General features: G+C 45.4%; 8 protein-coding genes and 2 non-coding genes across 12 annotated transcripts in view; 9 read left to right on the forward strand and 1 right to left on the reverse strand.

Moving 5' to 3' along the window:
- Window positions 1-829: 829 nt before the first annotated feature.
- Window positions 830-13,775, forward strand: LOC117856509 (transposon Ty3-G Gag-Pol polyprotein). 3 transcript variants are annotated; one of them, XM_072293729.1, is made up of 7 exons: window positions 830-10,260; window positions 10,851-10,960; window positions 11,068-11,134; window positions 11,249-11,278; window positions 11,375-11,437; window positions 12,188-12,290; window positions 12,370-12,914. In XM_072293729.1, exon 1 carries the CDS (start codon window positions 1,572-1,574, stop codon window positions 3,096-3,098), a length of 1,527 nt encoding a protein of 508 aa, XP_072149830.1. In that variant the 5' UTR covers window positions 830-1,571; the 3' UTR covers window positions 3,099-10,260; window positions 10,851-10,960; window positions 11,068-11,134; window positions 11,249-11,278; window positions 11,375-11,437; window positions 12,188-12,290; window positions 12,370-12,914. The 3 variants fall into 3 exon arrangements, with proteins under 3 accessions (XP_072149830.1, XP_072149829.1, XP_072149828.1); XM_072293728.1 differs by lacking the exon at window positions 12,370-12,914 and adding an exon at window positions 13,758-13,775 and having other exon boundaries at window positions 11,068-11,278; XM_072293727.1 differs by having other exon boundaries at window positions 11,068-11,278.
- A 1,569-nt stretch (window positions 13,776-15,344) lies between these two features.
- On the forward strand, window positions 15,345-20,231 carry LOC117859313 (uncharacterized). Its single transcript, XM_034742542.2, has 9 exons — window positions 15,345-15,546; window positions 16,756-16,907; window positions 17,807-17,895; window positions 17,983-18,118; window positions 18,219-18,293; window positions 18,674-18,795; window positions 18,880-18,955; window positions 19,473-19,532; window positions 19,645-20,231. The coding sequence occupies exons 2-9, from the start codon at window positions 16,767-16,769 to the stop codon at window positions 19,771-19,773; spliced, it is 828 nt and encodes a 275-aa protein (XP_034598433.1). The 5' UTR covers window positions 15,345-15,546; window positions 16,756-16,766; the 3' UTR covers window positions 19,774-20,231.
- A 237-nt stretch (window positions 20,232-20,468) lies between these two features.
- On the reverse strand, window positions 20,469-22,802 carry LOC117859311 (uncharacterized protein At4g15545). The gene is made up of 9 exons (XM_034742541.2): window positions 22,282-22,802; window positions 22,109-22,177; window positions 21,885-21,938; window positions 21,696-21,759; window positions 21,533-21,607; window positions 21,187-21,432; window positions 21,009-21,054; window positions 20,843-20,921; window positions 20,469-20,744 (listed from the first exon to the last, which is right to left on the reverse strand). Exons 1-9 carry the CDS (start codon window positions 22,621-22,623, stop codon window positions 20,652-20,654), a joined length of 1,068 nt encoding a protein of 355 aa, XP_034598432.1. The 5' UTR covers window positions 22,624-22,802; the 3' UTR covers window positions 20,469-20,651.
- A 676-nt stretch (window positions 22,803-23,478) lies between these two features.
- On the forward strand, window positions 23,479-23,550 carry TRNAD-GUC (transfer RNA aspartic acid (anticodon GUC)). Its single transcript has one exon. It is a non-coding gene; the product is annotated as a tRNA-Asp (tRNA).
- Window positions 23,551-23,687: 137 nt separating this feature from the next.
- LOC117855936 (uncharacterized) lies at window positions 23,688-32,235 on the forward strand. The gene is made up of 8 exons (XM_034738335.2): window positions 23,688-23,889; window positions 24,015-24,129; window positions 24,818-25,863; window positions 26,643-28,276; window positions 28,396-28,499; window positions 29,012-29,805; window positions 30,102-30,214; window positions 30,932-32,235. The coding sequence occupies exons 1-8, from the start codon at window positions 23,770-23,772 to the stop codon at window positions 31,218-31,220; spliced, it is 4,215 nt and encodes a 1,404-aa protein (XP_034594226.1). The 5' UTR covers window positions 23,688-23,769; the 3' UTR covers window positions 31,221-32,235.
- A 4,595-nt stretch (window positions 32,236-36,830) lies between these two features.
- LOC117858444 (protein PAT1 homolog 1) lies at window positions 36,831-42,938 on the forward strand. Its single transcript, XM_034741513.2, has 5 exons — window positions 36,831-37,325; window positions 37,685-37,839; window positions 38,782-38,838; window positions 39,579-39,648; window positions 40,047-42,938. Exons 1-5 carry the CDS (start codon window positions 37,265-37,267, stop codon window positions 42,134-42,136), a joined length of 2,433 nt encoding a protein of 810 aa, XP_034597404.1. The 5' UTR covers window positions 36,831-37,264; the 3' UTR covers window positions 42,137-42,938.
- A 154-nt stretch (window positions 42,939-43,092) lies between these two features.
- Window positions 43,093-47,163, forward strand: LOC117858447 (lipoyl synthase, chloroplastic). The gene is made up of 7 exons (XM_034741517.2): window positions 43,093-44,165; window positions 44,319-44,500; window positions 44,713-44,803; window positions 44,901-45,058; window positions 46,138-46,309; window positions 46,396-46,506; window positions 46,809-47,163. Exons 1-7 carry the CDS (start codon window positions 43,857-43,859, stop codon window positions 46,887-46,889), a joined length of 1,104 nt encoding a protein of 367 aa, XP_034597408.1. The 5' UTR covers window positions 43,093-43,856; the 3' UTR covers window positions 46,890-47,163.
- Window positions 47,164-56,711: 9,548 nt separating this feature from the next.
- LOC117858443 (subtilisin-like protease SBT2.3) lies at window positions 56,712-62,840 on the forward strand. The gene is made up of 10 exons (XM_034741511.2): window positions 56,712-57,361; window positions 58,148-58,301; window positions 58,497-58,894; window positions 59,296-59,391; window positions 59,470-59,542; window positions 59,944-60,226; window positions 60,313-60,644; window positions 61,009-61,279; window positions 61,689-61,970; window positions 62,170-62,840. The coding sequence occupies exons 1-10, from the start codon at window positions 57,063-57,065 to the stop codon at window positions 62,580-62,582; spliced, it is 2,601 nt and encodes an 866-aa protein (XP_034597402.1). The 5' UTR covers window positions 56,712-57,062; the 3' UTR covers window positions 62,583-62,840.
- A 264-nt stretch (window positions 62,841-63,104) lies between these two features.
- Window positions 63,105-63,191, forward strand: TRNAM-CAU (transfer RNA methionine (anticodon CAU)). The gene is given in 2 exon segments: window positions 63,105-63,142; window positions 63,156-63,191. It is a non-coding gene; the product is annotated as a tRNA-Met (tRNA).
- A 55-nt stretch (window positions 63,192-63,246) lies between these two features.
- The window catches only part of LOC117858445 (protein PLASTID TRANSCRIPTIONALLY ACTIVE 12, chloroplastic), a 5,630-nt gene continuing 1,849 nt past the window's right edge, over window positions 63,247-67,027 (forward strand). The window contains exons 1-10 of the mRNA XM_034741514.2: window positions 63,247-63,404; window positions 63,495-63,562; window positions 63,693-64,358; window positions 64,753-64,865; window positions 65,235-65,497; window positions 65,944-66,065; window positions 66,276-66,353; window positions 66,440-66,496; window positions 66,673-66,741; window positions 66,970-67,027. The exon at window positions 66,970-67,027 is cut by the window's right edge and continues 41 nt beyond it. Of these exons, the coding sequence (XP_034597405.1) occupies window positions 63,368-63,404; window positions 63,495-63,562; window positions 63,693-64,358; window positions 64,753-64,865; window positions 65,235-65,497; window positions 65,944-66,065; window positions 66,276-66,353; window positions 66,440-66,496; window positions 66,673-66,741; window positions 66,970-67,027 (1,531 nt within the window). The 5' untranslated portion in view covers window positions 63,247-63,367. The remainder of the gene's footprint in view (window positions 63,405-63,494; window positions 63,563-63,692; window positions 64,359-64,752; window positions 64,866-65,234; window positions 65,498-65,943; window positions 66,066-66,275; window positions 66,354-66,439; window positions 66,497-66,672; window positions 66,742-66,969) is intronic.

The raw sequence follows: 67,027 nt of genomic DNA on the forward strand, positions 1-67,027 counted from the left end.
ACCAAATATCGTGAGGCAAAGGGAATAGCATGTATATTATGTTGTGATGGTTCGTCTGATATGATCTTCGTATGCGTATAGGAGTTGGCACGTCTTGCTAGAGGCCGCTACCGACTATTGGGCCGAGTAGGAGTACTCGGGCCATGTCTATACGTATCCGAACCCATAGGGTCACACACTTAAGGGGCTGGAAGCCCAATTCGGATCTGATCCGAGTTGGATTAGGTTTAGGAGTGCTAATGGGCCTCGGATCCAGAGGCCCATCAGGAACCTCTATAAATAGAGGGGTGGGGGCGCCCTAGGGTTCACACCTTTTGGCTGAACACACTTGCCGCGCCTCCCACGCCCTCGCCTGTTGCAACTCGCGGATCTAGCAATCCGGCTTGCGACGCTTCCTCCCTGCACGTGTGGATACCTTGGAGGTGTTGCGCCTGCAGCACTTGGACGAGCCATCGACGAGCCGCCGACGAGCCACGACGAGCCGACGACGAGCCGCGGCACCGGAGGCGATCTTGCTGTGCACGTGGACGAGCTGCTGAGGAGCCGCTGGACGTGATCGACTACGTACGACTACGTTGTTCGACTACGTACGACTACGTGATCGTCTTCACTGCACCGACGCATATCTACATCTTCCGCACCAGTAGTGCGTCGAGTGGTAATCCCGTGATCCTTATACGGCAGTTCTTCCTGGTTATACGCGGTAGAAATTTTGATTTGCGCTAGCGTAGCCTACCTCGTATCCCAACAAGTACCTGGTCATGTCCTTTGGACTCACCAATGCACCCGCCTATTTCATGTACCTCATGAACTCGGTGTTCATGCCCGAGCTGGACAAGTTTGTGGTGGTGTTCATTGATGATATCCTAGTGTACTCGAAGAGCGAAGAAGAACATGCCGATCATCTTCATGTGGTTCTCCAACGGCTGAGGGATCACCAACTCTATGCCAAGTTCTCCAAGTGTGAGTTTTGGTTACGTAGTGTCAAGTTTTTGGGACACACTATCTCCAAGGATGGTATAGCCATCGACCCCAGTAAGGTACAGGAAGTTATGGAATGGAAGCCTCCTGCCTCAGTGCAACAGATCAGAAGTTTCCTTGGATTGGCAGGCTACTATCGGCGCTTCATACAGGATTTCTCTAAGATAGCTAAGCCGATGACAGAGTTGTTGAAGAAGGAGGCCAAATTCGTGTGGAACGACAAGTGTAAAGAAGCCTTCAAAACCCTGAAGCACCTGCTGACCACAGCCCCAGTTTTGGCTCAGCCCGACCCTTCTAGGCCGTTTGATGTGTACTGTGACGCCTCTGGCACCGGACTTGGGTGCGTTCTTATGCAAGACAACCAAGTCATTGCCTATGCCTCGCGAGCATTACGACCTCATGAGCTGAGCTACCCAACCCATGACCTTGAGCTAGCAGCAGTGATACATGCCTTAAAGATATGGAGACACTATCTGATGGGAACCCACTGCAACCTTTATACCGACCACAAGAGCCTCAAGTACATCTTTACTCAAGCTGACCTCAACATACGCTAGAGAAGATGGTTGGAGTTAATAAAGGACTATGACATGGAAGTTCACTATCATCCCGGCAAGGCCAATGTGGTCGCCGATGCCCTTAGTCGCAAGCACCGTTGCAACTGCTTGTTGGTAACAACTTTCACCGAGACTTTGTGCCATGAGATGGGAAAACTCAGTTTGGAGATTATTTCTCATGGAACCCTTGGTCACATCACCCTTAACTCAGTTCTAGAAGACCAAATCCGGTCAGCACAATTAAAGGATGAAGAAATAAAGCGGATCTTAGATGCAGCTCATCTCTCCAAGTTCTCAATCCATCCTGGCAGCAATAAGATGTACCATGATCTCCGTCAAACCTTTTGGTGGAGTGGCATGAAACCGGAAATAGCCCGGTATGTTTCAGAATGTGACACCTGTCAGCGTGTCAAAGCCAGCCATCTAAAGGTAGCAGGTACCCTGCAGCCACTACCTATTCCCTCTTGGAAATGGGAAGACATCAGCATGGACTTCATAGTTGGATTGCCCCTTACATCACAGCGATATGATTCCATCTGGGTTATAGTGGACCGTTTGACCAAGACCGCACACTTCCTTCCTGTCCGCACCACCCACACAGTCAAGCAGTATGCAGAGTTGTACCTCGACCGCATAGTTTCCCTACACGGTGTACCCAAGACCATCATCTCGGATCGAGGAGTTCAGTTTGTGGCACGCTTTTGGGAACAACTACAAGCATCCATGGGCACCAAGCTCATACGTAGCTCAACATATCACCCTCAAACCGATGGCCAAACTGAGAGAGTCAATCAGATCCTCGAAGACATGTTGAGAGCTTGTGTCATCCACTATGACAAGAATTGGGATAAGTGCCTGCCCTTGGCAGAGTTCTCCTACAACAACAGCTACCAGGCCAGTTTGAAGATGGCACCGTTCGAAGCCCTGTATGGCCGGAGATGTCGGACACCCTTGATTTGGTCCCAAGCAGGAGAAAGACAGGTCTATGGCCCTGACTTAGTGGCAGAAGCCGAAGAGCAAGTAAGGGTAATTCAAGCCAATCTCAAGGCTGCCCAATCTCGACAAAAGAGTTATTCCGACCGGCGGAGAAGACCCCTGCAGTTCGACCTTGGTGATCATGTGTACCTTCGAGTCTCCCCGACCAAAGGAGTACAACGGTTTGGAGTAAAAGGCAAGTTGGCTCCCCGTTACATTGGCCCTTATGAGATTGTGGAGATATGTGGACCTGTTGCTTACAGGATCCAACTCCCAGAACAGTTGTCGGCCATACACGATGTTTTCCATGTGTCTCAACTGAAGAAATGCGTACAAGTTCCAGCAGAGATCTTAGAGCAAGAGCAGCTTCAGGTAGAGCCCGACCCGACCTACGCCGAGTACCCAGACCGAGTTCTTGACCAGAAGGAAAGGCATACCCGGCGCCAAGTGGTAAAGATGTACAAGATCCTCTGGAGAAACCACACCGAAGATGAAGCAACATGGGAAACGGACGAATATCTGAACAAGCGCTTCCCGGGTTTTCTATCTCATCAAGGAGGTAAGAACGGCACACCCCCCTTCTGATGCCTGAATCTCGGGACGAGATTCTTTTTAAGAGGGGTAGGCTGTGATGATCGGTCCCTAATCTTCCCAGTTAATCTTAATCCTAGCCCTTGATCATAGTCATCTGTCTCGTTTGCCGGGCCTGAAAGTTCAATCTCCCGATCGGTCCCGACCCCTGAGACCCGACCCCTCCCCGCTTCGCTCTGATCCCGACCCCGCCAAACCCAGCTCACCGTCAGATCCTTCTAAGTCTTTCCCAAACGCCGTTCTATCCGACCAGTGGACCCTTGAGATCTTTTTCCCCAGATCTTCCGTGACAGGTGCACTCGAGTTGAATGCCCGCTTCAGAGTCTCCCCGCCGCGTGGCTCATCTTCTCCGACGCCTGCCGCTCAGTTTTGTCTCTGGCTCGCGACCGAATGAATTCTTGCGCCCCCTTCCCCAATGGCAGCGGAAGCCCCTCTGCACCCTTTCTGCAGCACCTCGCCTCCCGCGCCCATCATCACACCGCCAGATCCCGACCGCAGAGCCCGATGTCGCCCGTCTTTTCCGTCACTTCGAACACAGTCGCGCCGCCTGGTCTCCGCTACACGACGATTCCTCCATCGCCAACCCCGACCACGGCAGCAACAGCTCCTTTTCCCCGCCCTGCCAGAAGCCGCCCGACAATCTGTTGCTCCGCGCTCGCCCACGCGCCCGCGGCTGCATGTCTTTTCACCTGTGCGCCCTCGATTCTAGCACCGTTAAACCGGTCGCTTCTATCAAATCTTCCGCACGGCGACGCCTGCCTCCGCCAAATCTCAACCACCGGCATACCTGCTCCTGCGCCGCCCTGACGACAGAACCCAATGACCGCTGGCGTCATCCCCGAGTCCTGCACCACCGCCCTTGTCGCTCAATCGCCGCCCCGGCAGAGCACTCCATTGCTCTCCCCGGCCTTCGCGCCGCTCCCCTTCTCTCTCCCGCGCCGCTTCCCTTCCCCGTTCCAGCAGCTATAAAAAGGAATGCGCAAGCCCGCCGGAGTTCCCTCCGCCATTGTTGCCTTCAGCCATTCTCTTGCTCCCTGCTCAAGCTCCTAGCGCCACACGCTAAGCTCTTGAGGAACTCTCCCCTCAGCTCCCCTCCGTTTTCCCCAAGCCACCCAGCCGCTTGCTCCTCCGTGCTGCGTAAAAGCTCACTTGTGATCCGCAAGAAGCACCGCCGCCGCCGGAGTACTGCCGGTCTTAGCCGTTGTTCAAAGCCTTAGTCCCTCCGCCCAAGTCTGCTTCTTCCCGACCCCAAGCTTTCCTTGTAGGAAGAAGGTAAGCTGCCGACCCCAGTCCGCTTCGCCTGACCCCTCTTGTCCGCCCGACCCCGGTTCCGTCTCGCCCGACCCTATCTGTTTCGCCGACCCTTATCCGCCTCGCCCGAGGGCTCGACTGTGATCTTTTTCTTCAACCCGAGGGTGTATGTGTAAAACTTAGTAACCCTTCAGCGCTTGCGTCTGAGGATCCCTAGTATACCACATCCTCTAGTTCAAGGATCAGAGCATAAGTTCCTTTCCGACCCTTACCTCTTGATCTTCACCAGCTTTCTTGAACCTCCCCACCCTCCTGCTCTTTGTCGCGAGTTTCTGGGCTCAGGCGAGCAAGTGTTGCTGTTAAAATAACCGTCTATGCTAACTCTTGCATTGCATTCGTGTAGAGCTGCGCCTCGCCGATGGCTTCTACGAGCTACACCCGGCGCCAGAAGATGAAGCTGTAGCTGAGCTCCTGCTCTCGGAAGCCGAAGCCGCCCCCGAAGTCGAGCAGTTCTCTTCCCCTTTGCTCGAAGGCAAGCCCCGGTTGCATAAAAACTCTGCGTTGTTTTCCAAACTTGCGCATGCCTTCTGTAACATGCTTGGGCATTTACGTATAGGAGTTGTTTGGAACCATAGATGCATTACTTAGCTCCCCATGTTTTGAACACTAGCTGTTGGACCGAGTAGTTGCCTTGCTTCATTAGGAGACGGTAAAAGCCGAGTGATTCCCTGTCACTCGCGAGTTGTAGGAGTTGGATGTCTACCCTTCTGTTACAACTATAAGGACGATGGACGGGGCAGGGTTTTGGTAACTCTTTGGTGGACGGATGGTTGCCCCGTCTGTCTATGAAAACTTGCTAAGGCCCGACAGTGGTGGTGTTCGTGATCAAGTGTTTGAAAGTACTAGCCTCATACTTAGTATGGGATGAGGAAGCCTAGTACCGGATTGAACCTAGACGTGAGCGGTCGCCCCATTGTTCTTGGAACGGAGTGTCCCCTGCTGGATGTCGCACGTGGTGGCATGTGTGGTCACAGAACGGCAGAGGCCGGGTCTGTGGAACCTTGCACCAAAGGAAATGGGCCCGACACGGGTTAGGGGATTGATGGGGAAGGCCGACACAGGAAGCGACCTCCGGGTGCGTGGATGTCGTGAGGCTAGGTTCACCATGCATGGTTAAAGAACTCGAATCGATTCGTCTGCCTCTCACAGTTTGAGATTGCTTGATCGCTATGTCACCCTGAGTAAAAGAGGAATCTGATGATGACATGGTTTTGTTGATATACATACCTTGTTTGGCTCTATAATTGCTTAGAATAGGTTGCAAAACCTAGATTGGTTAAAGAAATTAAAAATTGGAGCTAAAACTTGAATATAGGGTTTTACTTAGTGCTCTTGGCAAGCAAACCCCTCAGCCTTGTTGTGGCTCCTGTTTTTCAGGTGAAGTTGCTGCCCCCGATCCTTCTCTTGCTGGCGCTTGACCGCCCCAGCTCCCTCCGGGCTGGACGGTCGAGTGGGATCCCTCCTCGGACGGCGAGGAGAGGGATCAGTGATGTCCCGGCTGGCCTCACCAGGACATCTGACCCCGACGATTGCTTCCGCTAGTGTTTTACCTTCTGTTGTTTTCCGAAATCTTGTAAAACTCTGATGTTCTTTTCGCAACTAAATCCAGTGGTTAATTTGTTAACTTGGTGGACTTGTTGTACTCTCTGGAACCGCTCACCTTCGTGTGAGTCTACTAAATCGGTCCTGTTCAAGTGGTTAAATCAGAGGAAAATCCGACGGCACTTCGTGTTTACTCGGCTTAGGCATTAGCGTTGCATATCAGGCGGCTAAATCATGTTTAACCCAGTAGATCCGAAGTGGATCCGCCACAAGTTCCTAAAAGGGGCAAGAGACAGAGGACTGCCAAGTTCTTTGGTGATGATTTCATTGTGTACCTTGTGGATGATACTTCTAGAACCATTGAAGAGGAATATTTTTCTCTCATGATGCTGACTATTGGAAGGAAGCTGTCAGAAGTAAGATGGATTCTATTATGTGTAATGGAACTTGGGAGGTTGTTGATCGTCCTTACGGGTGTAAACCTGTAGGATGCAAATGGGTGTTTAAGAAAAAGCTTAGGCCTGATGGTACTATTGAAAAGTACAAGGCGAGACTTGTGGCTAAGGGTTATACTCAGAAAGAAGGAGAAGACTTCTTTGACACTTATTCACCTATTGCTCAATTGACCACAATTCGAATGTTACTTTCCCTAGCAACCTCTTATGGTCTTCTCATTCATCAAATGGATGTTGAGGCAGCTTTCCTAAATGGAGAGTTGGAGGAGGAGATCTATATGGATCAGCCAGATGGGTTTGTAGCAAAAGGTCAAGAAGGAATGGTGTGTAAGTTGTTAAAATCTCTGTATGACCTCAAGCAAGCACCTAAGCAGTGGCATGAGACATTTGATAAAACTCTTACATTTGCTGGATTTGTTGTGAACGAAGCTGACAAGTGCGTGTACTATCATTTTGGTGGGAGTGAAGGAGTGATATTGTGCTTGTATGTTGATGACATACTGATTTTTGGCACAAACCTTAATGTGATTAAGGAAGTCAAGGATTTTCTATCTCAAAATTTTGAGATGAAAGATTTGGGAGAAGCTAATGTTATCCTTAATATAAAAACTAGTAAGAGAAGGTGATAGTGGGGTTACACTCTTGCAATCCCATTATGTGGAAAAGGTTTTAAGTCGCTTTGGTTATAATGACTGTAAACCTGTTTCAACACCTTATGATGCTAGTGTGATTTTAAGGAAAAACAAAAGGACTATGAGAGATCAGCTGAGATACTCTCAAATTATTGGTTCCCTTATGTGATTGGCTAGTGCTACGAGGCCTGACATCTCGTTTGCTGTGACCAAACTAAGCCGGTTTGTTTCAAATCCGGGAGATGATCATTGGCATGCTCTAGAGAGAGTGATGCACTTCTAAAAGGCACTACGGACTACGGGATTCACTATACCGGCCACCCAAGGGTACTAGAGGGTTATAGTGATTCAAATTGGATTTCTGATGCTGATGAGATAAAAGCCACGAGCGGATATGTGTTCAGGCTTGGAGGTGGCGTTGTTTCCTGGAAGTCTTGCAAGTAGACCATCTTAACAAAGTCAACTATGGAAGCAGAACTTACAGCATTAGATACTGCTATTGTTGAGGCTAAGTGGCTTCGTGAACTCCTAATTGATTTACCGGTGGTTGAAAAACCGATACCGGCTATCCTAATGAACTCTGATAATCAGACAGTGATTGTTAAAGTGAACAGTTCAAAGGACAACATGAAGTCGTCTAGGCATGTAAAGTGGTAGTTGAAATCTGTCAGGAAATTGAGAAACTCCGGAGTGATACCCTTGAATTATATCCAAATGGTTAAAAACCTGACAGATCAATTCACAAAGGGTCTTTCATGAAATGTGATAGATAATGCATCTAGGGAATTGGGCTTGAGACCTAATATGTGAGTCATGCTTTGGTGGTAACCTGTCCTATGTGATCGGAGATCCAGTGAATTAGGATGGTGAAACAAGCCATTGGTTGACTGAGAGAAGAGAACCTTTGAATAAGGCTCATTCCTATGAAAGTGCATTTCTCTTCAAAACTGTAAGGCAGGATGGCTTTTGCCTTAATGTGATCTGAGCATCTTATTTAAGCAAAGATGTTGTCCTACAAAACATCTTATAAGGATTGCACCTATATGAGTTTGATTGCTGGTCACAGTCTATGAGATTTGGGTGATCTCTAGATACTCATGAAAGGCCTGGAGTATGACTTATACGCTCCAAACCGCGGGGATGCTTTTAAGCAGCCTATTACCAGAAAAGGGTTTTGGTAAAGCTTGCTTGTACAAGACTGTCAATTCAAGGCATAGTCCATTGATCAGTTGTGAATAAGTGTAGCCTCTCCTCTAGGTGGATGTTCAACTTAACAATCTCCATCAAAAATTGGTATATAAAAGCAGCAGTGGAAATGAGAGCATTTCTCATGTGCCTCGAAATTTGGTGGGGATTGTTGGAATATTTGGGCTAGGCCCATTTATTTCATTTAATCTCAAGGCCCACGATTAATGCTAGGTGGTTAAAGTGGTTGATCCTAAATGGGTAGTTAAGGAGTATCTTAACCAACTTAAATAGGTGGACTATCCGTGCACTAATTGAGAAGTTGAGGAAGAGAGAAAGGGTGCCACACGCGCGCACGCGCTCGCCGAGCCGAGCCGTGCCGCGGCGCGGCGTGGCGACGCGACGCGACATGTGGGCTGGGCGTCTGGTTTTGCAGTTTTTAATCACGAATTGATGACTTGTAACTGACGTTGTGTTTAGTGACTAGTAACTGATGTGGATTAAAAGGCTAACAACAATGACTAGTAACGGCTGGAGGTTACTGGTAACTGACACTTTTGAATGGCTGGTTAATGGCTATCAATCACCTGAGACAGTGTCAAGTTCGTCGAACCTCCTTTCCCTTGCGTCTATAAAAAGGTGCTCGTACTCTAGTTAACGCTCGCTGAAAAACCACTCTCTCTCCCTTTCTGCTGCTGCCTGCTGCTACTTTCGCATCTCCATCGCGAGCCTCTGCGCGCACAGAGCTTGCGAGAGCAAACCTCCGAAACTTCGTCTTGCTGTGACACTTGCACGAGTAGGCAGGCGATCAAGTTTTTGGGGCGCGCATCTTCTGCGTGACTGCTCGCTGCGAACGACTATGTCCTACTACTTCCGGAGGCTATTCGAGAGACTGCACTGCACCAAATCATCACTGCATTGACTCTGATCGACTACATCGAACAGCCCGAACCAAAGTTTCAGGCACAATGTCTGATACTTCCAGTTCTGGGAACGGCGCACCCATTGCCTCCGGCAATGGTCCCACCCCTGGGTACACACTGAACCTTTTCTGGTTCTTCTGTTTCATTCTGTTCATGCTTAAAATTGTGTTAAACATGAACACTCACACATGCTCCGAGTCACTCACAATAATCATGATTTACTTAATAATATTCGGAATTAATATATACCGTAAAATGCCTAAATCTCTAACAAACATGGCATGGCGTTGCTGCGTCTGATAGCCCCCATTAGTGGACTCTGTAGGATCATGTGGCTTGCCTGATAGAGTTAATCAGGGTTGAATCAAGCCTGATGGAGGTCATTAGGGTCATCGCTGAACCACCGCGGCAATAGCACATTTGGAAAAATAATCAAGTAAACTTATCGAATTTCTCAAAAAAAAAAGCCAAATCAGTTTGGTTTGTTTGGTGAATCATCCTCTAAAGATGTAACACCGTTGCTACTGTCAGGAACTACAGCTGTAGAATAGGATATGCAATTAGCCCAGCTCTTTGGTTACCTGAGCAACACAATTTTTTTTTGCCTTCCAACATTATGTCCTTAAACCAATCACTGGCTGCAAGCTCCATTAGATAGCTTGCAGCAGGTATTTTTAAATTGGATATTAGCTTATTAAAATTCTTTATATTATCTGACATACTATAACATACAAACAAGAAGATTTAGACATTTGATTTGTCATGTGGGAAGCTCTTGCTACGAACTTTGAAAAGCTTGTTGTCAGGTGCTGTTGGTTTAGTCTTGGGGTCCATTTCATTAGGCTTCACGTCCTTTTGTGATCAAGACACATCAGCCATGCTCCTTTGCAGCATATTAATGTTATCCTACTATGACAATGTGTATGTTAAAATGGAAAAATGGCCTCTTGTTGCAGCCATGTCACTCTGTTCTTGATGGGAGGAAGAGCCAAATCATAGCAGGAAGGCATTATTTTGATGAAGCAGCTCTAGGCCATGGCATGCTTGTCTTTGAAAGCTCCGATCTTGATCTCTGGTTATTTTAAAAAGCTCCTATCTTTTAATTGCGGTAGGCTCCAGATTTAGACTCCTAACATCTGCAGGTGTTTTTATAAACACTAGACTCCAAATTTAACGTTCTACGTTATGTTTATCTATTAGTTGTTTTATATAGCCAGTAAAAAATAGCTATTTGACATGAATTAAAGCATTTTTAGTAGACGTGTTATAAATAATTTAAAACTTGGCTGTCTTACATGTTAGATTTTTTAAGGGAGTGCCTAATTGACTTTTGAGGAGACACCTTATGTCTTATATTGGTACTGTGCACTTTCTTTTGGAGTCAAAACTATCTGTACAGCTTGTTTATTGTGATAGATTCCATTAATTTTTATTTCTAATCGTATAATTTGGTCAAGGTGTTTACTAATGTTATATATAAATAACTAATCAGTACATGAGGCTTGTTGTCTGTATTGTTTCAAGATATAGCATTGTCAGTAGTATTGTGCTTCTGAATGGAGTTGTCTGAATGGAGTGCATTGTATTCACTGGTTGCTTTTTAGCACTTGATGCATGCCTCATTCCAAAACTTCATTCTGTGAATTAAAGTAAGTTTGAGGCAACTTTGATCTATGTTTCACGGCCAATCTCTTGTAGGAAGGATACGTTGCTCCTACTACTTTTGTGTGTCCAGTGAGATCGCTGAGATGGAGGCGTGTTCGGTGTGATTGATCCGTTGTAGGCACTTTGTCGAAGTCCTTCTACAGGTGGGACTGACATGTGGTTGGTTAATGTCACATTTTTGCTTTATTTTGTGCTGAATTACTATGTCCTGATAGTCTATGTTTTGTTACCCCTTATTGAACGATTGCAGATGGAAAACGTGAAAGAAGAGCAATAATGGTAACATATATGATTTTGATTACTCCAAGGCATTGCAGGTTATAGAACTTCAACAAGTAGTTTGCTAACTAGACTCTATATTCTCAGTACTTGTTTTCTTTTTCAATCTTATGTGTTGCACTCATAGCTAAATTCTACAGCTTACATTGCAGCAATGGTGCTTGCTAGAAAGGAAGATTAAGGTCATAACCTTTAATGGTTTCATTGATTTTATTTATCAGTAGCATATCTTGGTTTACTGTCTGACTATGGTTTTGTCCATGATATTCTGTTGATAGGCTCTCACGGCAATGCCAGCCCCTGACTTCAGTCTGTGCTTATTCTTAATCCCTGAACATGTGGTATGAAAAATTGCATCCTGTCCTTTTATTGAATATTTTATCAGATATGCTATGTAGGCCTGGGATATGCAATATTATCTCGATTGATCCGTTCCTCCTTCGTGTTTCCTAGCTGGGCGCAGACTGCCGGGATGGGGGTTTATCAGATTGGGGGAATTCGATTGCCCTGATTTATGATATTGAGTTGAGAGGGTTCCGATGGAATAGGTTTTGGATGAAGAGGTTGGAGCAGTGCCCATCCTCCTTCTGTTTTTAGCTTTGAAACTTCTCTCGCCGTTCTTGATACACAATGTTATCTCGGGCCTCTGATTTCCTCTTTTGCTTCATTTTGGGAAGAGTGCCCACCTGATTAGAACTGTCTAAAGCTTGCTAATCCTAGCATGGCCTTGGTCTCTTATTGAATTGTATCGGTTACTGAATTAGATCATTAGAAGTGTATCAGACACAAAAATTCTACATTTAGATTATAGCTTAGATAGGAAATTCAAGTGCAGACGTTCAAGACTCCACCTTCAGGTATTATTGTCAGAATTCATCCTTCTTAGATTATCAGTGCAACTGTTGTATAGGAGGCTGCACGGCAAGCTTGGAGAGGGGTTGCCTTTAAGAGAAATCGGAGACTTTAGATTGGGAAGGCTTCTTTAATTTATATTCTTCTTATTTGATACTAATTTGTAGTGATTTCTTGGTCTGAGCCTCTGAGGTAGCTTAATCCCAATTGTAACAGATTTTTTGTTTCTAAATCTTCAGACAAGAAGAGTTTGACAAGTCAGCAGCTGGAAGAGCAACAATAGCCCAAATGAAAGCTATGAAGGAATCCAAGACATCAAACCAAGGAGAATCAGTTCTTAAGGTACCATCGAGTTTCTACTTTTCGCTGACTTGGTTTGAGTAAATGTTTAGACCTTGTAAAATACTATTTCTTTGTGCAGTGGCAGATGGTATCATAACTCTCATATGTGTTTATTTGCATTCCTCAGCTTGTAAGTTTGTGCAATCATGCTCAAATGCTTCCATTTCCATGACGTGATGTAGTCCCTGAATTGTTACATAAATGTAGATCAGTCTTGACAAAAATTACGCTGCTTGATGGACTGTCTTAAGCATGTGCCTTGCTCACATTTTCACTGCTGAATTGGGTGTGTAAACGACTACTGTGAAAACTCAAAATGTGAGTTAAACTGGATCATGATTTAGGCCCTATTTGGGAGGAGGGTGCTAAAATTTAGTCCAGGACTAAAGTTTAGCCCCCTCAAATGAAGGGGCTAAAGTTTAGCACTTGGGGTGTTTGGGTGAGGAGCTAAACTTTAGCTCTTGTGTTGACAAAAAACATATTTACCCATATTTTCTCTCCTCTCCTTTACCCCTCTCTGCTTTCCTTCTCAACTTCTTCCTTCCTGCGATGGCGCCGTGCGTATTCTTGCCGTTGGTCCTGCCGAGCATCTCCTCCAGCCATCCGTGATGGGGCCGGAGAGGCGAGGCCGCGGGGGCGGGCGGGGCCGGCGCGGAGGCCGTGAGGGCGGGTGGGGCCGGCGCGGAGGCCGCGGGGCCGGCGGGGGTGACGCGGAGGCTGTGGGGGCGGGCAGGGCCGGCGAGACCACGGGGGCGGGCGGGGCCGGCACGGAGGCCGCGGGGCCAGCGCGGTCGGCGCGGAGGCCGTGGGGGCGGGCGGGGCCAGCGCGGAGAGCGGGGCCGACACAGAGGCCACGGGGGCGGGCGGGGCCGGCCGGAGGCGGCGGGACCGGCGGGCGAGGCGGAGGCGGCGGTTCGGGCGAAGGAGGCGGGGAGAGAGAGAGAGAGACTGAGGGAGGAGAGAGGGGAGGGGGCAGGGGGGAAAATGGTCCGAGGGACCACTTTTTAGTCCATTTAGTCCATTTTAGCTACCCCCAAGGGGCTAAAATTTAGTCCACCAGTTTTAGCTCACCTGTTTGGGAGCACAAGTGACTAAAATGGACTAAAGTGGGGGTGCTAAAATTTAGCACACCTCTTCCAAACACCCCCTTATTGTCCGGGCTGTAGAACGTAAGTGCATAACAGGTACTATTGTGTTTGCACTTCTTTGCAATTATAAATGCATTTATTGTTTGGCAAAATAAATGCATTCATTACCACAAACAAAGGTCTGCTTGAACTTTAGTTAGTTCCCCTGTTCTTCATGCACTTTCTTTCTTATCGTAATAGATTGAAATATTTCAAGTCAAAATAAGTTTTTACTTTGCTCATACTCAGAACCAGAGGAAAGTTTTGAGCGGCTCTGTTGAGCCTTCTCAGTTTGGCCGTTAAATCTTGTCTCACATATTTTTTCTACGTTTCCGTCAAGCTGTTGATGGTGAACGAGGACTTGGTTGCTTCCCATTTCCGAGAGGATGCAGCGGCACCTTCTTTTTAGTGATTTGTGTAGTTATGCCAGGGAAGTGTACATCTGTTTAGTCATCTGTTGTACTGTACATGCGATCCACAGACTGTCCCGACTCTGTAGTTACAAGTTTGTGTTGTATGTATGAACAACGTATATCTTTATCAGCAGTAGTAGTATGATAGCATTTGCATAGTTTTTTTAAAAAAATTTTTGCCCCTCACTCGTGTCGTGACATGGGTATCTATGGTGTAAATAATCCAATGAACTTATTTAAGATTTTTTTTCTTGTTTTCATATTATCATTATCCTGTTGAATGCTATATGTATTGTAATATAAATGTTTCGTTGCCTTAGCAACGTATGGGCACGATCCTAATGTAGGAGCATTTGTAAAACTGGCATTTGAAGAGAGAAATTAAATATCCCGACTTGAAAGGTGTATCAGCGTGCTTCGTGCGGTACTTGTCGTGGTCCTGCTTCCTCGACGTACGTTGAGAGATTGCAGCAGCATCTTTGCCGAATGTCTACAATTTTGCCACGAGGTGATGAACACTGTACTTTATGTGCATCGATGACTATTCTAGGCAGCAGGGAAAATGAGGTTTGCAAAGTCGCTAGCGCGCCCCTCAACGTGAATTCTGTGGAAAATGGAGACTGCACCCGAATGCAATGCAAACATCATGGAACGGAATTCATGATTTACGCGAAAATTGATGCACCAAAATGTGATACATATTGCTTTTTGCCGAGCAAATGTTTTTAAAAACATGTCCTAAAAAAAGTTTTAAAAAGCACGGTCGAATTTGGTGCCTAAAATCAAAGAGATGCAAATAGCCTATGCGAGGCCAGAATTTGTTTTGACACAACAAAAGATGTGAACCAAAGTTGCTACAAGGGCTCCACATGGTTGCTAGGAATGTTTTGCAACTGGACCGCCCATAATCTTTTTTCACTTTCCAATCTCGACATTTGAAATCCTTGCCTTTTAAAATTGAAGCGACTATAATTTATCCCACTACAAAATCTCATAATAATTCCGCTGAAATATTCTTGGCTTCTAAATACGAGGGTTTATCCCAAAATATGGTGGGTGCAATTAAGAAAAAGAAAACGGAGGCCGTATGAACTTTATCCCAAAATATGGCGGGTGAATTTTCTAGGTACGATATATATAATATGTTTAGATTAATATTAAAAGTTATATATGTATAAAAGTTAAAATGAATAGTAATTTGAGATGGATTGTTTTGTAGTCTCACGCACTCATTGGCATCGGTTTTAAATATCTAACCATGACGAGGTTGACGAACTAATGGGCACTTACTGCCAATATTTTATCCCACAAATGGGTCGACACATTATTATGCCACCACGTCAACATCTCACATACGAATCCAGTTGATATGAATACATGAGATGATGAGAATGCTATCTCCCTATTGCTGCATAATTCTATTATCTATTACTACTACTTATATTTCTTTTCTTTCATGTCAAGACAAGGCCCTCTCGTAATTGGCCATTATTATTCCAGTCCCCTTCTTCTCCCTTTCTCTCGTCCCCTCCCTCCCCTTCCGTCTCGCAACAGGCGAGGCGAGAGAACTCGTCGTGGAAGCGAAATATAGCCGGCTCGGATCCCCACCCGACCCATCCCACCCCCGTCCCGATTGCGTTGCACCAACGGGAGCGCCCCCGCCCCGCCCCGCGCCTCCTCCTCCCGGCGTGCCGTGACCGCGCCGCGCCGCGCAAGGTAACTAATGCCTTCTCTCCTCCACCCCCGCGCTGCTCTGCTGGCGCTTATTGATTTCGCGCGCCCTAGGGATCGCGAAGTGGGCTCGCTGCGGTCTCGAGGTGGGTCTGGGTGGGTTTGATCTCGGTTCTCGTTTGCTTTGGGGGTGGTGGTGCCTTCTCGAGGGCGGAGCAGGAGGGGGATTCCGTTGTGGCCGCCACCGCCATGTGGTTTTCTGTTTCCTGCGTCTGCGTTGCTTCGTTTGATGCTGATGATGGGTTTCGACCACCGATCGCGGTTCGGTTCCGCACGCAATGCGTAGGGGGTTATGGTCCTCCGCCGCACCAGGATGTTGGTCGATGTTGTTGTTCGGTTACCGCCGCTTGCGACGGGGTGCTGCGGCCGTTGTTTCCTTTTGATCTCTCCGACCCTTCTGGGAATCGATTCTGTGCCCCGATTGGTCGCAATGTGCGGGAGGTTTTGCTTGTGCTGTTTTTCCTCGCTGGCCGGTCGGATTCTGCAGCGAAAAGTTGCCCCCCCTGCCCCCACCTTTTCCTTCCTCCAGTTATCTTTACTCGTCGTGTTCATGATTCCTCATGCGTGCTTGGGTTGCCTTATGTGGTTTAGAAGGCCAATAAGCTACAGCGTTTTGGTCCTCGGAGCTCATTTCTTGTGACTTGTGAGAGGAGAACACCGTATATTCCTCGTTATCTTCGTATAATTTTTCCATAATTTTTTCCCCGAATGGTTGCTGATCATGTTGTTTGTAGTGATTGTTTGTTAGGTGACACATTTCAACGATGGATCATTTCCCTTTGGTAGTATCTTGTTGCTTTTATTTGCACTTAATTAGTTAGCCTAGTTTCATTATTTGCAGCATGGTCGTTATTGCTATTTTCCGCTAGCAAACAGGAAGCATGAAAGGAATCGAGTATATCTGGCTCCATTGTCAGATTTAAAACATCCATATTGTTTACTGATCTGTCAAGCTAGGCTGGCAGATCCTTATGGTTTCCAAGTACACGTTTAATTATGAGATCTATATGGTTTCTGATACTCATTTAAAACATCCATTGCACTTCTCATCGATGATTATCTGATTGTTCCATAACGGCCCTTATCTTAGGGCATCTTCTACATTCATTGTTAATATGCAGTGGTGGTCATTTATTATTCTTATGGTCTATGGTTGGAGGTGTGCCTCATTATTTGACTCGTCTCTTTCATTAGGTTGTTGAGTGATGATGGACCTGTCCACGACTTCAGTGCTGGCAGCCAAGGCCTACAAGTACAAAGCAGAATCACTTGTTAAGGAGTACCTTCTTGCAGATTCGTATGTTTCATACACTGCTGTACTTGGTGGGATCCTGATGTGCAAGATGGTATGAAATTCCCCCTCTTACCTGTTGATACTTGACATTCATGATCAGCCTACCTTTGAATTAATATGCTCACACGGTTCTTGTGTTTAAATGGGGTCAGAAGATTACTATAAGTTTGGTATATCCCTTTTTATAAAAAAGAACACTATAGGTAAATCGGGGACTGTGGAGGAGCACAGAGAGAAAAAAATTATAGATGGTAGTGAATTAAACTGTCGATGTGCCTGAGATTGGTTGAAAGTTGAAACTATTTGCTATTTTAACTGCATGAGTATATGCCATTATGCCCATTGTGGTAAGTTGCCAAATTACTGTTGTAAAATAGGTTTAACAGTTGCCCGGACTTCTAACAATCAGTTTTATCATGAGTTGTTTAGATTCCGTTTATTCGTGGTAAGTTAATCTCAGTAAATGCTATTGAAGACAAGTGCATTATGTGTAAACATAAATTAACATGAATGATTAATTGCCCCTTTTTTTGGCAGAACCAGAACTAGAACTTGCATCACGAGCTATTGTGTGACTCATATGTTTAATCTCTGTTGTTCTCTGTTTACTGAAGTTTATCATATTAGGCCATATCTTGGTTTAGTCCTTTTCGTTAGAATAATTTAGTTGACTCTAGAATGTCTAAGAAAATTTGAATTATTGATAACACGGACGATGTGTCAGTTCTGCCTAGCCAATATTTGGTGTGGTGATCCATAGCAAATTAGGAAGTGTACTGCAATTTGTGTAGATAACAACATGCTAGCAATGATTATAGTTTCTGTTACTTCCAGCCTTGAACTCTTGCATGGAACTTTTTGTGATCAATCTCTGTGTGTCAGAACTCTAGTAACTTTCTTTTGAAATAAGTTCTGCCCATATCTTAGCTAATTTTACGTTTTGTTTCATAGGCCTATGACATCACAAGCTTAATCAGCTCATTGTACTACAAGGGTTATGGTTCACTTACAAAAATCCAAAAGCTTGAGTGGAACAACAGGTGGAACTATCATGTGCAGAAGTTATTTCCTTTTTCACCTTATTGCTGTGAGTGTTTATATTCAACATTCACTGTCTACTTGTTTAGGGGCATGTCCACTGTCCATGCGATATTCATCACAGTCATGTCGGTGTACCTGGTATTCTTCTCCAACCTATTCTCTGATCAGCTGGACGGACCAGTAACTTTTCGGAGTTCAAACCTATCAAATTTTACTCTGGGGGTAAAAGATGCTAAATTTCAGTTCCACTCAAGAATAGTTTATGTACCATATACAGTTTTCTCCTTTTGCCTCATACCGACTGAATGTTTAATTTATCCAGGTTTCTGTTGGGTACTTCATCACTGACCTTGCTATGATATTCTGGGCATATCCTTCTCTTGGTGGAATGGAGTATGTAAGTGAATATATCTGATCACTAACATCTTTTTCTCTGGTATCTCCTTGCTTTATTTCTACTCACTCTATATATAAATTCATGCTGTTTTAACATGGCATTGTCTACTAAAGGCAACTTTGACTACTAACTTCTGCCACACTGTGTTGGCAAAAACTATGAAAATGTGGTATAATAAAAGCATTTTTCATGGTAAATCTATTACTTTAATTTTATTAAGAGATAAATGCTTGTTTAGCCATATTAGTACTCAGAGTGGGCACCCCTATTGATTACACCTTGTCCAAACAACATACATTTGTATACAAAGGGAGTTTCAAACTTTCAATATTTACTGTTCCATTGTTATCTGTTATTGATTACTGGTTGGCCATTGTCAGGTTCTTCACCATATGCTGTCGCTTATTTCTATAGTCTATGCTATGTATTCTGGGGAAGGACAGTTGTACACATACATGGTTCTCATCTCTGAAACAACCACACCTGGAATCAACCTCCGATGGTATCTGTTGAAATCAATGCACAATGTTTTTTTAAATTATTTATTACTTCAATGTATCTGACCCATGACCTGTTCTGTCATCAGGTTTCTTGATACTGCTGGGATGAAAAAATCCAAGGCCTATCTTGTCAATGGTGTTGCAATGTTTGTTGCATGGCTGGTATGTTACAACAGTGTAATTGGATGTTACAAGTTATAAATAATGCATTGCCTGCTGTTGATCATACAATACTTACTATGTTTTAATCTAATGCTGTGAATGCATGAATGAGCAGGTGAATTATATAGCCAGAAACTTGTTATTTTGTTAGGTGTAATTTGCTGTAAGTTTTACATTGTAAGGGATAGAAGGTTCTTTTTTCAAATTTCAGCCATCCTGGAACATCTTATGCTCTGATTGATGTTTCCCAGCTCTCTTGATCTATAGTAGGAGGGAGCAAAGGGTGGCTATCACTAGAAGACTAGACGTTTTGTATCTTTGTGCTCTAGCAGGTTGGGGAAGTGCGGAGGATTAGGATAGGAGAGTTATAATATTTCAAGTGGAAATATGAATGCTGCAAGTCAGTAGTTGTGTTTGATGAGTTTTTTGTCCTGATGGAGTTAGACAGACATTCTAGTACTGCTTAGGAACTTCCTATGTTTTTCTCTAATTGTGGAGAACTAATCGCTTCATGCAGGTGGCGCGGATAATTCTGTTCGTTTACTTGTTTTACCACATCTACTTCCACTATGATCAGGTACTTTTTTTCTCTTACTACATTAAAAATTTAAAAGCAAGGGTATACATCAGTATCCCGCTGTTGATTTTGAAGCTAAACTTGGTTGTTGACAATAAAATTCTCTCGACAGGTCAAGCAGATGCACACCTTTAGCTGCATTCTGATATTTGCTGTGCCCACAATACTGCTTGTCATGAACACAATGTGGTTTGCCAAGATCTTGAGAGGCCTTAAAAAGACGTTAGCCAAGAGGCAGTGAAGAGAAGAATGGCAACACAAGCTTACGAACATTGACAGTCATCCCTTCGTACAGCCACTTTACAGCTACATGCACTTCCCAAGTAAAGCCGCCAGTGCAGCTCGTAGCACAAGCTAAAGCCATTGTACATGATCCAGAAATATGCTTAACACAGCCCGAAATTTTCCCTGGATGCTCTGCATTTGTACATACGCATGTCTGGTTATGGCTGAGGATGGTTTTTCAGTGGATCAGAATATCGGATGCTTCTACGTCTTAACAATTTAGGTAGTAGTCTAGAAAGGTTGAAATTCTCCGCTTCAGCTTACAGGTTTAATATGCATTTCTTATCATTCTGACTTGAGAGTTGTAGCCGGTGCATTCCCTACCAGTACAACTAAAGTTTGCTTACAGTACTTCGTATCCAGCTGTTCAGCTCTTCATGGGCTGTTTTGGTTATTGATGGGCTGTTTCGGTTATTGATTGTCAAGCCTGGTAATTCTCATTGTGCAGGTGAGTTAAGCAGTGGCAAGGACGTAACTTAAAACATGAATGATGGTCTGAATTTAGATTTGTTCGATCTGCTTGTGTGAGATGTAGGTTGGGTTGAGCTTTTCTACGTTTTTGATTTGATCAGTCCAGCTAGTACTCATTTGGTGGTGTCCAGTGCTTGTACCTGGAAATGTTCATGATGCAGGATTCTTGCAGTCGCTGGGTAAGACAAGGTCACAAGGGACATGTATTTCTCTTTCCAGGCAAAGATTTGATCTGCACTTCTTAATATGCCCACATTGTTTTATTCTATGCAACGTGTAAGATGTACCCTACTTACTGTATCTTCATGAATCATGAGCAACGGTAACAACTGACTAGAAACAGGGAGAATTGCCAAGCTTTTACTACGACAGGCTGCGGCTAAGCAGCCCTTGGAATGACATGAATAGGTCCTTGTTTTCTGCACCGAAGATCTCATCCGCTTTTCTCAATGTTTCCTGGGGGGCAGCAGTATACGCAAATATAAGCAATAATTCAATATCTTAAGTTCTTGGCAAATCAGTTGAAAAACTGAAACTTGGTCCAGGATTCGAACCTCTCGAGATTGCCTATGGGCGTTGAGCTCCTTGATATTGGCAAGAAAACCCGCAAATTGTTCGTAGGAGAGGCGACTCCTGTGATGCGAAACCGAGTTTATGCCAACCTTCTATGAGAAACTGGATAAGTTTAGTATAACAGGGCAAGCATGGGGACTAGCATACCTTGCCTGACGAAAGAACTCTTTGCCATCTACCCTACTAGTGCGTCCTGGAGCAGAGTTTGTCGAAAGAATGTCAGGGAAAGAGTTGCTGCTAGGCATTAAGCCAGGACTAGTGGAAACTTGCAAGAAACAGGGGATTTTAATGCTGAATGCTTATGCGATTGGCTGATCAGCACTACCTGAGATAGAATGTCCACGAGGGGGCGAGCTGGCAGCAGAGGACATCTTGCTGGAGGGCAGCCATGGCGACATGGCCATGTGGCCTTCCAACCGTGGCGAGGTGGCGCCGGACGTCAGCTTAGGCGACACCGCCGTGGAGTACCTTCTCGGCGAAGTGGCAGCGGTCCTCAGCTTCGGCGCAGGATCAGACGTGAGGCGTGGAGTGATGTGCGTGATGGTCAGCCTCTGCTCAAATGGCCTCGTTACTGTTCAAAGCAGGAGACAGACCGAGTAAGGAGCATCAGAAACTTTTGAAGATTGTGGCCACATCGATTCTGAAGCGTGTGTCCCTGCCACTGATCGTACCTTCCTGATTTACGCTTTCAGCTTCAGTAGATCCGTCCGAAAGAGATGATACAGGATGGCTATTCGCTAATCCATCTTCAGATAAAAATGACGCAGATATGGAATCATTTCAGGGGACGAACAGAGTGCAACCAGAGCTGATATTGTGCAAGCGAAAAAATACCTTTCCAGGAATTTGCTTTCGCCACCGATTGCTCGCAGGTTCTTATGTCTACAGTTTCCTGAATCTGTTCAGGGGACATGAAACATGAGTACCTCGAGGACATCAGCACTTCAGCAGTGATCTTAATTTGCCTTATTGCTTAGCGCAGACCAACGACAGTAATGCAGAGAGGATGACGAACTAACTCACTGGTAAATTATCGTCGCCTAGCGACTGCATCAGATGCCTCTTGAAGGTTTCCAGCTGCAAGTTAAGTTAAAAGAAAAAAATATATATGAAAATTGAGATCTGAGCTAACAGGTGAGATCACTTCTGGTAAGAGAGCGTTTTACAGCGGCAAGCTCAGGGGAGGGTGTGCCGTTTGCGTGCAAGTGCTGTGATCTTGATCAGGTCACAAAACAAAATGCAGTCACCTTGGCGTGGTCCCTGGCCAGCTTCTTGGACGTCTGCGCGAGCGAGTCCCGCTCCTTGGCCAGCTTTGCCTTCGCGGACAACGAAATCAACCGGCTGATCAGTAAAGCAGGGAACCGCACCAGAAGAAAAATCAAGGCAGCAAAGCAAAGCAGCGAGGTGTGTCTGGTCTCACGTTGTCATCGAGCGCGGCGCGGAGGCGCGCGTCGGCGTCCCGGAGCGCCAGCTCGAGCCTGGCGGCCCTGTCGGCGAGCTCGGCGGCGGCGCGGTCCCTGTCGGCCAGCATCAGGCGGAGGCGCGAGGCCTCGAGCTCAAGGCGCGAGGCCCGAGCCGCCACGGCCACGGCCGTGATCTTGCGCGCCACCTCCAGCTGCTCGTACGGGTCCGGCGGCAGCGCGGCCGCGATGGCGTCCGGCAGCCCCGCCACGGGCGCGGGCTCGGGCTCGGGCTCGGGCCCCGGCGCCTGCGCGGCGGAGGCGGTGGTGGCCGAGGGTGTGGGCGTGGGGGTCTGCGTCATCGGAGGCGGAGAGCGTGGGAGTGGCGGTGGTGCGGGTTGTGGCGAGATCCGAAGCGGGGAGGCCGCGGTTTACGTTTATCGTTCGGGGGTGGAGAGCTCGGGCCGTGGACGGTGGCGCGAGGTGGGGACTGTGGGGGCGCGACGAATGGCGGGGTTACTTTGCGACTTTGCGTGCGTTTGAATACGCGCCGCACGTACAGGAGTTTGGGCTCCCTTTTCTCGCTCCGGCTTCTGCCACCTTCGGTGACCGGGACGACGAGGCGATTGCTGGCCGGGTGCTCCGATTAACAAATGCAGCGCTGCTGCTGCTGGTGGTGGAATGGTGTGCAGAAGCTTTGGAGAAGACGCTGCACGTGGTTGTTCTTCGTGGACCACTTGGCGCGCGATCTGTCTTGGCTCGTGGCCATAGGGGCGGCAGATGCCAGATGTTGAATCAAATTCAGGGGCTGTTTGGTTTGAGCAACTTAAAGTCGCTTATTTGGAGTTGCTTATTTTTAGTCTAGTTGTTTGGATACTCTGCTTATGAGCATTGAATGAGGTGGATATTGTCATATTTGCCACTAGCTGTTTGGAGAGAGAGAGAGGAGTAGAGTGCATTGAATGAGGGTAGGAGGTGTAAAGTGCACCTTTTAGTCCCTATAAGTCCCCATAAGCAACTCTTGTGTTGCTTATTTGCTTATTATAAGCAGCTTCATAAGCAATCCAATAAGTAAGGGTGATGGGTTTCATATGCAAATAAGTTGCTTATTTTAAAGCAACTCAAACCAAACATGCCTGCCCTCAAAAGGCAAGCCGTACGAGAGCACGAACTATTGTTTTGGTTACATAATATTTATCAGGTGAACCATCAATTCAGTCGTTGTAGTATAGTGGTGAGTATTCCCGCCTGTCACGCGGGTGACCCGGGTTCGATCCCCGGCAACGGCGTCTTTTTGTTGCCTACTTTCTCTTTTTTTTTGGACGCACCCACCACAGTTTCGGCCTCATCTGCGTGGTTGTTGTGGGCTCGAAGTCGGCCCAGTCGCTCGCTTCTCTGCAACCGAGCCTGACGTCGGTCCAACGGCTAGCCTACCTTCGGGCTCCACCGCCTCCGCAACCCCGCACCGCTCAAACCCTAAACCTCCTCCCCCGCATCGGAATCTCGCCATGGCGGCGGAACCGCCGGAGCCCGCTTCCTCGCGGGACGCCCCGCCCACGGCTCCCTCTTCCTCCTCCTCCGCCGCCGTCGTCGCCGGCGTGGGCGGCCCCAACCCGTGCTGCGCAAAGGTAATCGACCCTCTTTCTGCCCTAATCCTCACGCCGCATCCTGTTTCGTCCTCTCTTCCCTCCGTTCGGTTCCTGATGCGTCTTTGTCTTTGGGTGTTTCTTTTTTTCGGGGTTGGGTTCCGCAGCTGTGGAAGAAGTACCAGAAGCTGGAGACGAGCCGGACGGCGCTGCGGGAGGCGGTGAAGCTCCTGCAGGCCGAGAACGAGAAGCTGCAGAAGGAGAACTCGGAGCTCGGCAAAGGTACCTATTCGGCTACCCCTCGGCCTAAAATGTTCCCTGATTCTTTTCCGAGTGTGCTGTTCTCTTTGTTTTCTTTTTCTGCATGACGATTCTGTTACAAATAGAAAGAAAAGATCACCTGAAGTATGCTGAGGTAATGCACATGTTTGGCTGTACGCATTATATTCCCGCAATACTGAACCGACATTTTGTGTAGTCAAACTATTTTATTGTTGATATCTGTGCTGAAAGACAAGTAGTTTTTTTTTTTCTCATTCCTAGGTTGTGTGCAAAGAAAGTAAACTTTTTCTTATAAAAAACCACTGCTTTGAAGTATCTAATGCTCTAAATTCTAATTTCATAGCATGTTAGTAGCATGCTAGCAGGAATTTTAACAGAAGGTGCCCAGAGAAGATGAATCTTTCAAAGTATGTCTGATTTCTCTTTAATGCTTCATATATCCATTAACATCAGTTTGATTTCTCCTCAATGCATCTTTTAGTCGTTAGCATCTATCAGACCCCAGTTTTATTGTCCTTACCATGGCGCACTTTAAAACACTTGATTACTTGAAATGATGACACCCACCCAAAGAAGTATGTAATTCTTCATGAACGGTTATGTGTAGATGCATGCATCCTGAAACCATTTCTTATGTGTATATTGCTTTAATGTTGTATTATATCTGTTTCTCTTTTGTGATGAACAGTTTGCAAGGAGGAACGCCTACGAGGTGATTCAGCAGAAGCAGCTAGGGCAACTGAGTCTGATGCCAGAGATCTGCTAGAAAAGGAGATAATTGAATTAAAGACGCAGAACTCACATCTGCAGCAAACACAAAATATCTGCAAACATGATAATGAACTTTTACGCATCTCTGAACTGGAGGAAGAAAATAGAAAGCTCAAACATATTTTAGGAGAAGAATGGAAGAAGATTGCTTCTGAGAAGAAAAAAGCCGAAGAAGAAAAGAGTAAGGCTCTAGAAATGCAAAAGATATTGAAGTCAGAAACACAGAAGTCTGAAGAGTATAGAAGAGTTGCTGATACAGAAAGGAAAGTTGCCAATGATTGGAGAGCATCATGTGAAAGGTTGAGGAGTGAAGCAAATGAAGTCAGAGCCCAATTGGCATCTCAGATTCAGAAAACAGAGGAGGCACTTAAAAGGGCTGAAATGGAGAAGCAGAAGGTAGCCAGAGAAAAGAAACGTTCTGATTCAGAGAAATCATTAGCTGAAAAGAACAAAACACTAATTGAAGTTGAGAGGAAGAAAGTATCAGAAGAGAAGTTCCGTGCTGACAATTTATTTGCAAAGTTAGAGGAGCAGAAGAAACTCAATGAACGTTTGCGAACTAGTATTCAAGTTGAAACGAAGAATGGAATAGAAGAGAAAAAGCGAGCAGACCATCTGCTCCAGAAATTGGAAGAGGAGAGGAAACAGAATGAACATTTACAGAGAAAGACAAATGAACTTTGTGCTGGTAGAGATGCGATTTCTTCTGGCAAGTATGGTCGGAAACATGTTGATAGAGCTTCTGAGAGTGCAAATGTAAAGCTTCTTAAAGAGAAGCTTAAGCTGAAGAAAGAGCAACTAAAGCATGTGAAGAATGTGTCAAAGCTAGATAAAGCAAAAAATGCTTTGATAAGAAGAGAGCTTCAGCGTTTAAAACAAGACTGGATGCAACTACTGAGCCGATTTAACATGCTCGATGACCACCTTGCTGGTGGTGTTGAAGGTATTCATGTCTTAACAGAGGTCTGTATCTTGCATGCTACTTATTACTCTCTTCATCTATGTTTGCTAGGTTGATTTTGGTAAAAAAAAATGGAACATGCTTAAAATTTCTTTGCAAAAGACAATGATAGTTCTGACATAGAAACAATGAATATTTCTTAATCCCAGTGTGATTTGGTATTTCTTCATGGGCTCTCTATCTTTTAATGCTAATTAAAAAAGTACTTGATATGCTATTAAAATCATCGGGGAGCAGTCATTCCTTTTTCTGAGATCACACATTTTCTTAGTCTTCATTTTTTCCCCAACAAATCTTCTTGATTTTCCAAAGTATAGAATGGCGGAGCAAAAATTGTCATTAGAAGTGCATTTGCAAGTACCTTGATTACATGTTATGCTTGAGTTCAATGTTGTGTTTGATTTGTCAGGTGACTCTTTCTTAAGTACAGCCTTAGGTCATTGTTGACTTTGCATGCCAAGTTTGTTCTTTTTCGCCTTTATGTTATCTGCAAATGTAATGGCTTTGCTCAAACTAATATGTCACTTATCTAATGTTAATATGCAAATTATATGGAACCAATGGAAATGCTATGACATGATTTTCCCTCTAGATCATCAGAGTGGCTATGACTAAGCAGTTATGATTCACAAATTATGTGTTATAGTACATATGACCTGTACATTCTTTAATGTGGTTGCTGATATGTTGCTTATATTTTTTTAAAGTTCATTTATACTGGTTTTCTCTCTCCAATCTATACAAGCTGATGTGAATTACCGGCATTGTCTCATAACTGCAGTTGGAGCAGCACCCGGAGATACGTGGCTTCGAACAAAAGTTGCTTCCTAATGATTCAGTTCCTGCACCATATTTTGGGTTGCAGTCTGGGATGGTTCCATTCGGCTCTTCTATCCCAAGAGGATACACTTCATATCAGTTACCCAGAGAAAGCTGCACACGACCGATCTCAGGTACTAGTTCTGAATTAGGGCCTCCTCTTGGTAGCTCTCACAGGACAAAGTCCAAAAAGTCAAAAAGTCACTACAGATCTTCATGTCCCACATCCATATCTGATGAAAAGTTCATGGGCTCACAGGGTAAGGATGGCCTTTTTGTGTCCTCATCAACAGATATCAGAAATAACCAGACTTCTGTTGTTCCTGAGCGGTGTCCTAAAGATAGTAATGGTAGATCATTGCCTCTAGAAGCATCGAAGTTGCCCTTGTCTGGTTGTACAGAAGTTACAGATAAAACACTTGGTGGTGATAGGAGGAGAAAAAGGACCAAAAAGTCTGTAGAACCTGCTGCTTGTCTCCCCTATAAACATGGTTTGCTGCATTCAGAATTGAAGGCCCATGCTGCCACTTCAAATGATGATCCTAAACATGGTTTGCTGCATTCAGAATTGAAGGCCCATGCTGCCACTTCAAATGATGATCCTTCAAATAACAACATGCTGTCTGTGACTGAAGGTGACATGGAAAGTCATAGGAGAAAATATCTTGCTGTCTCTGATAAAGCTCCTTCCTTCAGTTTCCCTTCCAAAGTGCCTTCTCCTGGTGCAGGAAATGACTGTGCAGGTAGCAAGTTTGCTTCATTGCTCTCCTTTGAGGAAATGATCAAGGAAAACTGCTTGAAGTTACTCAATTTTGATGATGATGCAGATGAGGAAAAGTACAGAAAGGCAAAGGAGAGACCTCTTTCACCAAACCTACCCATTATTCGACCCCGCAGAACTAAAGTGCCTACATGTGCAGAACCTGGCAGTTTGGGTGATAGAACTGTCAATTGTTGTCCTGCCTCTGGATCCGATTCCATTGATTCCACGATGTCCAAAGTATTGGAAGTTAAAGAGCCTGGGATTCAGAAATTGGCTCAAAATTGTATCCAGCTTGATCCATCCTCAAATAGAATTGAGTGCAGTGACTATGTTGAACAGCTTGGCAATGTTTCTTGTAGTGCCGGTTTGGCTGGTATGCCAACAAACGCTTCTTTCGGCAGCCTTTTGCATGAGGATGTGGCCGGGAATTCTGATACAGGCAGACTAGTGTTATCAGGAAGTAGCTGTGTTGTTCATTCAAATTCCATTTTGCATTTCCAGCATTTGTCCAAGGAAGTGCCTAGCAAAAACAGCTCACATAAGATTTGTGACAGATCATCAAATTCTTTACTGCAATCTAATGTTGGGGCAAGTGAGACAACAGTGACCAAGCCAAACAATTTGGACTCAATTAGTATGCTTGGGCATTATTGTGGATCCGAAAGACCTCCAATGCACTTAGTTGTATCTACAAGAATGAAAAGAAGCACCATGATCAACATATTAAGATATTGGGAGATGCTGGATTCTCAATCTCGAGATCTTTCTAAGGAATCTTCCATTGATGGTCCATTGCTTGAAAAAGTATCAACCGACCCATTGCTATCTACAGAGTAAGTTTGTTTTCATGGTTTAGCTCATGTTTTATATGCACTGTTGCAGCCACAAGCAAACATTGTTACTATCATTTACAATCAATTATGAGAACTAAATGCTCTGCTTTGTTTTGCAGTGAGAAGGTTTCCCTCATATTTTCCCTTTTGTTGTGGGATCTTAGATTCGCAGAAGAAACTTTTGCGGATGGAAATTTTGCCTCATCAGCTTTTTCCTTAAGTGGTATGACATCTGAAACTCTTTTATATGTTAATTGCTTGTTTTCCACCCTTTTAGCTGAGGTTCTCCATTATTTGCTTGCTAATTTGTAAATTTCTTCACTTTTTTGTTACTGCTTACATTATTCTTCTCTTGTTATTTTGGTTAGTAGTTAAAATGTCTGATCACCAACTTCTATGGCTTTTTAGAGTCATTATTTGACTATTGCTTGTCATATAGGTGTAGGATTATACCAGTGGCCTGTTATCACGTACATGTTATCAAGCTCAGATTTGCTTAATCACACACTCTGTGGAATGTGATTTTTTGTTGTTGCTGCTTTTTACTCAACCCAATGTGCTTTTGTGTACATCAGTCATATTACTATTAACTCATAACTCATTCATTCTATGCTTTGACAAAGCTATTTGAGGGTATGCACCATACAGTTATTATAATTATTTGTTGAGTTGTTTTGATTGGTATCATATGGTAACTATGAAGTTATAATTTTCAATACATTTTCTTCCTTGCAGTGAAGTCTCATATGGAAACAAGGTGGACCATTCTGAGAGGGGATCAGCTTGATGTTCTTATATCCTTGATTGAAGATTTTCTTCTGAACAAAGAAGTTATAGTATGTGAAAAAATGGGACAGAAGGCATTTGGCGCAAGCAAGGATCATGAATTAGATGATGAAGCTGGTATACAGATTTCAGTTAAACCTGCGAAAGTAGATCAATTTATCGCTGCTTGCATTCTGTTGGCTTCAATATGTGTGGAAGTGGAGAGAGTGGATGTTGTTTTAGAGGTTTCGTACAAAGTTCTTCAGATGGGTAAAAGTAATCTTTTGTGGACTCTGTTGGCTCTCCATGTCTTTGGTTCCATGTGTGGTGACAAGTTTCTCTTTCCAAAGAGTTGCAACTTTCTCACGACGGCTATACGGTTGGTCGTCCAGCTTCTTGAGAGTAAAGACCCTTCTCTATGCCTTATGTCATCATATGTCCAGTCAGATAAGCCAACAACATTACCGTCCTGTGCACATTGCCTGTTTGATGTGGATAAGGTTTCCATAGATGGTTTTATCTCTTCTCTATTGGATGAGCTGGATTTATGTTCACTGCTGTGGAATAACCATGCCTACTCAAATGAAACTACAAGGCACAGTTCTCATTCGGGATCAAGTGGGCTTGAGATCAACTGTGGTGAGCTTTGCAGTATATCCAAGCAAGGAAAACTAGCTGAGGATAGTGGTAACTGTCCTGCAGGGATCAGCTTATGCTACTTTACCGAGCTAATTTCTTTGCTTGAGCTCTTTGGGATTTATATGGTATGTGTATCTTTGTGGCCTTTACCTTTTTTTTCCTTCTCCTTAATAGTTTTTCTGTTCTTAAGTATCAAAACATGCATACAGTTTCAGCCCACAGGCAGCAAATTTTGATATCCTAGATAGCTTTTTCAGGCTGCTAAGTTATTGTTGTTGACTTTAACCGATTTGGAATTTTGCATGTCGAACGTTACCATCATCCATGCCTTGCCCTCAATTTGTTCTGATTTTTATTCTTCAACTTTTCACATTATTTGTTCCATTCCAGTATTGACTGATTATTTTGTCCACATTTTCAGAGCTGCGAATGGACATACAGCAACGTTATTGTCCGTCTTCTGGAGATTCTGGAGTCGTGCATGTGCGATGAGTATTCAGCTGCTCTGTTAGTACTTGTCAGCCAACTCGGAAGGTTTGCCCTGTTGCCCATATATGTTTAATCATAATGCGCATGAGCTGTATGTGGCAGTGTGGCACGCTGTTATACTGGATGGTGTTCTGGTGTGAATATGCCATTAAATTGCTAAACTGCTGTTTTTTTAATAAGAAAGACTTGTATAGGATAAATCGCTGATTAGATATTGTTATGTAAAATCCTAAGTCCTAACAACTTTTCAATCACGATCTTATACTGCACACGGTTTTACATCACAGCTAGGTCCAATCATCGTACCAGTTATTCCATTGTACATGCTGATGTAAAATCACAATGTAAGTATAGTTGTTTGAGAACTTCCTCCCCATTCAGACAAAATTTCAGACATGTCTAATCCAAGGATCTTGCCGCATCCTTTGATCTAATTTTTCTCCCATTTCTCAAATTTTGATTTGTTAGATTTTCAGTATTCCATTATCCAAGCTAAAACCAACATTCTATAAAATGAATAGGTCCCTGCCATAACTGTAAATTTTGTCGTTTGGAACCTTGGAGGTTGTGACCATCTATTTTGCCTCTATTGGTCAAGCACACATACATGCATGCACATACACTTCTTTTCATGTATTTTCATGCAAGTTCCAAGTATATATTTCTTGTTCTGACTTGTATTTGTTGTTTAATCCTAATATCTATGATCTACTTGATTCACGCTCTTAACATTTTGACAATATCCTATTTCCCAATTTGCAGGTCCTTTATTGATAATGTTGGTTATGAGCAGAGAAGAGTTAGTGAGCTGAGGGACAAGTTATCATCATTGTTAGCAGGGACAAGTTTTACAAAATCAAGGAGTTTAAGTGTTCAGTTTTCTGCCATTGGTGCGTTGCTCAGCGTCCTTCCATTGCCATTTGACAAAATTATTGCCACTCAAAGTAGACAGTTATCTGGTCCCTTTGTTGTGCAAGAGAGACAGATTTCTGAATGGTTTGTTCAGTTAAGCAACGAGCATCAATCTTTAGCTCGTTCCTTTTTTAGCTGAAATTTATGTATCGCTGCATGCATAGCTGGGCCTTTCATTTCACGGACCAGTGAAGAATGCCTCGTGCAATTTTGATATGTTCCGCACAGGTGTATTCATGGTCCCATAACATGATTTTGGATGACTCCCTTGCTTTGACAGTTGGCACTGCATAGCGGATGATGTTTGTTCTCATCTTTGAAGATGCCAAAGTATTTTGCAGATCATCTTTTTTTTTTTTGTCAACATCATGTTGTCAAAATTTCTGCAAGAGCAGCTAAGAAACCCAACAGCGAAGCATTCGGAGAAAAGGACATGCAAATGCTGGATTATGGACTGAGAATTGTGTTTTCACCAGAAGTCTGAGTCGAAATAGGTTGCAGATTTTTTGCACTGTTTGGATGACAAACGTGATGAGTACATCAGAGATTATTGAATCAAGATTTCTAAATTGAAGAGATGGTCCGTCCAATTCATGCATGGTCTCAGTAAGATTGCCAAATGGCGATGATCGGTGTGAGGTTTGGATCAGGATCTGATGCCCTCCGAGGAAGCTGCAAGTCACGATGGGGCATATGGATGAGACTGGGAGTATGTTTTGGTGGCAGGATTCTTTGCTGAAGTGAATTTTGATTAAGATATCTTGGTCCCACCAGAATCAATTTTGATGAATTAATAGTTGTATTCTGCTTTTTAGATAACAGAGGGGGTAGGCAATGTTTCTGTGCCACAGTGCTTGTGCAAGGAGGTGATACGAATTTTGATGGATTCACCTTCGTGTCCTGCTCGCCCGTTTTTTTCCTCCCCTGTTAGAGTGGACATAGACTGTCCAAGAGGTGTTTGCCTATGTGCTAGGCCCTGTATGCACTCATGTATGAAGGCAAGCGATTTCTTGGCTATGGCTTTGCAATGTCAGACCTGAAGTTTCACGATTTAGCCCTCGCACTCTCATGTTAAACTAGTTCCACAATTTGTCATCTCATATATGACTTGTTGTCTGGTTACTAGTAATTTTTTGCAGGCTTGTTGCCATGTCTCTCTTTTGTTCTTCATTCTTTCCAAGTTCTGGTTAAATATAAGATCTTGTTGGTAATCTCACGGAAATGAAGTTGTATGATGTAATATAGTTTCAAAGTTGCTACTGGAATGAAATCAAAACGAGCTCTAGTAACGGTGTTAATGTCTCTCTCCCTCATCTGTACAATCTAGGTTGCGTCACAGCATTTGGTATTTGCTGACAGAAACTGCGGCGAACTACCCTCACAGGTGGATCATCTTCAGTTGGTGGCAAAAAGTGCGAGGGGTGCTCAGTAGAACAGGCCAGCCCACAGATGAGTACTTGAGTAGTAGCCATGTCAACTTCTGAAGCCCAGCTTGCAAGTCCATCCTGCCGCTTCTTTACCTGGGTCGCCAGAGAAAGTTTGGAACCCTGGAATTGTCACTGAAAGCAATTCCCACCACCAGTCCTTGCACTAGCAGCAGTCAGTGTTCCTCCAGCGGGGGAAAGAAAAGGGAAAGGGATGTTTTGTCCACGCTGGCCCAACCCGAGTAAGCCTCAGTTGGTGCATTGCATCGTGCCAGTCCCAACACCACTACTCTCTGAGCCAGCTAAAAAGCCACAAACGTGGCGAAAACAACCCGGCCGCCCAGCCCCCGTCCATCCAAAAAAAAAATCCGTCACCACGCGGCTGGCACCGGTGAAATCCCCGCTCGGCGGGGCGGCCGAGCGGCCACCCCGGGCGGCCCACGTGCTACCGGTCGGTGGAGGCACCGTGCGCGGACGAACGGACGGGCGCGCACGCCGCCTCGGGCGGGCGGCGCGCGCACGCGGAGCACCCCGCCCGGGCCACGCGGCGCGCGTGACCCCCCGCGCGCGTCTCGCTTTCCGCCTGAGGTCGACTCCCCCACGTGCATCGGCGTCAAGCCGCGGACGCGTGCCAACCAGGGATTTCTGCCCCTTTTTGCACGTCCGATTTCAGCGCGGCGCGGAGACCGGGCGGGCAGTCCGTTGACGCGGCCGGTCCAGGTCCGGGCGAGCGCGGAGGCAGCACGACCCGTTCCTCTCCGGCCATCGCTGTCCGACGACGTATGCCGGATCAGACTAGGCAGGGCGGAGGTCGGATCGCCTTCGAGCTCCCTCAGATTAGCGAGGCTCCGCAGAGCACAGGTTCTCGCAGCCAACGCCGCGGTTCCTTTTGCGCTGCGCTTGCTTATGTGTCAAGCAACGGCACCCCGGCCGGCGGCCGGTGGGACGGTGGATTAGTATAAGCAAAAAAGCCCCCCGGAGAGATTGGGCGCCGGCCGGCTGTGCCGTGCACGCGGGGAGATCCGAATGCCGATCCCGGTTAACGGCCGTAATGAGCATTTAGCGCCGATCTGGAAAGGCTGAAAAAAGAAGAAGAAGAAGAAGACGACGACGCGATGATGATGTGCTACGAGCCTATGAAAACTACTGGCCGCTCGCTCGATCCAGTACTGACTCCACTCGATCTCAGCCGTACCCCCGTAGCAGCCTAATGAAACGACGACGACAGCAGTGACGCGCGCGTGTGTGGCTCTGGCTCGACTTGCACGATCCTCTCGTAACGGTAAGATATAAGTGTGGGGGGGAAAAGAGCCTTCCCTTTAGTCCTTTACCATGCATCCAGAAAAAGCTCAGGTGGCAACGTCCAGCATGGAGATAAAAGATAACACCAACCCCGCTCCGTCTGGTCATTTCCGATCGTTTCACTCACCAGTCACCACTTCCCCTCCGACACCGACGGCACCGAACTGCCACCGGTAACCGAGCACCCGACCCGGCGTACCATCCGATCGTGTCGTCTGGCCGGCGACCAAAAACTGACGTCAGAAAACGACACGCCCGGCTGGCGGTAGCCGGCTAGCCAGAGCGCCCCGGGAAAAAATGGGGACGGGACGGGAGCACGGGAACGCCAGCGGCTTGCGTCCAAAACGACGAGGAGGAGACGCGACGCGAGCGCAACCCACCACCCGCGCGGCGCTTTCAGTTCAGGCCTTTCTCCCCTCTCGGCTGCCTTGGCGTCAGGCTCGGGCGGGCGCTCGGTGCCGTGCGGATAAGCACGCGGGGAGATCAGCACGAGCGGGTGCCTCGAAAGATAGAGATGCCGCCGGGGCGCCGGGCCGGCCGGCCACCCAACTGACTTGCCCGCCCGCGTACGTGGCGGCCTGGGGGCGCGCGCCTTTTGACTGTGCATGGGCGTCGCGGTTGGTGGAATGGTGGCCACTGGCCAGGTCTATCCGTAGGGGAAAAAGGGTTTTGGTGGCAGGAAAATCGAGATCCATGCAAATGCTGTCTGGTGCTGCTTGGACGTTTCTGTGTTGACACAAATAGTTTTTTAAAATATCCTGGGCCCGTATGTCCATTTCGTACCAGCGTACGGTGTACAAAAGCTATAGTAAACGAGTTGTTCAGAAAATTTAGCTGCTGGGATCGTGCGAGATGCATTTTCAGTACTCGTTGAGCAGAATGATAGAATTTTTTTTTTGCGAGAACAGAATCGTAGAATATGGAATGGATCTTCCGCACAAACAGTAGCCATTCAAATTTGAAAAAGACATGTTCGAGTTTCTATATCTATACAAATGCAAAATTAGTAAGTGTGGTAACTTGAAAGTTTTACAAAACAAACTCATCTTAAAAATTAATCGTCAAACGTTTCCTGGCCAGACTGTGGCTGCATGTAGCAGTGCAGGTAGCGTCTGGAGCTTTTGGCGATTAAAATCAGGTTCCTCGGAACATATGCCTTCCAACCATCTCCGTGACAAGGAATATTCCGCTTACCAATAATTCTCATCTCGAGGAAAAAAATAAGAAAAAAAGAGGAAGGAAAAGGACCCCTCCCGCTGCACCATCCACAAATCTCAGCTTTCGCCCTTAAAGAAAAGGCGCGTGCTGCTTTTGGAGAATCATGTTTGGTACCAACGCTTTCCTTGACAGCTTCCTTCTAGATGCTGTTCCAGCTTCAGCCTTCAGCACGGAAAGCTCTGTGAAAAAAGGCCCAACAGTTGAGGCCAACAAAGGGCTCATGACATGTCTCAAGGGACACCGGAAAAAAGAAATATACTTATCAGTAAAATGAAATGGTCACTGTGCTGGACTGGAGGTCTGGAGGCTTGAGTTGATGGGGATGCTGAAATAGTTACGAGAACAGCGTCAAAGTCACGCGACAATCCAGTGACCGAATTTGGTTGCAACTTGCAACTGTGCAGATGAGACAGTAAACAAGCCACCACTTGCACCATGCTTTGTCTCACGGTCTCCCCTTGGGTCTTTGGCCGAAGCTTTACTCTGAATTTTTCGGAGTAAAGCATGCTTGATAATTAAGTGTCACTCAAGTAATTTAAGATTTGCACCCTTAAGAAATGTACTTCTATATAATCCATCTATAACGCTCGGCAATACAATCAACAATTATATCCTTTTTAAAAAATAAACTGCCTGGTTTTATCTTTATTTTGAAATTCTGCCACAAAAATCTAAATACTTGGACGTAAGGGTTCATCATTTGGTTGCTATTCTTAATTGGATTACGGCGGTGGCTAGACCTAACCACCTTGATGTTCTCTTGTAATTTCTTTGAACGATTACCACGATAATTACTCAAAGGTGTTTTAAACTGAAAATATCATTCAACACGAGGCTGACAAGTGGGGTCTTAGGTCACATGATTGTCTTTTTTATATTGAGGCACGACAATCATGCAGGGAGGAAACTTATGGGCAAGTTACTTTCACTATCAAATTATCGATTCCTAATAGATCAACCAGAGACCAAATATCTGTACTGTGAATAAGATGGAGTAGCAAGGAACAAAATTGAAGATTCTACTCGTTCAGTCTGTGACAAAAGTTTTAAATAGAACTGACACATAAATTGCATATTTCAAGCTGAAAACTGTGACGACAGATAAAGAAACGACACAATGTTTTTTTTTCAGAGAAAAAAGTTTTCAGGAAAAAAAATCTTGTTAGCCAACGCTTACAATGGAGTATTGGGGTGTATACATGACTCTCACACTTTCAGTTTAATCCATGACTGCAATTGATCAACTCTATATGGTTTTATGCACGAGAACATCCCAATGCATTTCTGTATTCTGACTGGCATAGTTTCTCTCCTCGTATTCCTCTCTCTCTCTCTCTCTCTCTCTCTCTCTCAAAGTTATACAGTATTAAACAAATGGCAAGATCACCAAAGAGAATCGAATCCGAGGAGGGAGCGCTCACTAGAGGCCGCTAGTACAGAGAATCAGGACCACTTTCACAGCCCATTAACAATGGCTCCTCCTACCTTTCACCACTAACCAATTGCTAACCCGATGCCAAATCCCACCCAATACCACCGTTAGTGAGACAAACAATCATAGAGGAAAGAGAAAGCATGGCACTGGAGCAGCAGAGCTACATCAGCAGCCACACCAAATTAAAATAGATTAAGCTATCTTGTGAAATAAAAAGCACGCTATAGAAAAGAGAGAGAAAAGGCACCATTTACACACACAAATGGAAAAAAAAAGAGACAAATAGGCGAGAACGAGATAGAGTGACATACAAGCCAAAGCCAAAGTCTTATTCCTCCCTCCTATCCCTACTTCTTTTTTAGCATCTCATCTACTACCCCTCTCTCTTTATCTCTACCCCCCTCTCTCCCCCTCTTGATGTGTCTTTGGAGTTTGAGATCCGATTTTCTTTTAAGCCTTTGCTAGTACTACAACCTCAAGGGGGGGAATTCCTTTTTTTTTTCTTTTAGGTTTTCATCCCAATAGTATTCTTGGGAGTCATAAATTCACCTGCCGCGTCTAGTATTTCGGAAATATTTTTATTTATAAGGCAGGAGAGAGAGAGAGAGAGAGAGAGAGAGAGAGAGAGAGAGAGAGAGAGAAGTAAGCAGCAGCCGAGGCCGAGCTATCTCTCTCTTTCCCTCACCCAGCTCTCAGATCCAAAGCCGGAAGGAAATCGCGCCAACAAATCTTAGCCCTAGATGCGCGCCACCGCCTGCTGCCGGCGCTGCTGCTACTGCTGCTTCTAGGATTATTCCCGCGAAGATGCTGGGCGTCGAGCCCGACGGTGGCGGCCGCGGCGGCGGCACGTCCTCCTCCGCTGCAGGTGAGGCTTCTTGCCGCTGAATTGGCTGCGCTGGTTGGTTTCTCGCCGCGTTTGATCTGGTCGCCGGTTTGTTCGGTTGTTGTTGTTGGTTGGCTGGTTGTTGGTGCTGTTCGGGCCGATTTGGCGGGTGCTCTGGTCGGCCCCTCTGTTGCTGCGTTTCTGATGCGAATCTTCGGGCTGTGATGGAGAATCATTCCAGTGAGGCCTTTGGGCTCAAGAAGATTAAGAAAAAATCGATTTGTTTTCTTGAAATCGTTTCCCGTGCCGTTGTTGCGTTTAGTTCGCGGTTATCGCTCGTAATCTGGGTTAAAAGGTTGGCCCTTTCCGATTCTGAGATGATCTGACGCTTCTTGCTGCAGAGAATTTTGACGCCGGGCAGTACGCCTTCTTCGGGAAGGAGCCACTGGAGGGGTTCGAGCTCGGCGGCTTGGAGGACGCCAGCGGCGATGGCAATGGCAGTGGATTCGTTGGGCCAGAAGAGGGGCTGTATCGTCTCTCCTCAGTTGGAGAAGAGGTGCGGATTCAGGAGCCATCATGTCCACATAGCGTCCATATTTTGTTATAAATTATCTGCCTGTCGTTCCTTGTTTCTGCGTTTGGTTCCCATGTATGCTTTATCTCTTTCGGTAGCATGTCAATTTTGCAAGGCCCCGACTGATAGTGGAGGATTAGTGCGGGGAGCAATCCAGAATATATTCCTGTGGGCCGCAAGGCAAAGTTTAGTGGAATTTAGGTTCACATCACTAGTGCTGCCAAAATTCGGCCCTTGAGTGATTGTAATGGAAAATTGTGCACTTGATTGTAGGCACCCTTGATGTGTGGAATTTTTTTTTTTTGATAAGGATGGAATGGATGGTTTGGGGTTTGCTTGGTAGCTCAAGAGCTTCGTTGTTGGATGGAGTTACATATGACAGAGATGGAAGAAGAGTATTCTTGCACGCATCCTTTTGTTAAATTTTTAAGACACTATTGAGCATCACTAGAACATTGTAAATGTCTTTTTCTGAGAAAGGGTAGCAATATTGACTGTCTATTCGGATAAAGTGACAATAATGAGATAAATAGTGTTCACAGTGGCCTTTCTATTCTATCACAAGCCTATTTTCGGCACCTTTGTGACTTTTAAGTCGATTGCTGCCTATGAGCCACACAAGTGTTTGAGATTTTGGTATGGTTGGGCTTCTAGGATGCTTTTCCTTGCTGCCTATGAGCCATCCCCAGATACTTTTTTAGGGCACAAACTGACTTATTTCTGCAATTTAGATCCATAGTTGATTGCAAACATAACCATAATGACTTGTTACAAAATCAGTTAGTTGGTTCGTGACAATGTTACTTGTCAAACTGTTAGTTGGAATTTTTTTAGTGCTTTCATTTCTTCTTTTCATTCTGAATTCTGAAGCTCAATATTTATACTCTCATGATGTGTTTTAATTCCAACTATTGTACTCTGCAGATGGATGATCAGAGTAACTTGTCTGACATTGATGATCTTGCAAGCACCTTTGCTAAGGTATGTTACTTGTTCCTTCAGTGTTTCATTTCGAGATTCCTATTATGAAACTTCATTGTATTTGGCTTTAATGTACTTGCTGCCTTTCCTCTGGAATTGAGGTCTTTGCATGTTTGCTTTGATTATGCTGCCGCCGCCGCTCCTTTACCCAGCAGATTTTTCTGGGCCCATTATGCTTCGTCATACTTACACGAGTAGATAGCTCTCATTCTTTCATGATTCAAAAATGTTATCTAGGTAATTCGAATGATCTGGGGAGAACAGATGTAAATATTTTATTAATGGAATCGGCTTGAGTTCTCAATGTAACATTGCAACTTGAAACCACAATTCAAACACATCCTTTATGCTTAATGGTATTCATTGAAGTTTTTCGCTATCGCCATAGCAGACAGACTTTATTAGGCAGCATACCAGTGAGGCTGTGTCCCCAGCTGGGCTGGATAATGAGACAGCTTAAACACACACATACAGTTCTTTTGGCATGACAGTGACATGAATCATGATCTACAATCAAAGCTTAGGCCCCACTTAAGGCCTTTTTGCCCCTAAATTCCTAGGCTGTGGCGATGGAACATGTTCTGGAAGGATGCTACTGTTTTCTAAGGATAATCTTGTATTGCTTCCACATGGTTTGATGTTTTAATGATGGCTTTGTTTTAGCCTTTCGTGCTTTCTTACTGTTATGCTTTCTTTCTGTTACTTGGAACACATTGAGAATTCACATGTTTCACCGGCAGTTGAACCGAAGCATTAGTGGGATCCGGAATCCTGGTGTTATTGGGGACAGGCGATCCATTTCAAGAGGAAGTGAGTTATATTTCTTCCCTTATAGCATGTTGGTCTGAAGTTTAATACTGTGGGGTTTATTTTGTGGTATGTCTGGTATGAAGCCTGATGCTCAAACTTTAGTGGTTTCAGAATCATTAGTTCATTGTTAACAGTTATGTTTGTGTATGTTCTTTCTGCTGTGCGTCATTGCTAGATTCTTTTCTTAATATTTTATCATCGTATTAGTCCTAACATGGGTAATTGTGTATTTGAGAGTATATCATGTCAAGAGTCTGATATAATCATATCCTTCAGAAATTTCTTGCAGAATTATTTGTTAGTGCTGTGTTAAATTTGTTTAAGATATCATGTATCCTCAAAGTTGAATGTATGTCTAAGTTTCAATTTGTCACTGAACCATTCAAAACCTTTTTCAGGTTCTTTAACTGTTGATTGGACTGAAGATGTAGAGTTTTCAAACTGGGTAGATCAGGACGTATTTGAAAATGAGGAATTCCAGGAAAGTAAAAGATGGTGGTCATCAAATTCTTCAGTTCAGCAAGGGGACTCCAACTCCAGGCCACTAAGTCGAACATCTTCCTATCCTCAGCAGCCACTGCAGCACCGGTCAAGTGAACCTATCGTTTTACCAAAGACCTCTTCATTTACCTCCTTTCCACCACCAGCTGCTGGTGGTGGCAGATCACCTTACCCTGCTCAAGGCCTTACACGTCATGGGAGCATTCCGTCAATTGGTGCTGGGCTCCAAATGGGTTCTCCGAGCATGTCACTTTCTGCTTCTCCATATCATATGGTTGGACCATCTCATGGGCTACCATACACAGGAGGCATGCCGTATGGTGCTCTCAACCTGCCTGTAAACAATCCAATGCAAAATGATTGGTCAAACCAAGCTAACCCTTTCACTGGGGAGCATCTTAATCTACTGCCCAACTTATTACATAAACAATTATCACTTCCTAATAGCCCAATGTCATCACTCCTATTTTCTCAGCATCAGCAGAGATTGGCGCAGATCCAATCATCCCATCAGAATTACCCCAATATACCACCACACATGTTATATCCCCATCACTCTGCAGAGATAACAGGCAGGTTTGATTCTGTTGGCAGCTCCCATTCATCAAGAGACAAGAGATCAAGGTCAGGGAGGGGAAAACATAACATTCGCTTCTCTCAACCAACATCTGACACTGGTGGCCAGAATGGTGATAGTGGCGGCATAAAGTTTAGATCCAAGTACATGTCATCTGAAGAGATCGAATCAATATTGAGAATGCAGCATTCCGCAAGTCATAGCAGTGATCCTTATGTCGTTGATTACTACCATCAAGCTTGTATGGCTAAAAGGGGTGCCACTTCTAAGCAAAAGAATAACTTCTCCCCAGCATCAATGAAAGACTTACCGTCCAAGTCTCGATCCAGCAGTGATCAGCACACATATCTTCAGGTTGATGCTCTTGGAAGAGTATCTTTCTCTTCCATACGTAGGCCTCGATCTCTTCTTGAAGTTGACCATCCTTCATCCGGTGATGGCTCTCATGATCAGAAGTCCACTATGAGGCCCCTGGAGAAAGAACCAATGCTAGCAGCAAGAGTCACTGTGGAAGATGCCCTTTGCCTTCTTCTTGAGGTGGATGACATTGACCGGCTGTTGCAGTCTAGCCAGTCACAGGACAACAATTTCCAACTAAAGCGAAGACGGCAAGTCCTCCTTGAAGGTCTAGCTGCATCACTTCAGCTTGTTGACCCTCTCGGACCCAGCAAATCTGGTCATTCATCTGGGTTAGCTATGAAGGATGATGTTGTTTTTCTTCGCATTGTTTCTCTGCCCAAAGGACGTAAATTTTTAGCACGTTACCTTCGGCTTCTTGTCCCTGGCAGCGAGCTGACCCGGATAGTATGCATGGCTATTTTTCGCCATGTGAGGTTCTTGTTTGGGGGTTTGCCATCAGACTCTAGTGCAGCAGAGACTACAGTTGCTCTTGCAAAGACTGTTACGTCTTGCGTGCATCACATGGAACTTGGTGCTCTTAGTGCCTGCCTTGCTGCTGTCGTCTGTTCATCAGAACAGCCACCTCTCCGCCCTCTTGGTAGCTCTGCTGGTGACGGGGCTTCTCTAATTATTAAATCAGTTCTGGATCGAGCAACTGAGTTGCTGACTGATCATCATGCTGCAGCCAGCTACACTGTGCCAAACAGGACTCTCTGGCAGGCATCATTTGATGCTTTCTTTGGACTTCTGACAAAATACTGTGTCAGTAAGTTTGAAAGTATTCAGCAGATGTTTGTCATGCAGGCACCAAGCCCAGTAATTGGACCTGAGGCTTCCAAAGCTACTAGTAAGGAGATGCCTGTTGAGCTACTTCGTGCAAGCCTTCCTCATACAAATGAGCAGCAACGCCAGAGGCTTCTTGATTTTGCTCAGAGATCCATGCCAGTAACAGGTTTCAATCCCCAAGGTGCTAGGGGTGGGCACATCACTTCAGAATCTGTTCCTGGTTGATGTAACTGAAGAGAGACACAAGGGCCAAAATTCAATGCTGTAAAACATTGATGCGGATGGTCTTCAGATGGTAATTCTTGTATCTGAAGACATGCATGCCCCATCATAAGTTGTGAGCAAGCTTGGAGAAGTTCCATTGGCTCAGGAAATTAGCCTTCACTTCAGGTTGTGACGTAAGTTTAGGTTTCAGAGTAATCAAATAGACCAACAATCTCCCTTCTGTGGGTCATTTAATATAGCACCCACCTGATGATTATAACTATGCATGTACGTACCTATACTGTTGTAACTCTGTGCAGTGTTGAAACTGGTGGTCATGGGGCAATTTAGTTTTTAACATTTATCTGCTCCAGCAAAGAAGACCAATAGTGGGCGTAGTTTTTAGCCTACGAAGAAGACATCCAAGGGGCAGGCGCATTTGCATCCCTAGCAGTCTAGCAGTGGTTGTACAGGTTGGGTTGTCAGGGGCTTTCTGCCTGTTCTTTTTTACGTGTGGAAGGTGCCCAGTATCAGGTGTCAAATTGTGGTCTGGTGTCTTGTTTACTTCAGTTAGAGAAAAATGTGTACGAATAATGGAGTCCTCTTGTTAGGCTTCTGAAAAGATACTTTTCTTCTAGTTGCCCTCCAGCCTTCCTTCTAAGGTTTCAGGATAGTGCATGATCCAGATACCCACTGATATTGTTGTAGTGGAATTCTGGAACCTAAAGTGTACCGTTACTATACATTTCTACACTTGATGTTCTTCATAGGTCATTGAACTCGGTTTGCTCATTTGCTTTCTATTTATACTATTATTAAGCTACCCCAGTTTTTTCCTCTGATGTAACCGAGTCGGCAAGGGGGTAATACACTGCCAGTCTGGGTGCAAATGCATATGTTTGGGGTCTTCTTTGTTGATTTATGCTTTCAAGCTTTCATGTGTTGGTATATTTTCCTAGTGGAATCTGCCTTTGAAAGTTGTGTGGCTCCAGCCTTCAATCAGTTTTATTAGAAGGTTATTTGTTAGCTCAATTTTAATAGGGTGATGTGAAAAATGTTGATGTCGTATCGACTGCTTCGTTGGAATGAGCGAGTGAGTTGCAGTTGCTCTTGTGCTATTGTTTGAAATATGGTTTGTGGATTCTGCATTTGTATCTGATTCTCATTTCATCCCGGTGTCGGGGGAGTTGCGGACTTGCGGTCATGGCAAAAGTGATCTTAGCCTCGTGCTTGAGCTTGGTTCACATGTGAATAGTGTGATCAGTCATCTGACCATCCATTGTGAAGGCAAGGGCCTGTCTGGAATCCCAGAAGACGCGTTTGATCCCCGCAGAAATCAGTTGTGTTTCTGAAGAAGTCGTGGCAAATTCCTGCGTCCCAGACGGCTAAGCTCGATCAATTCAGCCAAGAACGACGCATTTCTACTAACTTTTTTGTTCAACAAGCACAACCCGTATCTTCCAGTCTTTGACCAACACGCACGTAGATTTTGATCGAATTCCTTGCGATTGCGAGTGGCGACGACGCCATATCACAAGCCCGGAACAAAAACCGCCTTGGTATCATCGCCTCCTAATACTTGATTCCCATTTTGCCCCTGCCCACCAAGACCATCGCCCCCGAACATGAGGGGTAAAACCTCGCTCCCTTCGCTTCGAACCCATCGCCACCGGGGCTTGCACTTGCACATCGCCACACCACAAAAACCGCGCAATCCGGCGCCCCGATTCCGCCGGCCACGATGCAGAGCTCGCTCGCGCGGCCGCTGCGTCCGCCGGTATGGGCTGGTTGCGGCGGGAGCCGCGACTGCGGGGTCCCGCGCGGCTCGGTCTCCGTGGTGCGGTGCCGCGCCGAGGCGGCGCCGCTGATGGGCGCGGCGGCTAGGGCGCCGGTGGGGCCGTACACCGGGAGGGACCCTGAGGTGAAGAAGCCCGCGTGGCTGCGGCAGCGCGCGGCGCAGGGGGAGAAGTACGCGCGCCTGCGGGAGTCCATCGGCGAGCTCAAGCTCAACACCGTCTGCGTCGAGGCCCAGTGCCCCAACATCGGCGAGGTACGAACGCGCGCCGACGCCTCGCTTTCCTTTGCGTAAGGCGATCGTATCAGCGAGCCTAGTGTGAGCTGATCCGCGCCAGCGATTTCTGCGAGAGGAGCGCTTTGGTTTTTGGTGTTGGGCTTGACGGAAGCGGTTGCTTTTGGAGCGCAGTGTTGGAACGGAGGCGGAGGGGCCGGCGGGGAAGGGGACGGCATCGCGACGGCCACCATCATGGTGCTCGGCGACACATGCACGCGCGGCTGCCGGTTCTGCGCTGTGAAGACCAGCAACAAGCCGCCGCCCCCGGATCCCTTGGAGCCTCTGAACACGGCTCTGGCTGTTGCAAGCTGGGGGTATGATCTCTCTGTAACCCTGCCTGGTTGATTATCTGTGCCTCTGTGGATTAGAAACCGTTGGCTTCTCATAATTTCGAGCGACTGCCTGATGCCATTGTAACTGGAAGCATCAAAGGAGACTTAGCAGTGCATTTTTATTACAATTAGATGCATATGCTGCTTATGTGCTAAGATGACATAAATGATCTGAGGAATGCTGTTCTTTCCAGAGTAGATTATGTTGTGCTAACCAGTGTCGATAGAGATGACTTACCTGATGGTGGAAGTAGCCATTTTGTTCAGACAGTGAAAGCTTTAAAGGTCTGCCTTATCCCATATGTTTTGGTGCAAATTAATTTTTTAGATGTTGTACTTGGGTAAAAGTAATGTGCTGATGTTTTCTGAATCTTCTATTCAGGAGCTCAAACCAGGGATACTGGTGGAGTGCTTAACCTCAGATTTCCGAGGTGACCTGGAGGCTGTCTCATCTTTGGCAAACTCTGGTCTAGATGTGTACGCACACAACATTGAGACAGTGAGGAGTCTGCAGAGAATTGTGAGGGATCCTCGAGCAGGGTAATGTACTCAAACTGGCTTTAATGGCATATTACAGACTAGTTAGAATGTAATGCTACAAGAAACTTTGAAGCGCCATTAGCTCAAGTTCCATGAAACACTTTAAGATTACCAGATTACAATCCATTGTACCCCACAACCAACCAACACCCCCCCCCCCCCCCCCCCCCCCCCCGCGAACAAAAAAAAAAAGAAATTAAAAGAAGCACATCTTTCCACTTTTACATATGGGTGCATGTACTATCACCACCATCAATGTGTCTCGACTCTCGAGTGATGCAAACTTTGAGAACTCTACTAATTGATCTTATAATGATTGCAATTTCCTTTCATGAATCTTGAGGTTCTCCAGATACCTGTGGACTTACGTGTACAAATGGTCTTAAGATAAAACTAATTCCAATTGTTTTACTTGATTCAGCGGAATGGCATGAGTCCTGGCTGAAACTGGCCTGACAAAGGCAATGTTGCAGGATTCTAGCACTTCCATCAATTTGACGACATGACTGTACATTTACAATGTGACCAGATTCAGGCCATTTGTGTGTTTTAGTTTGGACAGTCCATATTGAATAGTTCAAATTGTTCTCCGAGTAACCCATGGATTAATTTTAATTCTTTCCAGCTCTACCAACCTTAGTAATACTGGAATTATTTCTCTAGATCTAATTGCTGATGCTAAAGCCATAAATGTGGTTTGGCATGAAGGCATTGTGTTGCACAATACACAAAAAGAAATATGATATATTTTTTCTAAAATCTCCTTACAAGCTTAAAATTAGGATCAGAGTCTTAAAAGTCTATTTTGGCGAGTTCTCATATTTGTTGATTTCTAATGTTGGTTGGATTTTAATTTTTGAACTTGATTTCCTTTATCTGGTTAACTACAATGCTCTAAGGACCTGATTTTCATTGAGTTCTCCTAGAATCTATTGAAGATCTCACTGATAATGTTGATGGCATTATTCACAGTTAACAGAAACTGTGGAAACTAGTATCTTCTGGCTGTGCTATCTGATGTATCATCTATCATGGTCTCTGACATGGTAAACATCTCTTCTGCCATCTCGTATTTACAGATATGATCAGAGCTTGGCAGTTCTCAAGCATGCAAAAAGTTGCAGGGAGGGCATGATTACAAAATCTTCTATCATGCTTGGTCTTGGAGAGACTGATGAGGAGGTGAGGCAAACCATGATGGACTTACGGGCCATTGGTGTTGATATTCTTACTTTGGGGCAGTATTTACAGGTTAGCTCAATACCCACAGCACATTCTCATTGAGTCCAGCTATCCCTTCTTCCTTTGATTAACGTGGCAAGAACTTAATGTCACAGCCAACAGAGAGACATTTAACAGTAAGAGAGTACGTGACTCCCGAGAAGTTCCAGTTTTGGAAGGAGTACGGAGAATCAGTGGGTTTCCGTTATGTTGCCAGTGGACCCTTGGTAAGTGATGCATTCTGGTACTCTCCAATTTTCCCCTGTATATGGCAAATAATAAATACAAATAAGACTATAAGAGTGTGTATATGCCACCACTCTGAAACAAATGGCACTATAATGCATATCCGAACTGCAAAACAATATATGTTTGATCTCCCAACTTTAAAAAACAATCAAGAACATAGTTTGTGGTTAAGCTTTCAGATCATTATTTGTAGATTATTTACCACCCTGCAGTTTACTACTGCTAATACCAGCGAATTGCAATAACTCACTATATCTCACTCTCACCTGACTTTTATCAGGTTCGGTCTTCATACCGTGCAGGAGAGCTTTTTGTCCAAAATTTGGTCAGAAATAGCAAAACTTTATCTTCCTCATCGTAACCAAATATCTTCTGCAGAAGCAATCCATGGGATCCTCACATACTGTATGTTAAGAGAAGCAAAACAAGAGTAGGACCGTAAAATCATTCGTTTCTTCTGAAAAGCTGAGGCCCAGCTTTTGTTTCTTTTCTTTCCGGATGTTGCATGGACATTTTGCCCTCTGCTTTAGTTTCCCCTGTTGAATAGAGAAAAATGAGGACACCAAATCCTTTTTGTATCATTTCCTTTGACACCATATACGAAAAGCTGTTCAAAAATAGCAGTCCATATGAAACTGTCTCCCTTGTTGTGGATGGCACAATGCTGTATTCATCATTTGCTCAGAAAAGAAAAGAAAGGGCAAAAGGCTGAAGAAAAGAGAGATGCCGCTTTATTCTTGTTGGAGCCCAAAAGTGGCAGGTATGGGAAGATCTGGTCAGACCGGTTTGGGGAAAGTTCTCAAAGTGCAAATTGGACTTCACCATAGCGTAGCTCTCGTCGAGACGATTGAAATGTATATATGGAACATCTGATTTGGATTTTGGATGAGAGAGTTATGCTCTCGGGAAGATCAGGGGAAAGTTCTCAAAGTGCAAATTGGACTTCACCATAGCGTAGCTCTCGTCGAGACGATCGAAATGCATATATGGAACATCCGATTTTGATTTCGGATGAAAGAGTTATGATCTTCCAATACGATTTGGATTTCGGATGAAATGAAAGAGTTATGATCTTCCAATACGATTTGGATTTCGGATGAAAGAGTTATGCTCTCGGGAAGATCAGCAGACAGGTCAGACCGGCTGACCCCACCGGTCAGACCGGTTGGATCAAAGTGCTTCAAATGAAGATTGGACTCCACCATTGTGTAGATCACATCGAATAGATCAAGATTCATATATAGAACGTTCGATTTGGAGTTCGGATGAGGGAGATATGATCTTCGCAAGATCTGCACCCAGGCAGAATGGTCAGACCGGTTGCCTAGGCTGGTCTGACCGGTCTGGCTCTGTGTAATCCGAGTAGGAGTTGTGATTTAGCACGAGATGTATTAGGGTTTCGACTCTTGCGCGGGGAAGACCTTCCCTCCCTATAAATATAGGGATTCGGCCAATTGAGGACATCCAACCCAATCGATAAAAACCAATCTACTGTTTATCGTCTTTTCCTTTATTCTTTTGCCTTAGCTTTTCCAATCTACTACATGCTGTTCTTCCTTCGTCTCGACGACATCTGAAGGCGTTCTAGATGGCCTGCCGACTCTAGAACAACCCTACGTGCGCCTGCCCTGACGGGTCCCTCCCGAGCGAGCGTTCGTCAGTCTACCGTCGGCCCGCCCAACAACAGGTCAGACCGGTCCCTATAACAGGTCAGACCGGCCTGCGCCAAGGTGCTGCAGCGAGCCCTTCCGCGCACCGCACAGTCGTGTGCGTTCGTGTGTTGGCCCAAAAAAGCGTCAACACATTTTGGCGACTCCACTGGGGAAGAAGAAGAAAGACACATCGGTTGCAAGGCCGGTAAAGAAGATCTTTCCAATGTTACTACGAAGAACGTGCTCAACCCGATGTTTGAGCAACTTCCTGAAGAGATCCGCCAGATGCTGGAGAAGCACAAGAAGAAGCGCAATGAAGAGGACTTGCAAGCCGCAATTGCAAGTTTTGAAGTCGACCGAAGAGGCGGTCAAGAAGATTAAGAAGATCGACTTCGCTTCTACCTCCAACAACGCTTTCAGCACTTCACCATCCGAGGTACAAACCAATGTGAGCACATCATCGCCACCATCTCCTTTTGTTACCAATGCTAATCTTACTACCGTAATCGACAATCCGCGATTATCGATAAATAAGAGTGTGCAAGATATGGTAGATAAGTCTAATGGTAAACGTGTGGAGTGAGGCAATGATGTTGCATCTGTTTTTAATCCTGTACCACCTTAGATCCCATCTAATAGTACATCGGCAGCACCCATAGCGAGGTCTCCGTATGACATGCCGTTGAACTATTTTATGGGACAATTACCTCCACCTCGATCTGGTCAGTATCAACCGGTCAGGGTGCTGTGGTCCCGTATGCGTCGTCTCCTGAGCCTATAGCTGCTATACCTCCCGTTTAGGCTGTCTCTAGCCGATCTGGTGAGACTCCTTAAGTTTTAGATCCATATCCTGCAGTAGCTTATAGCGCTCCACCCGTGGTGCCTTTTGGGTTGGGTAGTTCATATGGTTCCATGCTTAATTCCCAATTCAATAGCCGTTTGCAACATAATGTTCACAATCCACTTATACAACATAATGTGTTGCAATCGAATGCTATTACACCACAATTGCCTCCACCAACCACTATTCAAGAAGTTCTTGGTAGATTTCATGCCAATCTTGCTAAACAAATGAAGGAGGATTATGGAATAGAGGTGAAGCATAAGACCCATACATATCAAAAGCCGTATCCCTTGAGCTTCGATTCGGCTTCTTATCCTTCTGGTTGGTGTTGTCCTAAATTTGTGAAGTTTAGCGGGGATGATGGCAAAACCACTTGGGAGCATATTAGTCAATATCTTGCTCAATTAGGAGAAGCTAGTTCCATAGAAGAATTAAAAGTACGGTTATTTTTTCTATCTTTAACTGGAACCGCTTTTTCGTGGTTTGTTTCATTACCTGTAATTCTATTCATACTTAGGAACAATTAGAAAAAAATTTCATAATCACTTTTATAGTGGAGATGATGAGTTAAGATTGAGTCACTTAACATCGGTTAGGCAAAAGTCTGATGAGCCTATTGCTGATTATATCAGAAGGTTTAGAGATGTAAAAAACCGTTGTTATAGTCTTGTCATCTCTAAGAGGGATCTTGCTGAATTAGTTTTTAATGAATTGCGATCTCATATTAGAGATAAATTGGAAGGTTATTAATTTGCTAATGTTACCCAAGTCTTACAAAAAGCTTTAGCTCAGGAAACCTGAACTAAAGATAGTCAATTCAAATCTGATCATCCTAACATGCATATGTTAAATTATGATTCCTCGGACGATGAGAGCAATGATGTTTTAACTGCTGAATTTGTTATTGCCACACAAGGATAAACCTTGTACTTGTGCTTCTCTCAAGTCGGTCCGAAAGAATCGGCAAGAAGATATGAAATTTACTTTTGATGTAGCCAAGTGCGATAGGATCTTTGATGAATTGCTTAAAATTGGACATCTGAAAATATCTCATACTATGCCTCCACTTGAAGAAGTTGAAGAGAAAAGCATATTGCAAGTTTCATAATACTTTCTCGCATGCCACCAATGATTGCAATGTGTTTCGCCGGCAAATACTTTCGGCCATTAATGAAGGTTGTTTAGTTTTTTATGAAATGCAAGTTGATCAAAATCCTTTTTTGATGCATGCTTTTGAATTGGCAAATCCCAAGGTGCTTATTCAGACGGATCAAGCCGAAAATATCAAAGGGAAGAATGTGATCATTGGTGAAGAAAGGCCTGAGAAAAAGGTGCCACTGGAAAAGATCCCTCAAGTTGCAACGAAGACTTCTACGCTCGGGGGGCAAGGCAAGAGCAAAGTTGCTGGTTCTGCACAGACTGGTCTGACCGGTCAGAGAACCGGTCTGACCGGTCATCCTAGAAAATCTGGAGCCAAGCGAAATCTAAAGAATAAGGCAAAGCTGACTTTCAAGTATCCGTTGGCCAAATATGAGAAGGAAGTATCTGGTCAGAAACAAGGGAGTCAGCATAATAAGGGTTGTAAGAAAGATAGCAAGGAAGGTTCAAAGTACTTGCAGCCGAGGTGGTATCCCTCAGGATTGAATCCCACTCAAAAAAGAAGGTTACAACAGATACGGAAGCAAGAATCAATGGAGCAACAAGCAACGGCTATACCGGCAAGGTCAGTAGCTACCGAGCAGGTATGGCGGCCAAAGCAAGTTGTTAAATCAAGAACAAATTTATGGCCGATAAGACATTATCACCCTTAGGAAAAATATGGCCGATGCCGTGCTCATCATCGTCCTTAGGCACTTTTGGACTAGGAGAGTATTTTCTGGCATGCATGCTTTGCCAGAAAACAGGGGAGCATGTGTTGGAGCCCAAAAGTGGCAGGTATGGGAAGATCTGGTTAGACCTGTTTAGACCGGTCTCCCAACCGGTCAGACCGGTTTGGGTAAAGTTTCCAAAGTGCAAATTGGACTTCACCATGGCATATCTCTCGTCGAGACGATCGAAATGCATATATGGAACGTCCGATTTGGACTTTGGATGAGAGAGTTATGCCCTCGGGAAGATCAGCACCCCGTGCAGACTAGTCAGATCGGCTTACCCCACCGGTCAGACCGGTTGGATCAAAGTGCTCTAAATAAAGATTGGACTCCACCATTGCGTAGATCACATCGAGTAGATCAAGATTCATATATAGAACGTCCGATTTGGAGTTCGGATGAGGGAGATACGATCTTCGAACCTGGACAGACCGGTTGCCCAGGCCGGTCTGACCGGTCTGGCTTTGTGTAATCTGAGTAGAAGTTGTGATTTAGCACAAGTTGTATTAGGGTTTCGACTCCTGCGTGGGGAGGACCTTCCCTCCTTATAAATATAAAGGGATTCGGCCGATTGAGAACATCCAACCCGATCGACAAAAACCAATCTACTATTTATCGTCTTTTCCTTTATTCTTTTGCCCTAGCTTTTCCAATCTACTGCATGCTATTCTTCCTTCGTCTCGACGACGTCTGAAGGTGTTCTAGGTGGTCCTACGTGCACCTACCCTGACGGATCCCTCCCTCGCGAGCGTTCGTCGGTCTACCGTCGGCCTGCCCAATAACAGGTCAGACCTGTAACCGGTTAGACCGGCCTACGCCGAGGTGCTGCAGCGAGCCCCTCCACGCGCCGCACGTTCATGTGTTGGCAAAAAAAAACGTCAACAATTCTCATGTCACTAGTGTACTCGAATCATGACAAGCAGATGAGCTGCATCTCATGATAAACTTGCAAAGCTGCCGGAAACTCTGCATCTCCTCCAGCACTCGGTGTTGCTCATCATGCGCTCCAGACCTCCAGTGCGATGAAAGCCGCATGGTTTCTGAGCTAAAAGAAAACGAGGATATGCAAGTTCTTGATCAATAGTAGCCAACAGCAGTTGCATTCAGGTGTAAAGGAAGAGATGGGGAGGGAAGATACGAAGACGAGAAAATGCACTCGATTCGCACGGCGATTAGATTCTGGAGTGAAAGAAGCAAAACAGCCGTAACAGTCACTCCTCACCGCGCCACGCGCGACAGGCGTGCGAATAACCGGAAAAGTGGCGCTGCGTCGATGCACATGTAGCGCCATCGTTTGTCCCCGGTGTGCTCCAGATCTGTGTCACTGTAGCAGTAAGTCGCCGGTCACACGGCCTCCGCTCTGGTCATGAGCGCTACCACCGCACAGGCACGACGGCTTCTGCAGCTCTTCTTTGGTTGCGTCCGCTGCGCATCGGCAGGGTGTGGGGAACAAAAGGCACCATCGCACCAGTTACGCAGGCAGAGCGATTTGCGTCTGTGGCGGGCCAGCGATACGTCTATACCTGAAACGCAGAAGGCTTGCAGTAGATGAGTAAACGACTGCAGTCAGTATGTGCCATTCTCATGGAGATGATGAATCTCATCATGCTGCTTCTTCATTCGTTTTTCCAGAATCGTGTGACGAGGGGAGAACCAGAACCATGCAGCAACGAAGCTGCTAGCCTGCTACAATTCTCTCTTTCTCTCTGTACTGTGTATATACACGGGTAAAATTTCACCGGAGCAGTGCTTACCTTGTCTCTCACCTGCTTCGTCTCACCAGCTCACAGGCGAGTCATGAATCCTGAATGGCCGGTGGTCAGTGGTCACTGGTCACCCAACGATTTGTCAGCTTCACAGATCTGTTATCCTAACTGGTGGTCCAGGGCTGGTGAGAACTTACACTCCACCGGAAATAATACTGCTAGTAAACAGCTAAACACCACCTGTGAAGCTGATGACAATTCCATGCACTCGCCGTTCTCTTTTCAGCGAGACCTGCAACAGTTGAATTAAAGCCACACGGATCCGGCCATTGACCTTTACCTTCAAGGCTTCATCCCCACTCGTCCACTTGCAAGCTACTAGGACACTCCGAATCAACAGGACCACGACACAATTTACCAACCAAAAGATCGGGGCGGCCCCGGCCTGGCCGATGGTCCACGGCGTGGTCAGTCAGATAAGTCCGTGATGCAATGGCAGGCCAACGTCCGAGCAGAACCAACCCAAAGGCCAAAACCCAACCGCGGAGGAAAAAGCAGCCAGAAACCCGTCTGTTTTCCCCTGAGAAATCGCTATCACGCCGCGCCGCCAGCGGCGGCCGGCCGGCAGCTTCCCGCAAGCCCCAAGATTTGCCAGCGTACGTACGCGCCGAGCCGGATCGCGCCGCGTTTCGCACAAGTACGCGGTCCTCCTCCCGATCGGTGGCCCCGGATCCCAACAAGATCTGCGGCGGTCCGGCCGGCGCAGAGCCTGCCCGCGCTCACGGGCGCAATGGGCTCTGCTGCCCAAGCGGCTAGCGGCGCAGACCCGCAGTGCATCGCGAGCCCCTGAGCCTGAGCCCGCCCGAGGGGAGAAGCCAAGGGGCAAGGTTACCGTACTACTTCTAGAGTAGATAGATCCTCCGTTCGTCCTCGTCCTCCGTCGGCCAATCTCCAGGTCGGAAAAAAAAGAGTGTGTAGCAGAACAAAGCACGTGCGGTTCCTCCAATCCCCCGCCGCGGGGATTTGCGAGGACGGGGCAAACCTACCCAGCCCAACGGCTATCCACCACCTGACCTGACCCCTAACGGTCTCCCACGCGGCCACGCTGGGCGCCGCTGCTACGACACATGCGCGGCACCGAGCAAACCCCAACTTTAATTAGCAGGCCGGGAACTTGAAGACATTCTTCCGCGACCGTCCCTTCCGGTCGAATCATTCGTCCGTGCTCGTGCCTCCCCGGAATCTTCAGCCGGGTCGCCGCCAACCCACCGGGCGGAGAAGAAGAAAACAACGCCGCGTCTTAGCGTTTAGGATTTAGGGTCGCGCGACGACGGCGGGTGGGCTGGCCCTGGAACCGGGTGCGTGGCCTGATGGTGCACGCGACCACGGCAGGCACCGCGCACAAGGCCGCGTACAAGGCCGCGCCAAATCTTTGTCGATCGATGTGGTAGTGGAACTCCTGTTCGGCTGTTCAGCGTGCAAAATGCCGCTTACCGCTGTACGAGTGGAGTGGCGCGCGTCTAGCCGTTTACCTGTGAAAAGTTTGTCCGAGACAGGTCAGGTCGGGTTGTTGCATGATTCACGCCATGAACACTTGCCGGGCATGATTGTGGGGGCTTTAGCCCGACCCGACGCAATGATCTCTTGCCCTTTTCCCCTTTCTCTCCACCTCGGCACCTTGTTTCTTTGACACCACCGGTGTCTCCACGGCCGTCCTCTTTGTCACAAACGCGTCTCGAACGGCCGCGATCGATCATTGCCGGCGCGCTCGGCCGGCCGGGGCCGAGCAGATGATTAGGAAATGGACCAGAGGACCGGCTCATGTTATCATCAGCTATTCAGCTGCGAGGACTATTCTTCGTCTCCGGCGAGCTGTGTGGCCAGGCGGCAAGGAAAAGGCGGAGGAGACAGAAACCAACAGCAGCAAAAGCGAGCCATGGCGAGCGTCGCACTTTTTCCAGTTGTGCTACCAATCAGAGGCTAGGACCACACCAAGCAGGTTTCCAACAGTGTTGCTCTATCGCTTTCCTCAGTTAGCCCTTATCTGGCTGATGACCGGATGCGGCCTGCCTGACAAACACTGTCCCCGGGAGTGCACACACATGTGATTCGTGTTAGGTCGCTATCGCCGTGACATCGTGCTTGTTGCAGTAGCAGACCAGCAATGCATATCTTCCATTTCTCAGGAAAGAAGATTAAAATGTACTCCCCGTCAGAACTATGTGGCGTTTTGAGCAGCTAATTTGACCTGCATTCAGTTACTTCTTGCTCTCTGAAACGTCAAGTATATCTAACTGAAGGTCTCCTGGATGCTTAATCTGCTATGCCCCCATACACCACAGCCCAAGACACAACAATGATGTTACTTTTTTGTTTTTCCAATACGCAGAGTCCTAGCTCCATTTTCCTCAAGTTTCCATGCCCCCTTCGTTTTTATTTATAAGATTATTTTACTTTTGTTAGGATAAACATGAAACCAGTACATATATTTTTTGTGATGCGAATTTTATACCACAAGTTTTTATATTCGAAAATATTTCCTATGATTATACTCCTAATTTTCTTACCAATGTTGGGAGTAGTTTTGTATCATATAAAAAAGGCAATAGAGTGATTGCTAATATAAAAAAATCAATAGAGTAATTGCTAATAAGCGTGATCCTGGCACGCGAGAATATTTCTCTCGTCCTTCAGCGAGAGGCGAGAAGTGTCCTGTCACTCTGTCAGGTGGAGCCTTGATTTTAGGGTTTTCGGTTTTGCGCTTTGGATCCATGAAACTTTTGGTGCTCCCCAATGATCACCGGACGTGCCACCTTTGGAACGGAGGATCCATGTGAGCGAAAGCGATAGCATGCACAGCCGGCCATTGCTGAAGCACACCAAGATTTTTATACTGGCGAGGAGGTGGAGCAGGAGCGATTTTGCTTCCCGAGAAAGTGCAGTCAAAGTGGCATTATCAAATGGACACGCTTGGTCTTGTGCTCCAAAGCTCAAAGCGGCTGGGGAAAGATGAAAAACTGAGGCCGATGTCCCAAGCGCCCGAGATCCAATGTGGTTGCAGTTTCTAGTGGTGTTCCTGCAGCGATATTGTCTGCATCATCTACCATGAGGGCCGGAAAAAAAGGAGAGAAAATAAAATTGATTTTGCAGCTAGCAGAACATTTTATGGACATTGCATTGCAGCTCTTGCAAGATAACGAGAATGTACTTAACCTTGGGCAAGCAAGAGTCTCAATATAAGTAGTGAGTATTTATTATGCGTTTAGATAGATGCAATCAATGAAAGACTTCGCTGGGTAAGGAGGAGGAAAGTTCAGTTTCAGCTGAAAGCCTGAAACGTAGTACAGCTTGTAACTTTGGTCAGTACCCTCTTTTCTTTATCATCTGCATAATTGTACACTGCTTAAAAATCTTCAAAAAAGGAGGTGACTTAATGCTCATCATGTTCCAAAGGGGGAGAAAAGAAAGCAATAGAATCATCGACCTACTTTTTTGCTGGTGCTTTATTTTTCTACCAGTTCTTTTAGTAATGGTTTACTTTGTGCCTGCTCACTGATGCTATACAGCAGTCTGATCAATCCACGATAAGAGTTCTAAAAAAGACAAAGAAAAAGCATATTCACTCCGTATATTGCCAGTGGCGGTATTCCGTATATTCACTGTACGGGAATCGACCGTTCGGTGTGCATTCATTCTGTGCTGATTAGCCATGTATGGGCCAATCCATCTTTTTCAAGTCACGCAGTATATACTTTTTTTTGAGCGGAAGTCACGCAGTATATTGCTGTAGCAGTAGTACTTGGATGTCTCTGAATTAATACAGGTTACAGCAGGACAGGCTTTAAAATACGGTATCACTTGATCGGACCAATCCATCATGGAAGGAGTGTGCTGTGCCGGTGCATACACTTCCATGGAGGCTCGGTTAGTTTGGATTCGCTATGCTGTTTTTTGAACAAAATACAGGGAAAATTGCCTTGCATCTAACACTAGCTTCACCTTCATTCAGTACGAACAGTGAATCGGTGAATGGTGATCGTGTCCGCACTGAGAGTGAGAGCAGAACAGCACAGCACACAGGAAACTGTAGCGTGAGCAGCCGAGCTGAGCTGAGAGCGTACACATACACCACTGTCCGGCCCCTACAGCCTGAAGACCGAAGAGAGGTTTGGCCGTTTTAGACATGAGAAGAGGGTTTTAATGGGGGAGCTGAGCATTTCTATTTCTTCCCCGTCCTGATGCATCCCTTTCTTCTTCTCTAGCCTCATCTTTATAGGGCGCTCTCCTCTCCCTCCTCCTTGGGCGGCGCAGCCGCACCTCCCTCTCCCCCTTTTCCTCGCCATTAATGTGCCGCTTGTAATCCCGGTACCGGTAGCATGGGCGGTGGTGGGCGCAACTAGCCTTTCTTTCTTGGCGGTTCTTGGGGCCTTGTGGGGTGAGCGCCGACGAGGTTTGGAGGGAATGGGGGTGGTGCGGATGAAGAAGCACCGGGCGGCTTCCGCCGTGTTCCTGTACGCCGTGGTGGTTCTTGGGGTGTTGATGGGCGGCGCCGGCGTCCGCGCCTTCGAGGATGGCACCGCGGTGTACATTGTCACCATGAAGCAGTCGCCGGTGTTCCACAGGCGCCTTAACTTGGAGAAGTTCGGGAACAGCAGAGTCGCCGATGCCGCAGGAGGCGGCAGCGGCGGCGGCGGAGGAAGCGGAGGAAGCGGAGGGGGAGCTGGGGACACCCCGAGCACCAGCGTGCTCAGGAAGCCAAGGTGGGCAACTTGTTTAATCGAACTTTACTGATTGGTTTTATTTTTTTTCTACATACAGTACTATTGTTTGCAATTTCTGCCAGGCTACTCCCTTTTTTTAGGCTGATTAAGTTTAGTCCTTTGGCATTTGTGGTGCAATATGAAAAATATCTCTCTGTTTTTTTTCCGGGGGTTTTGGGCTGTCTTGATTCAGCTTCTCTAGCTTTCATATGCTTAGTCTGCCGACAGTTATTTTTACTGCTGTAATATTGCTGGTTATATTGGGGGTGGTGATATGCTAGTCCATATTGCCGCATGAATGGTATGGACATGGAATTTGATGCGACCATATTGCATTACCCAGGCGGCCAGGCTGCGGTTGATACTGAACCCTGCTTGATATTGATATGCGAATATGCAGTCAACAAGAAAAGGTTTATGTATGCAACGTAGTTCATTATGACGAAGGTGGACCTTGGTACAAGTTGGAACTTTTGCTATTCGTTCTGATGATTTTTGGTTGCTTCGTGATGGAATGAAATGCACTGATGCAGAAACACCAGTGTTTTTGGGAAGTTTTCATCAGTACACTGGTCATTTAGGCATTGATTATGCGTTTCTTTGTCTAGCATCAGTGGGCAAAATTCTCATACTTATAGAAAAAGAAAACTGTCTCCCGTTTGGCCCTTTCTTTTGCTTGGCATATACAAAAATGGAAGTATGTCCTTCAGTGGGTTGCATTTACCCAAAGAAGATTGTGGCATGTCCTGAATTTGTTTTACACTTATGTTAATTTTGGTCATGCAGACATGGTTCACCCAAGCCTATGAATTATGGCTCCTACCTTGTTCGCCTTCAAAATTTACTACTGAAGAGGACGCTAAGAGGAGAACACTATATAAAGCTGTACAGCTACCGCTACTTGGTTAATGGTTTTGCTGTTGTTATCACTCCTCAGCAGGTATCCTATTCCTTGTATTTTGTTCCTCGTGCTACTTTTAAACTTGTACTGTCATTATTGTTTGTCATAACTTGGTGGAGGAAGCACTGAAACTAAATAAATTTGTGTTTCATGGAAGTTTCAGTTAACTAGAAGATTATTTAGATTTATCCGCCTCTTATGTGTGTTTAACTGGTTGTCTGCTTGTACCCAAAGGCAGACAGGCTATCCGGAAGAAAAGAAGTAGCAAATGTGATGTTGGACTACTCAGTTAGGACAGCAACAACTCACACCCCTGAATTTCTTGGACTGCCACAAGGAGCCTGGGTTCAAGAAGGCGGTCCGCAATTCGCTGGTCAGGGTGTTGTCGTTGGCCTCATTGACACAGGAATAGATCCAACCCACCCTAGCTTCGCAGATGATCTGTCAACTGATAGTTATCCAGTCCCTGCTCACTACTCTGGCATTTGTGAGGTTACAAATGATTTTCCATCGGGATCCTGCAACAGAAAGCTTGTAGGTGCTCGGCATTTTGCAGCATCTGCAATAACTAGAGGAGTCTTCAATGCTTCCCAAGATCTTGCTTCACCAGCTGATAGTGATGGCCATGGGACGTGAGTAATTCCTTCTTAATTAACCATATGATTGTTTGGTTGTCAGACAGCATGCCTAATTTTTTTAATGATAGATCTAAATAGCACTAGACTACGCATGCCATTGTTTTTTTATGGAAATGCATGCCATCGTTAACCCTTCATAATCATATGTACTTTATTATGTAAATGTCGAACAGGAAGTATTGTTAGCAATATATTGATTAGATCATGTTGTAAGAGATGAATATGGAATAAGATGCAGAAATTCTGCTAGACATGGTTATGTATTGGTATTGCATTTTTGTTATTTATTTCTTTCATTTCAATCATTGCTGCATATGGGAGCAGTCCCTTGTTTGGATGTATTTTACTTTCCTGGATGTTCTTCCTCCATCGGATTTTAAGATTTGTGCCCACAGGCATACAGCATCCATTGCTGCTGGTAATCACGGAATTCCTGTTGTTGTGGCTGGGCATCAATTTGGAAATGCAAGTGGCATGGCTCCTCGTGCACAGTAAGATCATTGCTCTCTGCTTTATTAAGGTAGATATGATAAATTTCCCCAAACTAATATAATAAATTGTTTCATCAGCATTGCTGTCTATAAAGCTCTTTACAAAAGCTTTGGAGGTTTTGCTGCTGATGTAGTGGCTGCAATAGATCAGGTAATGTTCTGCCATTGAACTTCTTATAATCTGTTGGTTTAAGCACAAAACACTGTTCCATCTCATAATATAACCTTTTGGTGAAGATATGAAATAGAAATAATCATCTTACAGACTTATGCTAGTTACTTAGGCATGAGACAACACCACTGCGAAAAAGGACAATTCTATTTGTAGAGTTTAAGCAATGTGGCTGACCAACTTTATTAATATGTCAACTAAAAGTCTAATAGGTTTTAGGTAAATATTTATGTTGAAGTTTCCACAGTATTCTGAAAAGTTTTCAATACTGCATCCTTATAAAAGACCTACCACCCCGGTAGAAGTATTGCAAACTGCTACAGTAAAGAAAATCGCATGTTAATATGATTGACAAACATCTCTCTACGTTGCGTTTGCAGGCAGCTGAAGATAATGTTGACATAATCAGCTTATCCATTACTCCTAATCGGAGGCCTCCCGGCCTGGCTATATTTTTCAATCCAATAGATATGGCACTTTTGTCAGCTGTAAAAGCTGGCATATTTGTGGTGCAAGCTGCAGGAAATACTGGCCCTTCCCCTAAGAGCATGTCTTCCTACAGTCCTTGGATATTTACTGTAGGAGCTTCTGCCCATGACAGGGTATATAACAACTATGTTGTACTTGGCAACAATTTGACCATTCAAGGAGTCGGGCTTGCTCGTAAGTTCCCCTGAAGTTGTTTCCGGTATGCACATAATAATTACATTTATATAATTGAGATTTGTGCTAATTAATTGTGCATACAGCTGGAACGGATGGTGATTGCATGTACACTCTAATTGCTGCACCTCATGCGCTGAAAAACAATACAGCCAGTCCTACTGAATTGTCCCTGGGGGAGTGCCAAGATTCAAGTCGGTTAGATGCAGATTTGATAAAAGGAAAGATACTAGTGTGCAGCTATTCTATAAGATTTGTACTTGGTCTTTCTTCAGTGAAACAAGCTTTAGATACAGCCAACAATGTCAGTGCTGCAGGAGTTATATTCTATTTAGACCCATTTGTTCTTGGGTTCCAGTTGAACCCAACTCCAATGCGCATGCCTGGACTTATAATACCATCATCTGATGACTCTAAGGTAGGGCAGCCAATAGCTAATGCTGCAGCCCAATTATTCTTATTCTGTCTTCCTTTTTTGTGATTTTGTGGCTTTACTGAAGATCGTCCCAGCTTGGTCATCCATCTTATCCAGTTTCTTGAAATTTGTTCACTTTTATTAAACCTCTTTTAGCAATTGGTGTGGTGAAGCTTAATTAGCTCTCTGCTTTTATTGAGTCTATTTTATTCTCCATATTGACTGTCGTATGATTTTAAGTTGATACAAACAGAAGCTAATAGTTGATACAGTCATTATATTATCAATGTGAAGTTACTCTTTTTCAGCAAAAACTTGTAGGTGCAATGCTTTTCCAGTGCTGACTAAATATAACACAATATTGCAGGTATTTCTCACTTACTACAATGACTCCCTAGTGAGAGATGAGACATCAGGACAAATTGTCAGCTTTGGTGGAGTTGCAAAAATACTAGGGGGTCTAAATCCGATTTATGGAAATTCTGCACCGAAAGTAATGTTCTATTCTGCTAGGGGTCCTGACCCTGAGGACAACTCATTGTCGAATGCTGACATCTTGAAACCAAATCTGGTAGCACCTGGAAGTTCCATTTGGGGTGCTTGGAGTTCCCTTGGATTGGATTCTGCTGAATTTGCTGGTAATTGGACAAGTTATCTTCTTTACAACCTTTTCTTCTGTTTTCCGAATGTTTCATGAAATGGCAAGATTTGATCAGTTATGTCCTTAACCTTGTTGAAAGGCACACTTTTTCAAGACGAAGAAGGGTACAAAGTAAGGTTGAAATAAAGGGTTAAATATTGACTAATCAATTTTGCAAAAACAAAAAGGATGATAGGAGGTTTAAATGATTATATGACAATTGCTGCTGGGCTTAAATTTTTCACACGCACGCACCCAAAAGGGATTGCGAAAGTACTGTTCAATTTTGTCATGAAAGCCCTTTAAAGAAATATACCTGCCTTTGCATTAGAGTCCAATATTATAGCATTTTCTTTCAGTGATAAAACCTGTCGAAATCTTTATTGTTTTATGATTTACTCTTTTAGGTGAAAGTTTTGCAATGCTCTCGGGCACAAGTATGGCTGCACCCCATGTTGCCGGCCTTGCTGCTCTAATCAAGCAGAAGTTTCCTTCTTTTAGCCCAGCAGCTATAGCTTCTGCATTGTCTACGACCACAACTCTTAGTGACAGGCAAGGGAAACCAATCATGGCACAGAGAACATACAGCAACCCAGACTCAACACAGTCTCCTGCTACAGCATTTGATATGGGGAATGGCTTTGTCAATGCTACTGCTGCTTTGGACCCAGGGATCATATTTGATTGCAGTAAGTTGTACACTTATCTCCATTTTGGTAATGTTACCAGTTTACCACACTATCTTCAGTTGAGCCTAGCTGGGGCAAAATTAGCACTGGTTCCTCCTTTAGAATGGTTCATTTTCAATTAATACATCAAAAGTCTTTTTTGTTTATGATGAACAATCTGAATGGTTAATATGTAAACTGTTATTCTTAAAAATTACAGGTTACAACGATTTCTTCTCCTTTCTCTGTGGCATAAACGGGTCCGGCCCAGTAGTGACGAACTACACAGGCAACAGCTGTGCGGCTTCCACCATGACAGGAGCAGATCTAAACCTACCCTCAATCACCATAGCAGTGCTCAACCAGACAAGAACCATAACTAGAACGGTGACCAATGTGGCCGCTGATGAGAGCTACACGGTTAGCTACAGCGCTCCCTATGGAACCGTGGTCTCTGTGGCGCCAACACAGTTCGTCATTCCGAGCGGGCAGAAGCAGCTACTGACCTTCGTCGTGAACGCCACCATGAACAGCTCTACTGCAAGCTTCGGGAGCGTTGGGTTCTACGGTGACAAAGGCCACCGGGCGATCATCCCGTTCTCGGTGATCTCCAAGGTTGTATACAGTTCCTGATGAGTGATGACTGACGAGCTGAGCTGATGCTCTGGATGCAACGCAAACCAGGGCCTGACTGATCCCAACATATGCAGTGAATTCTTGACTGCTGGGGGTGGAGTGGGGCTTACCTTGACTAGGGATTTTTTGTTGGTTGTGGTGTGTACATTCTGAAGCATGTTTGATGTAAGTAGCCGAGTGATTAACTAGTAACTGTAAAGAGAATGTACCAGAGCAACCTATTGCCATGAATGGGGAAATCCTTTTGCAAGAGAACTAGTAGCATTCTGCTGGCGTTCGGTTCCTCGAACGGTGTTCGCGAGATACATATAGCCTGACACATGATCTGTATGATCCGTCAAACACCCAGTCCCTGTGAAATGAACGGCACATCCTTAGACATCCCAACATGAAGCCTGCTACCGTATGCTTACCTATTTGTTGGCCCTCGTGAATGCACGATGAATACGGGTTAAAGCTGTTGGTGGTCATCTGCCTATGCATATTCCAGATAAATATAGCTACTTTTCTGACACCGACGGGGTGGTGTCGCAGTTGGCTAGCGCGTAGGTCTCATAGCTTGTTTGAGTAATCCTGAGGTCGAGAGTTCGAGCCTCTCTCACCCCAAATATTGCGAGAGATGAATGAAATGCTCTTCATCAAAATAATTCTCGTTCCTTTTTTTTTTTAACCAAATCCGTCATTCTTCGTTATCCTGAACCCCTCCACCTCCAAAAGCCCCAACCAAAACCTCGGCGCCCGGCTCCCACCGCACCCTCGCACGCGGCGTCGGAGCCGCATCCATGGCGTCCAGCTCCCACCCGTGTCGGCTCTTCCCAGGTAGCCTCTTGCCCCCGCTTCAATTCCGTACACACCAGCTTTCCTCGCGTCTCATCACAATTCGCAACCGCTCTGACATGAAATCCACAGGCATGTCGCCGGCGGTGGTGTCCGGTTCCGTCTCCGCGCCGGCTCCGGCGCGCTCCTGCAAGCCTTCCGTAACTGCCCTAACGCCTCAAACAGTTCAATTTCGCCTCACCATTTTGCTCTCCGTGTCTGACTCACACTCATTTGGTGCATTTTGCTCTCCGTGTCTGACTCACGCTCATTTGGTGCGCGCGCGCGCAGAAGGTGTCTGCTCGTTTGCTTCACCGGAGGAGGCCGCTGTCCTTGGGGACGCGGCGGGCCAGGATCAGGTGCGTCAAGGACGACTCGCTCCATTTCGACCCGTCCAAGATCGAGCCGCCGCCGTACTCCAGCTACTTCGACTCCACGTCCGGCCAGCTCGAGCCGGCGTCGGGCGCCCGGGCGAGCATACCCGGGAAGGAGTACTGGCCCGAGGGCACCGCGGCCCGCGTGCGGGCCGCGCGCGCGCCTGCTCCGGTCGGGGAGTCGGCTGGGGCCCCTTCGTTTGGCACGAAGCCAGGGAGCAGGAGGAAAGGATACAAGGAGCACGTGACGTCAGCGTCAGGAACGGAGGGTGCGCAGACAGACGACGGCGTGGATGACGACGAGCCTGTTGTGGCCATTGTAGACTCTGGGGATGATGCGTCGGAGGAGCCAAAGGATTCAGTGGATGAATATGTCATTTACGAGATGCCGGAGGAAGAGGAGTTGAGTGAGTATGACATGGACAAGATGATGGGGCGGCCACATCCGTTCATTGACCCGGATAAGGCGATGTCGTTAGGGGAGCCCAAAACCAGTGAAGAGCTCTGGTGGAACTGGAGAAGGAAGTCTCAGGAGGAGGAAATGTGGTCAAGATGGCAGAGGAGGCGTCCAGATGTTGACACGGTTAGTTCCTTACTCGATCGAATTTGGTAAATACTAGCAGACAGTGATGTTTTGTTTTACTGAGACTGTCCACCAATGGGTGACATGGTAAGGACTGGAGCATAAGGTACACAGGCACTGCAAATATTCTCCTGCTGCTGTATGATGTTGAGTATTGGCAATGTTAATCTCCAGTATTTCTATGCCTGATATTGGCAATTTTACTCTCCAGTATTTGTATGCCTGACTCAGAGTTCAGATAGCATAGACTCCAGGCAGGACCCCTATGATCTTTCAGTGTCATTTTATTTGTTCTATCTGTGCTAAAGTAGCTAGCCAAGTATATGGTATTTGTAGTGCTAATTTACTGTGAAGTTTAAGTGGTCATGAGTCATGATGGTATTTGTCATTTTAGGTTTTTGCAAAGGCAATGGCAGAGACTGGGCAAATCAAAATTTTTGGGGACCAGCCTTCACGGACAGAAGCTGCTCTCGCAAAGACAAGAAGACATTTGTTCAAAGAGGAAAGGTTGACTTACAACCATATCGTACATCTTTTTTCAGATGATTTTAGAATACATACGCACACCTTGTTTCTAATGCTATTTTCCTTCACAACATTTGAGTTGTTAGTACCACTACACTTCGTGCATGGTCTCATCATATAAGCTTTCCAAAACATATTTAAGTGCTACTGAATTTTCACCTTCTTTGAGTTATATAACATATTACAAAGATGTGGAGGCTGATTTGATATGCCTAATTTCGAACTACCTACAGGTTGTGCATGAAATTCTTAGATGATGCATCAGAAAGATGCTGAGGAGCAATTTTCTGCGATTCATCATGGCCACCATGCCTGTTAACATCTCTTACATTTGACATGCAATAAAAACAGGTTAGAAGAAGAGCGAAGGAGACTGGAAGAAATAGGACCGATAGCATACTACTCAGAATGGGTTGAAGCTTATAAAAACACGGATACATCACGCGAAGCCATACAGAAGCACTTTGAGGAAACTGGTGAAGATGAGAATGCTCAACTTATAAAAATGTTTCAACACCAGACTGCTGGCGAATATCGTATCATGATGGGGACAGATGTGCGTATTCAGCGAGATCCTTTGGCCATGAGGATGCGGGAAGATCAGATCAAACAGAGTATTTCTTCTTCTCCTTTTGTGTCTTATGCACACATTTTAAGTCTTTTTTTTGTTGTTGGATAATTAGCTTCTTTCTTTTATCCCCCCAAAGATATGCTCTGTTTTAGTACGGTACTATATGGACTGCAAATGACTACGAACAATTGCATAATATTGTTAGAAGCTAAGTATCAATAACTGTTGTCACACACGTCAGAGGTATGTCTGCATTGCAGAACCTTCTGGGTGATTTTTATAATCCCATCAGCTGATTTGAGTGTGCATTTATTTATCTAAATGCTCATGTTTCTTGCATATAACAGTTTATCATTTGGGTGGCCACCTCAAAGTTATAGTTACTTTACTCTGACAAATTGAAAGAACAGATATTTTGAATAGGAATGTTTACTTAATACACTGTATTGGGGCATGTATTAACCAGGACTTCCATATTTTAATGTGCAGTTTGGGGTGGTGATCCTGTCTATCCAACAATTAATTATGTTCAGGATCCTGAAGAAGTGATTGACTACAGAGGTCCAGAATTTCATGAGCCTACACCTGAAGTTGTACCTTACCTGATGGAGGTATCAGATAGCACTTCTGCTAAACTCATATTATTTGCACTGTGCTAGCTAAGATGTACCAGGTCCATGTTTGTTATGTTATCGTTTGGCAAAGCCATAATCAGCTTTTAAGTGCATTTAGTAGTATGACTTGGCTAGAAAAAAAATGTCAATCCTGTGACGCTAACAGGAGCTGGATCCTTATTTGATATTTTTCTCTCCACCCCTCAGCATGGGATAATGATCACAAAGGAAGAGCTGTATGCACGTCTGAATGAAGAGAGAGATGACGTCAATCAAGACATAACGGTATCTTCCATAAACTATCCATTTAATTTGATCTGAGTGTGCAGGTAGGGCTAATGCTGCTTTACGTATCTATTTTATGATGGCAGTATATTCCTGAAGTCAAAGATCCTATGGCTACTGCTGTTGATATAGGAGAGCATTCTGTAAGTACCCATTCTAAACATTTGAATTTTTCTTTCCTAAGAGAAAAGTTTGCCCAATCTTCTCAAGCCATTTATACTACACAAAAAAGGCAAATGGATTATGAATTTTGTAAGGTGTAATAATAGCTTATGCGTTTAAATACTGTTTGTTTCACTATGCTTTCGACTTTGAACAGTACAATGAAGATAGTGATGATGAGGATGAGGATGTTGACAAAGCTGCTGCACAGCCTGAATCACTAGAGGTACCGCCATACACCTTTACAGTCTCTTTTTGGCATTGCCGACAATATCGGATTCTCAGTTCACATATTTGATTATGGGAGGTTAAATGTGGCCTTCCTCATAATACTATAGCACCAAAATAGTGGGTGATTGCCAAAAGAAGAAAGTGGGTTATCGATGATTTATTTATCAGAACTAATCCTGCTTGAGCGCCTATGGTTTCTTTAAACCTTTTTCTTCACATATAGGACGAGGAAGATGATGGGGATGATGCTGAGGAAGTAGAAGAGAAAGTGAGCCAAAATT

This window comes from Setaria viridis, chromosome 5 (assembly GCF_005286985.2).
Source record: "Setaria viridis chromosome 5, Setaria_viridis_v4.0, whole genome shotgun sequence".
In the NCBI taxonomy this organism is placed as follows: Eukaryota; Viridiplantae; Streptophyta; class Magnoliopsida; order Poales; family Poaceae; genus Setaria; species Setaria viridis.

Coding starts and splice junctions, on each gene's coding strand:
- LOC117858443 (XM_034741511.2), top strand. CDS start 57,063: ATGGGGGTGGTGCGGATGAAGAAGCACCGGGCGGCTTCCGCCGTGTTC. Junction 58,895..59,295: donor GATAGTGATGGCCATGGGAC/GTGAGTAATTCC, acceptor TTGTGCCCACAG/GCATACAGCATCCATTGCTG. Junction 59,543..59,943: donor TAGTGGCTGCAATAGATCAG/GTAATGTTCTGC, acceptor TTGCGTTTGCAG/GCAGCTGAAGATAATGTTGA.
- LOC117859311 (XM_034742541.2), bottom strand. CDS start 22,623: ATGACGCAGACCCCCACGCCCACACCCTCGGCCACCACCGCCTCCGCC. Junction 22,178..22,281: donor GCGCCGCGCTCGATGACAAC/GTGAGACCAGAC, acceptor TTGTCCGCGAAG/GCAAAGCTGGCCAAGGAGCG. Junction 21,055..21,186: donor TCGTGGACATTCTATCTCAG/GTAGTGCTGATC, acceptor ACTCTGCTCCAG/GACGCACTAGTAGGGTAGAT.
- LOC117858444 (XM_034741513.2), top strand. CDS start 37,265: ATGCTGGGCGTCGAGCCCGACGGTGGCGGCCGCGGCGGCGGCACGTCC. Junction 38,839..39,578: donor TTGCAAGCACCTTTGCTAAG/GTATGTTACTTG, acceptor TTTCACCGGCAG/TTGAACCGAAGCATTAGTGG. Junction 39,649..40,046: donor GCGATCCATTTCAAGAGGAA/GTGAGTTATATT, acceptor AACCTTTTTCAG/GTTCTTTAACTGTTGATTGG.
- LOC117855936 (XM_034738335.2), top strand. CDS start 23,770: ATGGCGGCGGAACCGCCGGAGCCCGCTTCCTCGCGGGACGCCCCGCCC. Junction 28,277..28,395: donor GACCCATTGCTATCTACAGA/GTAAGTTTGTTT, acceptor TTTGTTTTGCAG/TGAGAAGGTTTCCCTCATAT. Junction 28,500..29,011: donor ATCAGCTTTTTCCTTAAGTG/GTATGACATCTG, acceptor TCTTCCTTGCAG/TGAAGTCTCATATGGAAACA.
- LOC117859313 (XM_034742542.2), top strand. CDS start 16,767: ATGATGGACCTGTCCACGACTTCAGTGCTGGCAGCCAAGGCCTACAAG. Junction 18,294..18,673: donor CTCTTGGTGGAATGGAGTAT/GTAAGTGAATAT, acceptor GGCCATTGTCAG/GTTCTTCACCATATGCTGTC. Junction 18,956..19,472: donor CAATGTTTGTTGCATGGCTG/GTATGTTACAAC, acceptor CGCTTCATGCAG/GTGGCGCGGATAATTCTGTT.
- LOC117856509 (XM_072293728.1), top strand. CDS start 1,572: ATGGAAGTTCACTATCATCCCGGCAAGGCCAATGTGGTCGCCGATGCC.
- LOC117858447 (XM_034741517.2), top strand. CDS start 43,857: ATGCAGAGCTCGCTCGCGCGGCCGCTGCGTCCGCCGGTATGGGCTGGT. Junction 44,501..44,712: donor CTGGCTGTTGCAAGCTGGGG/GTATGATCTCTC, acceptor TGTTCTTTCCAG/AGTAGATTATGTTGTGCTAA. Junction 45,059..46,137: donor GTGAGGGATCCTCGAGCAGG/GTAATGTACTCA, acceptor TCGTATTTACAG/ATATGATCAGAGCTTGGCAG.